Source organism: Micromys minutus (genome assembly GCF_963924665.1).
Source record: "Micromys minutus genome assembly, chromosome: 15".
NCBI classification, from domain to species: Eukaryota; Metazoa; Chordata; class Mammalia; order Rodentia; family Muridae; genus Micromys; species Micromys minutus.
Window position 1 is genome coordinate 3,307,558 of NC_137984.1, and position 66,881 is coordinate 3,374,438.

Below are 66,881 nucleotides of genomic sequence, written 5' to 3' on the forward strand. Positions count from 1 at the left end.
ATGTTATTGTGGTGTGTGAGAAAGAAACTTTACTTTAAAAAAAAAACATCTGTCTGTCCATCTGTCCATCCATCCATCCATTTATCCATCCATCCATCCATCCATCCATCCATCCATCCATCCATCTATCCATCTATCCATCCATCCATCCATCCATCCATCCATCCATCCATCCATCCATCCATCCATCCATCTATCTATCTATCTATCTATCTATCTATCTAACCAGAGACCAACCTGAGAACATGGGAGAGTAATGAGTAAAGAGATGTCCCCTCACAGGGTTCTGTACATTCAGTTTCTAATGGACCACTTGCTACTCAAAGCAGCAAAATGATCCCTTATTCCTTCTTCGATGTCTGAAGGGTTTCCGTGTTTTCCAATTAAAATCCAAGACAATGGGAGCGCCTGCTCTGAAGTGCCATTTTGACTACTTGGCTGAATTTCCCATCAGTTCCCTTGGCTGTATACATCTGTAGCTCTCTTATTTTTCTGAAAATCAATATGCTTGCCTCATATAGCTTGGAAAAGAAATGAGATCTGAAACAAACAGCTGGATTTACTTAAGACACTTCTTTTTGATTTCTACTTGAAATAGAGTTCTCAGCTGTTGAAGACCAACATAAACTCAGCCACCAGGTTACTGCCCTAAGTCACCAAAGGACATATGGGACTCTCTGCCAGTCAAGTGTTTTTCCTGGGACCTGGCAGGGGATCAGCTTCATGCACAGCAAAGGATTCCTGCTTCTGGGGTAGCTGTGACCAGCTCACATATAGCCCAGCAGGGGAATTCTGAGGACAGGGCTCAGACTTTGTCAACTGCCATTCTCTATGAACCCCCTTCTCAGCGCCTCTTGGTTTCTTTCCATTACATACCACCTATTTGGACAACAGCATGAATCTCATTTTTCAAATAGGAGGAGTGCGACAGCATACTGTGAAAATCACTGTTGACTGTGAAAGAGGTTTTGTTTGAGCCATGTTCATTCCTGCTTCTCAGCTATGGCTCATGCTAATAATTTTCTCAGCAGGAACAATGCTGCCCAGATAACCAAAGGATTTTTTCCCCTGTGAAGGTAACATAGCTGCATCTATGGAGACCACCCAATACAGCAAGGTAGTGATTAAATTCTCAGCCCACTCGGCAAATATGCCTAATAGACATAAATGATTAGGATATTCGTCACAGGAAGAAGTAGACTGAGTCTCCACCCCCCACTAAATTCAGTGCCTTCAGAAAAAAAAATCACTCAGATGAAATTTGAAACACAATATCTTAAGGTGTTGGAAATCATGGGAGCCCTTTGGTCAGAGAGTTAGCTTAGCCAAGAAGTCAGAGAAAAGCCTGTAGACCGAGGACTCAGTTGAGAACTGTGGAGGAGGAGAAGAGGAGAGAGGTACCGGGTACATGCCATCTGTGAAGAACAAGGTGTGATTGGGAGCAAGACCAGAGCCTGGCTCAGGGTCTGGACCATGCGGTCAGTTCTCAGTGTCTGTCTTGGTCCTAAAGCAATGAGCATATATCCGAAATGGGTTAGAGCAAGCATCTCGTGGAATCCAATTATCCTTACATCATGTAAGTGATTTAAAAAAAAAACAATTTTAAAATTAGATTATGCACAAGTTTTTGTTTAGACTGTAGAGGATATTAAAATAAATTGTACAGCATTATCCAATATGAACATCTTTATGAAAGGAAGTGGTATTGATATATTTCATTATATTAAGATGTCATATTAAGAGCAAACAAGCAAACAGAACAAGCAAGGTTGTGTCACTGTGTAAGGGTAAAGGATCAGAGACAAGGCTAGGCACAATTCTGCACTGCAAGGGGATACAAGATGAAGTTTTCAGAATCCAGAGGGGTTAGCCTGGTCTAAGAAATGGAGTCCTGAGACTCTCTGTGAGCTTGAACAAGATCCACAGAGTAGAAGGGGAGGGGCTGCTCCATGAGAGTCAGTCAAAGCACAAAGATGAAGACCCCCCCACACAAGGCCACAGCACAAAGATGAAGACCCCCTCACACGAGGCCAAAGCACAAAGATGAAGACCCCCCCACACAAGGCCACAGCACAAAGATGAAGACCCCCTCACACAAGGCCAAAGCACAAAGATGAAGACCCGCACACAAGGCCAAAGCAGCCTGGAGATTCTGCTCAGTGACATTTGGGATCTGTTACTCTCATTAGATTATTTTTTCTAGACCAAATTAAGTGGTATGCCAATAGAGTTTGAACATAACCTTGCCTCCACCAACTACACACTGTTTCTGCTTTGTTTCAGGTTTGCCTTTGTTTTTGTGAAGTTTATACTTTGGGGGTTAGACTCTGAGAGAACTTCTGAAAGTCATTCTTTTAGGCCCTGGGCATTCTCCACTAACTATTCCACTCCAAAAAAAAAAAAAAAATGGAGGATGAGGGAGAGGAGGAGGGAGAGGAGGAAGGAGAGGAGGAGGGAGAGGAGGAGGGAGAGGAGGAGGGAGAGGAGAAGGGAGAGGAGGAAGGAGAGGAGGAGGGAGAAGAGGAAGGAGAGGAGGAGGGAGAGGAGGACAGAGAGGAGGAGGAAGAGGAGGAGGGAGAGGAGGAGGAAGAGGAGGAGGGAGAGGAGGAGGGAGAGGAAAAAATGATAAGAAGAAAAAGAAATAAAATATCACTTCTTTCTCTCACTTTATTTTTTCTGCTTTTCCCAATTACAGCTTTTGGTCCATTTTGTTGTTAATTGCTTCTTCCTCCAGATGGGCAGGTGCCTAAAGGAGAGCTGGCCATTGTCCTTCCTGTCACCTTTGGAGCCACAGGAAGTCTGCAAGTGTGCTGAAGTAGAGTTGGTGTCCAGACTCCTACAGTGGGTCATGGAGCACACGCCACAGGAAGCCTTTTTAACTGGCCGGGCGTGGGGAAGGACAGCTTGTGTCACTGTGCTATTTGAACACTCTAACATGTTCTCATCCACAGATTTTTATCACCTTCCCCACCTAAAGCTAGGTAAATAGCAGATACACCCTTTAGATACAGACCTGCCAGGTGACCCAAATTCCTGTCCCTTTTCTACGCAGGGTCATTTCCACATACACTCAGTGGCTTTCAGTTCACACGATAAGCGCCGTTATCTTTGTTCCTCAGGTGAGAAGCTGGATAAGGCAGAGACCTGCTGAATTACTTGTTTAAGGCTGCAAGGCTCTGGTGGCAGCACCAGGCTCAGAGCTCACCAGGACAGGAGTCAAGGAAAGGACACAACCCACCACAACCCACCACCTCGTGCCTGACCACTTGGGCTATAACTTAGCAGCTGTCCTTTGCTATCTTGGTTTTGTGCCTGAGAATATCTGTGCAAACCTGTTAGGGTGAAATCTCCACGGGTGGGTTTTGATCTGAGGAAATAAAAATCCTCTTAAGAAATCACACACAGTCGAGACAGAAAAAGCCAAGCGTGGCTAAGCAGTTGCCTGTTCCCTGCCCTGGGACCGTCTTCCAGGCCAGTCTTGGAGGTCCAACCCTGATTATTTTGATTCAGGCTTGGTAGATGTGTTAGTCAGTTTTCTGCCACTGTAACAAAATACCCAAGGCCAACTTATAAAAAGGAAAGGCTTATATTGTCTTAGCATTTTGGATGTTTCGATTCACAGTCAGTTGGCTTGGTGGCTTTGGGCCTGTGGTAAGGTATCAAACAGTGGTAGAAGAATGTCACAGAAATAAACTCATGACCAGGAAGCAAGTGGTAGAGAGGGGAGAGGGTCCAAATTGCATATACATGCCCCAATGACTAAAGTCCTCTCACTGCCCCCCCCAACTCCTCAACCCCCAGCAGCCACCCATTTCCATTCCTTCTACTGGTCATCTGGTCCTCTTCTCTGTCAGTTTCTCAGAAAATTGGAAATAGTTCTATCTGAAGACCCAGACTACACACTTCCAGACATAGACCCCAAAGATGCTCCACCATCCCACAAAGATGCTCTGTTCACAGTAGCTTTATCATAATAGCCAGACACTTGCAACAACCCAGAAGCCTCTCAGCCAAAGAAAGGATACAAAAAATGAGGTTTGTTGATACAACAGAATACAACTCAGCTTTTAAAAACAAGGATGTCATGGATTTCGCAGGTAAATGGATGAAACTAGAAGAGATTATCCCGAGTGAGGTAACTCGGTACCAAAAGGTCATGCATGGTAAGTGGATATTAGCCATAAAATACAGGACAACCATGTTACACTCCACAGACCCAAGCAAGGATGCTTGAGTCTCACTCATAATGAGGAATAAAATAGTTACAGAAGATAGAAGGAGGGAGGAACTGGGTGGGAGAGGGGAGGGAGAGAGGAGGGAGAGAGGAGGGAGAGAGGAGGGGGAGAGGAGGGGGAGAGGAGGGAGAGAGGAGGGAGAGGGGGGAGAGGGGTGGGAGAGGGGAGGGAGAGAGGAGGGAGAGGGGAGGGAGAGAGGAGGGAGAGGGGGGGAGAGGGGTGGGAGAGGGGAGGGAGAGAGGAGGGAGAGGGGGGAGAGGGGTGGGAGAGGGGAGGGAGAGAGGAGGGAGAGGGGAGGGAGAGAGGAGGGAGAAGGGAGGGAGAGGGGGGGAGAGGGGAGGGAGAGGGGAGGGAGAGGGGGAAGAGGGGAGGGAGAGGGGGGGAGAGAGGAGGGAGAGGAGGGGGAGAGGAGGGAGAGGAGGGAGAGGGGAGGGAGAGGGGGGGAGAGGGGAGGGAGAGTGGGGGAGAGGGGATGGAGAGGGGGGAGAGGGGAGGGAGGGGGGAGAGGGGAGGGAGAGAGGAGGGAGAGGGGAGGGAGAGAGGAGGGAGAAGGGAGGGAGAGGGGGGGAGAGGGGAGGGAGAGGGGAGGGAGAGGGGGAAGAGGGGAGGGAGAGGGGGGGAGAGAGGAGGGAGAGGAGGGGGAGAGGAGGGAGAGGAGGGAGAGGGGAGGGAGAGGGGGGGAGAGGGGAGGGAGAGTGGGGGAGAGGGGATGGAGAGGGGGGAGAGGGGAGGGAGGGGGGAGAGGGGAGGGAGAGAGGAGGGAGAGGGGAGGGAGAGGGGGGAGAGGGGAGGGAGAGGGGGGAGGGTGGGGGAGAGGGGAGGGAGAGGGGGGAGAGTGGGGGAGAGGGGAGGGAGAGGGGGGAGAGGGGAGGGAGAGGGGGGAGGGTGGGGGAGAGGGGAGGGAGAGGGGGGAGAGTGGGGGAGAGGGGAGGGAGAGGGGGGAGAGTGGGGGAGAGGGGAGGGAGAGGGGGGAGAGTGGGGGAGAGGGGAGGGAGAGGGGAGGGAGAGGGGGGGAGAGGGGGGGAGGGGGGAGAGTGGGGGAGAGGGGAGGGAGAGGGGGGGAGAGGGGGGGAGGGGGGAGAGTGGGGGAGAGGGGAGGGAGAGGGGCGGGGAGGGAAATGAATGGGCTCAGGATCAGGTGCGTGTGGATTCAGCAGAGAGGATGAACGGTGGTGACTCTTTAAGGAATCAACTGAAGCAGAATTTGGAGACAAGCCCTGTCTTTCTCTTCATCCAGATTATTTTCCCTCAATGGATGTTTGCTTATGTACTGCTTCCTGTATTAACTGTAAAATCCCATCCTCCCCTTGTTCACGTTTTCTTGACAGAGCATTGTGTGTTATTCACTGTTTTAAAAACTGGCTCTCAGTATTTCTGAGGTTGCTCTCAGAATTGAAGGGCAATAGAACCACCGCAGCGCTCTCCCTAGGGCGGCTGTGGGGCGATGGGTGTGCGTTTTCACTGAATGGCACGGAGTTGTAGTTTCTCACCCCAGCTCTACCTCAGCACAGAGCTTTAGAGTCGTGTAGGACAAGGCTACCAGGTTTAGCAAATAAATAGGGTGACCACCCATTTGCAGATCTAATAGATAAGCAATCAAAAAACAACAAAAAAAGGTACTTTCATAGGATTATGCCTTGTGGTGTATTTAAAGTACACTCTCAACCAAAAGTAACTCCTTCATATGAAATTCAATTAACTCTTTCAGGGAATCATACTTAGGAGATTTGTTTTTCAAATGTGTTTTTTTTTTCTTAGAGATCTTCAAAGTTTTAAAATTAAAAGTCATACTGCATTTCAAATTAAGAGCAATACTGAATTTCACCTTGGTTGTAACTAGGTGTGGTTATCTCCTGTCTCCCAAATGGGGGAAATGATTGACAGCCCTTATCCATGGCAACGGTTTTCTATTTTGTAAACAAGGAAAGTGCAGGACGGAGGGAAGGACAGGTTGCAGCCATGTGAGATACTTCCGGTGTTTTCTGGGTGCACTTTACTGCGTGTTCCCTGCGTTTGCCGCTGAGCGTCGTTAACTACGGGAAGCAGTTATACCGATGTCGTCAGAGAAAGGAAATCAACCACCACAGAAGACAGGACGTGCTCATCTGTTAGAAGTTGCTACCAAACATCTGAAATCAATGTGTTGGGCAAATCCATCCCTTTTCTAGAGGCTTTCAAGGAGAGACACTTCCAGATTCGTCCGGGTGCGGTCCAGGTCGTACCGCTTTGGACCTGGGGACCCCGTTTTTTGGCTGGCTTTTAGTGGGGAGCGGCATTGTTTCTAGCTTCTGAAGTGTGCCTGCCCTCCCTGGCTTGCTGGTCCTCCATCCTCACGGTGCTCAGTGGTGGTTCAAGTCTTCCTTGGCTCTGAATCTCCAGCTGGGTCTTCAGGCACCGAGGTCTCACTTGTTTTGCTGTTGCTGAAGTAAACAATTGACTAATCAACTCCTATGACCCAAGACAACTCTCATTTCTTAGGGTCCATAACCTTAATCCCCAGCTACGGCCATTCTGCCATATATTGTAGCATATTCAGATGCAGTGTCAAGGATGAAGACCATAGGCACTCAAGTCCTGCTTATGACAGCTAACTCTGGTCCTAGGAAAATGGAAACAACATATACACAGATGCACGAACACATACATGCATACATACACACACTCACACATGAATGCACACATATGTATAAGCACATACGTGCGCACACACACATGTACACATGCATGCATACATACATGCATCCACACACAGATGCATGAACACATGCATGCACACATACACACACACATGCATGCACACATATGCATGAGCACATACACATGCACACACATGCATGTACAAATGCTCACATGCACACACATGCATGTACAAATGCTCACATGCACACATGCATGCACACACACATACATGAACACATACATGCATACATACACAAGCTCACACATTCATGCACACATATGCATGCACACATATGCATGAGCACATACACGTGCACACGCATGCATGTACAAATGCTCACATGCACATATGCATGCACACACACATACATGAACACATACATGCATACATGCATAAGCTCACACATGCATGCACACACACCACATAAACTACTGATGACTGATGATGTCTGGGACAAGGAAAGTGACATGGACTGAGATGATCCAGAGCAAAACCTTAAAATACAGTTTTTATTTTAAAATCGGGCGAGTGTACTATCTAGTTTAAAAATAAGTGAATGTCAACCAAACATTAAAAATAGTTCTAATGTGACTTTTGTCTAATTTAGCTGTGCCACGGGTGCCCAGATTAGATGTTATTTCTGGCAGCGTATTCGAGATGATACTGGTATTGGATCTACCGATGCGGAGAAGTAGATTACCCACATGGGCAGATTTTTCTCAGCCCTCTGAAGGATTAACAGAGGGTTGGGAGAATGAGAAACTTGCTCATTTTTCCTCCCCTCCTGTCAGAATGACCTGTATCTTCCCCTTCATCTGCTCCTGGCATTCCCGGGCCTTCCAAATCAGGTGCATTACCTCCAACATCTCCTGAGTGTCCAGCTCAAAGGTCTCAGTGGTTTGTGTGATCACTCTATAGTCACACGAGTCACTTCTTCACAATCTCCTTCACCTCCTGAGTCCCCTGCAGGTTTTACTGAAGAACCTTGACTTCTGCAGCAGTTCTGCTCCATGGAATGTATATAACATGATACAATATTTATATAATATATAATAAATATATTACTTATAACATGATAATGTATAACATATACTAATATACTATATGTAATATAGTATATTACGTATATTATTCTATTAATATAATATGTTATGTGATATATAATATTTAAATAATATATATGTACACACACATACAAAACCAAAAGCGTGGTCTCAAGGTGATGTCTTGTATTCTAATATTTGTATACAATAGTGAATGCACAGAGGTAGTTCTGGCAGGTGAATGGATGGACAAATACGGTACAAACACAGAATGCAATATTATTCAGACTTTAAATTAAAATTATACATGCTATAACATGGATGAGTCTATGTTCGGTGAACTGTACTGGACACTTAAAACAGCTAATTTCCTAGAAACTGGGATGAAAACAGATTTCTATGACTCCAACAGTTAAACTGAAGTTGGTCTTAGCTCCGTCAGAGGTTCACTGATGCAAATGCCACAGAGCTACGTTCACACAGTGGGGACCCACTCATCCTGCCCCGGCATGTGGTTCAGACTGGATTCCCACGAGGATCTTCAGTCTCCAGTTTGCTTCTCTGGATGACTGACAGCGAGAATGTCCAATCCGGAGCCAGTCTTCTCTGCTCCAAGTCCCTCAACAGAAAAGCTGCCACTGAATACAATGGGTTCAACAACATGCACTTTGATCAAGGATGCAGCATCGTTTATGGAATGGGAATATCAATACCCTTTTCTTTTCATCTAGGTTTGACTTGTATTTTTGCTTCATTTACTGACAGAATTTCCTCTCCTACAAAATGTAAAAAAGATATGTATTTGTCAGATACTGCATCAAAATTGTATATATCAAACATTCTGCTTATGTATCTACCTATCATTTCTCTTTCCCTCCCTCCTTCCTTCCTTCACCCCCATGGTGTTATGGCTGGATCATGGATGCCCCTCACATTTTGGGTCAGGTATTCTGATACATGACCACATTTGGATCTAGGGTCTCAAAAAAGAGTTAATTAGGTATAAACGAGCCATTTTAATGGATCTGCTTTGATGGTGTTTTTATAAAATTGGGAAATCAAACACAACATGGGGACCACGGTGCCTACTGAAAGAAGGTGGTTGTGCGCAAACCCACAGGGGGGCTGCAGAAGAAATCAACCTGCTAGGATCTCCATCCTGGGTCTCTGGTCCCCAGAACTGAGAAACAATAAATTACTGTTGTTAAACTCTGTCCATCAGGGGTCCTTTGCTATGCAAGCCCTGGCAAAGAAAGACTGGCTGACAACTTCGTCCCCCTTGGAACAGGCAGTCACCCCATTACAGAGCCGACACCCATATTCCCAGAGGAGCCAAAAGGATGCAGAGTTGCAGTGAGAATTTGGCTTCTTTAAAAATCCGTCTATGTTATGTGAAGATGCTTTTGTTTTAGTCCAGAAGTGGGATATGGGGCTGCCTCAGATGGTCCACAGCTGCTGACTATGATTGCCTCATGCAATCTAGAGAGGGTGTGATTTTTGCCAGCTGCAAATAGTTTACGTTTGGAATTCTGGGGACTCTGAAGGGGGTATAAATGGGAGAGCTCCAAGATAGCCTGTAGAGGCAGCTGCTCCCCTGCTGCTGATGGTTTCTGCTGATGTCTTTGTTATGGCTGGATAACTGGATAGCTAGATAGCTAGATGGCTGGATAACTGGATAGCTAGATAGCTAGATGGCTGGATAACTGGATAGCTAGATAGCTAGATGGATGGATAACTGGATAGCTAGATAGCTAGATGGCTGGATGTCTGGATGTCTGGATGGCTGGATGGCTGGATGGCTGGATGGCTGGTTAGCTAGATGGCTGGATGGCTGGATGGTTGGATAGCTGGATGTCTGGATGTCTGGATGGCTGGATGTCTGGATGTCTGGATGTCTAGATGGCTGGATGTCTGGATGTCTGGATGTCTGGATGGCTGGATGTCTGGATGTCTGGATGGCTGGATGTCTGGATGTCTGGATGGCTGGATGGCTGGATGGCTGGATGGCTGGATAGGTGGATGGCATGGATAGCCCTGTTGACTGGAATGACATTTGTCTGCTTGACGGTTCAAGTCTTGGGGACTTGGAGTATAAGCTAGCAGTGGAGCAGGAAGGCCTGGCCTTAAGAATGGGTTAGTGATTTTTAGTTATTTTGCTGTGTGTCCCTTGTTCTTGGACGTTCTGGATCACAAGCTTGTTCGGCAGCAGGCGTTCCATGGTAGCAGTACAGAATAGACTGTGACAGATGTCTCTCACTCTGAAATGTGGCCCTTCCTCACGTGTCTGAGGGAGTTGCCTTGTTTTTGGTAGTATGCAGGAGAGAGGAGGCAAGAAGGTGACGGGCCACAGATGTGGGAGACATTCTGATTTGTGCTGCTCTGCTGACAAGAGAGATGGGCCCTAACTCTGCAGTTGTTGTCTATGACAGTGGACTGTAATGGCAGACAGAAGTGTAAGCCTGCCCCACCCTCCTGGAGCTTGCACATATGAAGAAGGTTCTCCAGCCCCTGTTGGTATTCTTCAGTGCCTGTGGGTTTGTGCCACTGAGGTGATCTGAATGGTAACAGGCAAGCCATCCTAACAGTTTCTTGATAAACATGCTTAGTCCCAGATAAAAGGCTGAATACTAAGTGGGGTTTAAAATGGCTGACTTCCATTCTTGCTCTCTCTGCTCCAGGTGAGCTGGAAGGAAAGTGAACAAGAAGCCTGGGGGTTTATTTCTACACACACACACACACACACACACACACACACACACACACACACACATCTTGCAGCTCTTGATTTATTTATAAACATGAGACGTTACGACACATTTCTGAAAAAGACTTGAGCCCTCTTTCTCTAGCTTGGCCTTGTTTTCACAAAAAAAGTCACTTTCCGATATGACTTTATTAGTCCGGTGTACAAACTGCTTTTAAACACAGACTAATCATTAAGCTGGCAGGAAAGAGTATCCAAAATTACCGTGTGTTTGGAAAAATACAAATATGAGTTGTATATATTTATGTTTACGTGCATGTATGTGCCTCACTGATGGATGTGGAGACTGCGGACAAAGTCTTCAAAGTCTGCATAAGGTGTCTGGGACAGAGGACGACTCTAGTCAGACAGGTAAAATCCTACAGGCCAGGACTGCCAAGGGCAGGCTTCCTTCCCACAGAAATACCCTCAGTAAAAGCAAACTGCTCTTTTGTTTAATCAGCTTGGGTCTGGGAAGATTTTGCCTATTTATACAGATGTGTCCTGAGCTCTGAGGACTGCAGTCCAAACACAGAGCTGTTGACCACAGTTAATCATCCCCGCATTGTGGAATGCACAGCTGGCCCAAGTTCCTGGACCAAAGCAACAGAGCTGGGCTGTGGCATGCAGGCTGTGTTTAGGGGACACAGATGGTGGCACTGTAGCTGGGATACTACCGATCACCATGGAGAAGGAGCCTGTCACTCAAATGAGCAAGAAAAACCAGTCTCTGAGGGGCCAAGAACTCATGTGCTACAATGGGAAAATTAAACCCAATCAGGGTTTCTGAAACTATGAGCCACAAAAATAGGATTCTGTAGGATTGGAAAACGGATTAGAGGCGGCTGGAAAAATGGCTCAACAATTGAGAGCACTTACTGTTCTTGCAGAAAATTCAGGTTCAGTTTCCAGCATCTACAAGGTGGCTCACAAACATCTGTAACTCCACTTCAAGGGGATCTGGTGCCCAATTCTGACTGACCTCGGGGATCAGCAGGCACACATGTATTGTGCATGCATACATACATGCAAATGATACACTCACATACACAAAATTAATCTTTAAAAACAATGATTCTAGAGATGTTTAGAAAAGTCACAATTAATAAATAAGACCCTTATACATCTCTTCCATTTAGTGGGATGGTATTGTGATTCCCCTCAAGGGTTAGAGGATAAAATATGTTTGCCATCAGTTTTGAAATACAGACAGGATCTTTTTGGGAAATGCTGAGCAAACAGGTGTGATGTGACAAGATTCCAGAAAGAACGAAGTCAAAGGATGCAGGAGAGAGCAGAGAGTCCAGAACTGGAGTCATTCTAGAGGAAAGAGCTCAGAGGGCCCTGGGCTGTCTAACCAGGTCAAACTCAGAGCCTGCAGCAGCTTCTTGCCAAAGGTGATTAAGGGAATGTTAAGAAGGAAGTTGAAGCAAGATTTGTCAGGGGAAGAAAACTCAGCAGAAATGACATCACACACTTGGCTTTACTGGGGGAACTTTGGGTCCAGGTACCCTTTGCTCTAAGGCAGAAGTAGCCTATTGTACTTTGGTGTTAACAGGCCCAAGGATTCTGACTGTTCCTCCCCCATCCCCTTGCAAGGTAGAACCTTCCAGACTAAAATATTTGATTCTCTTGAGGCACTCCAGGGATGAGGGCAGTATGAACCACCCGTGTGTAAGAAATTATATTGGCAAATTGTCACGTGCTGTTTGCACGGATCTGCAGTTGACTCTGAGAGATGGCCTGCCTTGTTCTAGATCCCAGCTTATTTACCTCAACTGTCCTCGAGACCCTCTGTCCTGCTGCAGCTGGGCTCCCTCACTTGGTGACAGGGAGAATGGAAAACCAAAGACTAGTGAACACTGGAGAGCAGCCGAAAGACGCTCCTTTTCCAACCGAGGGAACTAATGTTATCTCCTGGTATAGACACGCCTGTGATGGGAACAGGAGGCCGGAAGCTTGTCCACACAGGGGGACAGCTCTGCTGTGCCTCTGACTTGTTGCTTGGTATCTATCTGATGCTTCTCTCTGTCACCTGCTGCTTGTTCTTTTTACTTCTGTTTGCTGCACGTTTAACAATGTATTTAAAACCCAAAGTGTGGCTATTCTGATTGCTCTTCATCCTGTTCCACGGTTAACAAGCTCAGTGACTATGAGGGCCGAGGGTGCGGGTGCGTGGGATGTACAGACTGAGCTCACTCTACACACTTTTAGAACTGGTTCTGTCTAACAAAATTTCGAGTACATTGCCGTTGAAATGGTTTATAAAATCCCACGTGTCCTTTCTTCTCTTGGAGCCTTGAGAGTTGATTTAAGGAAGAAAATCGTCTCTGGTGAGATCTTGCTATCCCTGGGAGGCTTTAATTATGTCCTAAGACCAGCTGCTGCCAGTGCTCCTGATTAGCAAGAATTAAAGGAACTGTAAAATTCTCTGGTCTGTCTGGATTATTCTCTCTTCTTTCTAGTAAAAGGATTGTCAGAGGTTATCTGACATGCTCATGTCCTTCTGAGCAATGCTGATGCTTTATATCATGGGGGAAAGTGCCAAGTTTGTACTTATCTTTGGAAAGGGAGATGCTTGTTTCATTTTTCTCATAAATCTGCCCTCAAAGGAAAAAAGTGCAGGAAACCTTCTCCCTTTCAGCTCTTCTGAACAGTAAAGGAATTCTAGATCTATTTCAAGTAGACTTTAAAGAAATACTTTGTAGTTTCTAGTGTGAGTAGAATATTATGCTTCCTGTAGTAGGTGATTAAATTAATTTGCTTCATAACTATTATTTAGCTATAAAGTCTATTAGCATGAACCCTGGGAAACTGAAAAAGGCTTAAATTGATGTTTTAAAGAGTCTCCAGTTGGACCTGGAAAGATGGCTCAACAATTAAAAGCACTGGCTGGTCTTCCAGAGGACCTAAGTTTGATTCTCAGTACCTACACAGGGGCTCACAACTCTTTGTAACTGCAATTCTAAGGGATCTAATGCCCTCCTTTGGCCCCTGTAGGCACTGCATGTGTGTGGAACAGAGACATGTACAGGAAATACACATAAAATAAAACTAAATAAATCTAAAAGGTCTCCAGGTTCCCTTTCTCCCCTTTTCCAAAATGGTTGTAAGGTTGTACTGCTCTGTTAATTCCTTACTGTGCTGATATTTGGCAAGCTTATTTGTTACTCTCAATATGCCATCAATTCCAGGAAGTTTGGTTTTTGTGGTGTTTTGGGTAAGAATGGCTGCCAGAGGTTCATGTATTTGAATGCTTAGTCATCCTGAGTGGCACTACTTGAGAAGGTTTGGGAGGTGTGGTCTCATTGGAAGAAATGTGTTACTGAGTGTGGGTTTTGAGGTGTCACAAAACTAAGCCAGACCTGGTGTCATTCTCTTTTTCTGCCGCCTGTGGATCCAGATACACTCTTAGCTCCTTCTCAGCCCCATGTCTGCCCATGTGCTATTATGCTGTTAACGGGCTAAGCCTTTGGAACTGTAAGCACGTCTCCAATTAAATGCTTTCTTTTGTAAAAGTTGCTACTTTCATGGTGTCTTTTCACAGCAGTAGAACACTGACTAAGACACTTCTAGAAACTCAAAGTCTTGGACATTTTAAGAAGATTTAGAAGAAAACGGTCTCTGGACTTCCAAGAGCTTGAAACCAGCAGTTTCAGCATTAAGATGACGATGGCACATTCACAGGGTGTAATGGCTGGTTCTGTGTCAGCGTGACACAACCTGGAGTTATCACAGAGAAAGGAGCCTCAGTTGAGGAAATGCCTCCATGAGATCCAGCTGTAAGGCATTTTCTCAACTAGTGATCAAGGGGAGAGGACCCAGCCCATTGTGGGTGGTGCCATCCCTGGACTGGTAGACCTGGGTTCTATAAGAAAGCAGGCTGAGCAAGCCAGGGGAAGCAAGCCAGTAAGTGACATCCCTCCATGGCCTCTGCATCAGCTCCTGCTTCCTGACCTGCTTGAGTTCCAGTCCTGACTTCCTTTGGTGATGAACAGTGATATGGAAGTGTAAGCTGAATAAACCCTTTCCTCTTCAACTTGCTTTTTGGTTATGATATTTGTACAGGAATACAAACCCTGACTAAGACATAGGGTTATAGATCAACCTTATAGATTCAAGAGACCTTTCTGAAGTGTGGTCCCCTTCTATCTTCCTGAAGCATAAAAGTTATGTAAAGTAAAACTTAAAACTGCTGGTAAGTGTGTGTACACACACACACACACACACACACACACACACACACACACACGTATATGTATGTGTACATGCATATGTATGTGTAAGTTTATGTGTATATGTATACATTTGCTGATGTATATGGGATGCCACATGAGTAAAACCACTTTGTCTCTTTCCATTCTTTGTAGCTCATTTCTAAACCCATGCTTTCAATTTTCCAGGCTTCACCTCTACATTCAGATTAAAGCCCTCAGAATTCTAAAAAGAATAGCCTTACTCCTCAAAGAGAAAAGAAAAAGAAGAAGAATCTATTTTGTCTCTTTAGAAAGTCTGACTTATGTAAACAAAATGTTCTATAGCTACCAAGTAGCTGGGTCTGCTATGAATTTCTAAAATCACTCCAGCCATTCATTTGCCATAGGCCTCCCTGGATCAGATTCGTGCGCATCTGCGTACTGTGACGAAGGCCAGTTTTTGGCTGCGGTGGTGGCTTTACACAATGAGCAGAAAACCAGCTCATCTCAACACCACCCCGACATGTCAGGATGGGTTTGTAGAGCTAATGGTCTCCTGTGAATACAGCAAATGTCCTCAACAAGTAGAGAGAAGTGAAAGTCATCCTGACCCACTGCCCAGCCAGCACCGGGGAAGAATCAACTCACCTCAGTATTGCAAGACACCCTCAAATCTAATCACCGACAATTTTCTTCTTTGGCTTCTAGTTCTAAATTTATCCAGTCAGAGCCTACTCACTGTTTTCCTCTTGATTCAAAAGATAAATAGCTCCTATTTCTGTCTAGTGCCAATCCTGGAAAATGTCTCTTGCCTCATAGAATGCAGGCTAAATGGGCTCTGCTTGTTTCCTCGAGGTCTCTCCATCTGTGGCTGCACTTCTGCGCATCTGCATCTCTTCTCTGTGCTGTTTCTCCAGACACTTCTCTTCCAGGAGGCTGTGAGCTGCTGGAGCCTGAGGCCCTTGTCTTATGTATGTATTCTCTTCAGGACACACAGCGCTTGCCTGTAATTAGGTGCCATTTACAGGATTGCAGGTCACATATGGGATGGGTCATCTTTCTCATGGAAGTGAATATGCAAATGTGTGTCAGTTGTTAGAAAAGTGGCCATGTGGATGATTGTAAGAAAGCCATTATAACAGTCCATGCACGAGGTCCAGAGCACCTACGTGACCGGTGCTCTTCTGTTGAATGAACAGTTGTAATGGTTGTGGCGGGCTAGTTATGAGAACTTGTCACAGAGTCACATCCAGCACCACAAGGGTTTGGGAAAGAACACCAGGCAGGGCCCTGCTAGGTCTGGGTGAGAGCGGGAGGAGTGAACAAGATGTGATCTGAAGCGAGGCAGCAAAGCTGATGAGTAGATTTAGACATGAACAACGACCAAAACCAGGCCATAGAGTTAGATGACCAGAGCCAATAACTACAACACTTATATGAATTGGAGAAAAAAAACCAACCAAACAAACAAACAAAAAAATAGATTTTTTTTTTTTGCTGTCTTAAGTTCTTAGTTGTTTAGAGTCAACTAACCAGGATCCTTGGGGCTCCCAGAATTTGAACCACCAACCAGAGAACATGCACAGGCTGGACCTAGACCTCCTTCCTCATATGCAGCAGATGTGCAGCTTGGTCTTCATGTGAGTCCCAAATAACTGGAGTGGGGACTGTCCCAAAAGCTGTTTCCTGTCCATGGGATTTGTCCTTCTAGTTGGGCTGCCTTGTGTGTTCTCAGGGGGAGAGGAAGCGCCTAGCCTCTCAGAGACTTGAAGTACCAGGGAAGTGGGGTACCCAGGGGGAGCCCCACCCACTCAGAGGACGAGAGGGGGGATGAGGGGAAGTGAGTGAGATCTAAAGTGAGTAAGTAAAAAATAAAATTAAAATAAAGAATTATTTTAGTTGTTGTCAGACAGGGTCTCATCATATATTCCTGACTGACCTGGAAGTTGATATTTAGATGAGTCTGGTTTTGAACACACAGAGACCCATCTGTGCTCCCCGAGATCTGAGAGCAAGGGTGTGAACTACCCCTTACAATTTTTATTACACTTTAATGGGTGTGTATGTGTGCACATGTCTGTGCATACTGTGGCACAGATAGGAAACTCAGAAGACAACTGCGGGAGCTGGTTCTGTTCTTCTACCACGTAGGTCTTTGGGCTTCTGCTGAGGTCATCAGATGGCTAACCCCCTTACAGTCTGAAGGGCAGTTTTGAGCAACCAACACTGTTTTCAGATCTTCTGAAGACAAAGTGAGTGTTGCATTAGTGAGGGTTCTTTGGACGACCAGAACTTACATGGAATCTATTTAAGTAGTTTACAGGCTACGGTATGGCTAGTCTGACAACGCTGTTTTCCAACAGAAAGGCCAAGATTCCGGTAGTTGTTCAGTCTCCTAGGCTGGATATCTCAGCTGGACTTCAACCTAAGTTGGAGTCCTGATGAGAAGTAGGTTCTAACACCAGTGAAGGAATAGTTCAGCAGCAGGCAGGGTAGGCACACTTGCCAGAAAGAGTAAGGGGCAAACAGGCAAAATGCAAAGACTTCTTTCTTTTCTTTCTTTTCTTTTCTGGCTACTACCAGAAAAATGTGGCCCGGATTGAAGGTGGACCTTCTGAACTCAAATGATCAAGTCAAAAAAAAAAAAAAAAAAAAAAAAAAAAAAAAAAAAAAAACTCTTCACACATGTGCCCAGCTGCCTGAAGTTTACTTGATTCCAAACATAGTCAAGTTGACAAACAGGATTAACCTTCCCGGTGTTACTGTGAACCTAATGTTTAATGTGTGCCTAAGTCCACACTAAGAGTTGTACAGTAGGCAGTACCTACAAGCTGAGCTCCAAGAGGCAGAGTCTGCCAGAAGGATAGGAAATTGTCAGTGGATAATTTCTACTTAAGTTCAGAGAGGTGGATCGGGAGGCCCAGCAATATTTGCAGTTTAAAAGAGTCTTTGGTCGTAGGAGGGGGATGGAGTAAAGATAAATCAGGCAGGTTCCTGTTTGGCCTGGTAAGAACTGATGATAATTGATATTGGCAACAGGACCATGCAGATGGGAAGACAAACATGAAATCCACTGCTGTGTACAGCACAGAATCAAAAATACGGAAAGATGAATTACTATGTAAATCATTCTGATGAATAAGTATTAGAAATCAAAACTCCAACCCAGCAAATTAACATGCAGGGATGTATCTTGAGCTATAGTTATACAACAAACATAAATATTCATGTAATGTTACTTATTGCAGTTCTGTTCATCCTGGAAGATTACCAGTAGCTAAATGCTCTTTGCTGGGAGCTGATCGGTTGCATCCACTCTGGTACCGACACACAGCACAGTGTAATGATGGGGAAGGAGATAGTTCTTGGCTCAGCAGTGGAGAAAAGCCCAGAGTCAGCCCCAGGAGCACACAGCCCTTTGGCTAACTGGAGACAACCTTGCCAAGCAAAGCTGCCCAGGATCTGCTCTGGCCCCGGCTGGTGTAGAGGACTGCTTATGCTCTCTTTCTTGTGCTGGGTATCACAGGTCTCCCAAATGCTGGGAGCAGCAGAGCTTTTATCTGTTACAGAGGCACTGGCAGAGAGCCAGACTCTCCAATTTTGCTCCCACAGCATTCTAACTGCTGGGTTTTGATAAACCAGTAAATGGGCACTGTCACAGCATTGAGGACTTCCACTGTGATTCGCTAACGTTGAGTTCAGAGAGCTCAGGTTGTATCTAAAACCAGCCTGCAGTATTGAAGGCTGAAGATTGGTGAGCAAAACAGAGCTCGCTGGCGCCGTTCTGACCTTGCCCTTAGCAAGTCTTCCTTTGGGGACACTTCTAATCAAATAAAGGACTGCGAGTGACATTAGCCTAAGGAGCCCACGTTTGTAATTTATCAGTAACAGATTTGATAACAACAGTTCATGGAATATCCAGTAACTGAGGTTGACTTTCTCGTTTCTTAAACAGGACAGATTATCTGTGGGAAAGCAACTGACAACGTCTGCATGCGCACCTGTGAGCGGAAGACGGCAGCACTTCCGGAGCGTTCCAGAGGCAGGCGACACTTCTTGGGCGCCTACGTTTTCTAAAGTTTCCTGTACCACCTCATGAGGATTCAAGCCAGAAGCAAATATTTGAGTTTTGAAAACTAGTATTGTGTGATGGTTAAGAGTTGGCCTGTAAAGGAGACTGAGCCAGGAGCACATTCCTGCTGAGCATCAGGGGGTGGGTGGGGGCTTTGGTTAGGTTGGGGCTGCTAACGTCGTTCCCACTCAGCGTCAGGTCACACTACAAGGACATGGCTGCCTGCATCTCACGGAGGTTAAAGGCCGTCCTGCTGAATTCGGGGCCTAGATCTCCACCGTTTTTACAAATCAGAAGACATGAAGTGTGTGACTGTGCAAGGCGCAGGAAGCAGGGGCCAGGGAAGAATCGATGTTCCCCCGTCTATTCGCACAGTTGACTCCTCACAAGGAGGTCAAAGGTCAGAGGCATCCCTTGGAACGTTTCTTACCTTCTCTTCAGTGTTTCCCCAAGTCTGAACTTGAGCATTCGGTGACTGGCCAGCTCCCTATAGTGTATTATCTATATTATCATGAGTGACTGCCACCCTTAAGCAGAGATTTGTAGTGGGTTGGTCTGATGCTTCTTGTATTCTAAAGTATGTACTTGATTCTCAAGATATGATTTCCCCTAATGAGCCCATCCTCATGCACACCAAGTGATGCTATGTGAACCTTGCTCTCCAATTTAACTGTCAATAAAAGGCCAGAGCCTGTGATTGGGCAAAGGAGAAAGAAAGGTGGGACTTGATTAGCAAGTGAGGGGGTTGCAGTTAGAGAGAGGGCAGAAGAAAGGAGACAGAGGTAGAGAGGCCACGTGAGAGGAGATGGGCTATGAGCACATGGCCAAGAGACACAGCAAGTACCGAGGTGCCTTGTAGCTGGGGACACGTTAGAATGGCCCCAAACCTTCCCAATCTAGGCATATAGCTTATGAGTAAAATACCCGAACTGTGTGTCTTTTGTATGGGCTAGCTAAAATTATAAATCCATACTATAGGGATTTCTATTGCTCCGTAACGAATTCAGCAACTACACAGTAGACTCCCACTGTAGCTGCAAAGAACAAGGCAGAGTACCTCTCCGCCGGGGAAGAGAAGGTGTAAGCTTTCATCTGTGTTAGGCCAGGGTGTCCACTGTACAATGCGTTCTCCCTCCTCAGCAGGCTTAGTGCTCCCCGAGAGCTCGGATATGCCTCTCAGTAGACCTTCAAGGACTTATCTTTCAGGGTACTGGGACTCCGTATTCTTTTATATTGCAAACTCCTCCGTGTTCAACAAGACAACGTTCTACTCTTGGATGGCAGGCTTTCTCTAATGCAGCGGTTCTCAACCTGTGGGTTCAGACCCCTCTGGATGTTGCAACAACAGAAAAATTACAGTTATGAGTTTCAGTGGTAGCAAGGAAAAGAATTTTATGTCTGGGGTGAGCACAACCTGAAAACCTCTGTTAAAGGGTCACAGGATCAAGAAGGTGGAGAACCACTTCTCTGCTGCAGAGCATCTTCCCTTCATTAAATTCATAGGCATTTACAGCAAAGGCTAAGGTGGGGGCAGAATTTAGCCAAATACTTAACTGCGTGTGCTTACAGCCCTCTCTGTTGCTATGGTGCTTAAAAGAATTCAATCAAATCACAACCATGAATTTTAAACATTAAATAGCTTAAAGCAGAAAGATACATCAGTTTGTACTGAATTGCAAATTCTATTCAATTTCATAGTAAGAGTTTTGGAGTGTTTTTGGGTTGTCACCTTTATTAGTGCTGTCCTATGAACAGGTAAGCATAGGGATTTTTTCTTTGAGGCACTGCCCATCAATTCAGACCTTAGACATCAGTAGTTCCTCCTATGAAGCTGTCCTAAGGAAATAAAATATAGGGGCAAGTTTAAAGCACTGATGTAAAGACAAATTAGCACGAGCAGGATGGGCTATTATGCAAGCGTCCAAAAGGCTTTCGTGAGACTAAAGAGGGCCTCACACCGAGTTAACAAAAATAATCACAGAAACCGTCTTAGTGACCTTAATTCTCAATAACTATGTCCATCCACTCAGAGGGGCTCACCCTCTCCAACAGCTGTGTTTGCTTTCTGTGACCCCAGAGAATCTACAAGTTCAATTAAGATAAAAGACTATCCTTCTGGGACAGAAGAGACAATGTCGTTGGTACACCATCTCTCCGGATGACTTCTTCATCTTCTTCAGCTTCGACACAAAGTACCAGAAGCCGGACTTGGACACCACATGGTTAGGTGCAAAGATTCGCATTCGGTAAAGTGGCAGTGTCTGGCATTTTGGGGTTGGGAAGCAGCACCCCACCACTCTCTGGAAGTGTGCCCAACGCCTTCATGGCACTGCGTGCTCCTTCACCACCACCCACAAAGGGAAGTGCCGCCCTTCCCACAGGCTCTTCTCCAGGATGGTGTCTGGGAGCTTTTAGAGTGTAGCAGTTTGGTGTCCCCCAGACTCTACTGCTGCAGCAACTTTTGAACATAGCTTTAAGTTTGTTCCTTTGGGCGTTAACTGTCATACAAGCCCTGGCGTTCCTTCTTCTGCCTTTGGTCAAGCTTTGGGCCCCTTCAGTTTGATGATAAGTACAATTCCCCGGGATACTCTTCAGCCACAGAGTCCCTTTGCCTTAAGAATAGTGACCATCCACCAATGTCCAGCCACATACTCATAGCTCAGTGACCTTTGGGAGCCATCAGTGACATTTGATATCCCACCCACTCCACAGGGAAATTGGTAGGGCTTAAAAGAATCAGACTCAGGCAGGGTTTGTAGGGACTGTGAGCTGCCCTGTCCTCCATGTCTAAGTGGAATGCTGGCAATGAACGAGACCCTCCACTCCAGTCTCTCTTCCCATTCCTTCTCTCCATTTTGGAAAAAGGGAGAACAAAACACCTCAGACCTTTGAGAACTTGCTTTTCTTTGCCCCCTTTTCCCATTCATCTTACTACTGTCTTCTGACATCTGTGACTCTCCTCCCAGTAGCCATTTTTGATTCCTGGATCCTTGTCAGAAACAAGACAAGGCGGTATTGGTCTTGGAAGCTGGACATCAGAACAGATTTTCATGGCCAGGAAACAAACAAATAATAAAAAAAAAAGATCAAGAGAATAAGTTATCCAGCTATGTAGGAAATGATTCTGGGTTCTATGCATTCAAAACATCTGTAGACAACTCTCTCTTCATTCTTTAGATGTGAAGTATGGCTCCTTTAGCAAAGAACCCTTGTTACACCAAGCACAACCCAAAGACTTTGAGGTGAAGCTTCTTCATGCTGGACGTGAACACTTGCCCTGCAGAGTGTGTCAGCTCGGATGGAGTCTTTGACAGTTCCTGAGATGGCTGAACTTCTGCAAATGAGGCCGTGGTCTGCTTGTTCCTTATGGAGAAACGAAAGTCTCAGCATGACATCAGGTCCTTTGCATTAACTCTGCTCTGTGTTGCAATAAAAACGAAGTCTAGGGAAACGGGGAAGGAAGAGAGCTATTTTTTAATACTCACTTTAATTTTCTCACAAAGTGTTTTATAAAATGTCTTATTGATCTTCCCCTAACTCTGCAGACTCTTAAGCACAATTCTTTGCTTTTTACTCTTTCTTGTATAATCTTGGGCCATTTCATCCTTACATATCAAACAGTCGTGATTGTGGGGCACACTTCTAAAAACTGCTGTGAGACTTTGATCCAAACAGAAAAGGCTTCATAACTTACCAATGGTTTTGGGCTCCACTGAGTGTAGTTTGAGGAAGGTGTCTCATCTGAACCTCATGCTGGTTCTTTTTTATTTTATTTTATTTTATTTTTTTTTTGGCTCTTGGCTTGAGTTTATTATTTTTACCATTCAAAAAGAAAGTTCTGCATTAATGGCCTCCCCTTCTAGACATTTAACCCTTAGATGCTGAGAGAGTGGGCTGAGGGCATAGATCAACTCATGTTTAGGAGTTCTGGTCCTTGGAGTCACACTTGATCCTAACTTTCAGCCCCACTCCATTTTTAGCTGTTTCAAATGCTTCTCCAGTCTTCTCCAGAGGGAGCTTCTGGGCAACTAAGGGCTTTACATTCAAAGTCTCAGATGCACGCATGGAGATTGCCGTTGGCCACGTGATGCAGTATCGAAGCACGCCTTTGATACCCACCTCTCCCACAGCTGCGTGCACTAGGGGAAAACCGACCATCTCGGAGCCCATTCCCACAATTCCCACGGACCCACCAGAGGGAGAGGCATGGATGCGGGTCTGGATGGAGGACTCCGCTCCTGTGCTTTTAGTGGTGACCTCTGGCTCGCTCCCCAGCAGACTTTCCACCTTACTGGCAATTTCCTGAGGGGTCTCTTTGTGAGCCTGGATGGTGAAGTCTGCTCCAAGTTCCTTGGCTTTGGTCAAGGAAGCAGACAGGTCAGTCACCACTACTTGAGCAACTCCCAACTGGCCCAGCTCCACACACAAGGACCTAACACCCCAGAGAAACTGAACCTCCATGGCGGGCACAGATCGCCACAGAGAGAGGATCAACCGGGGCCCCTTCTTCAGAGGTGACACCGGCAGGAAGCATGTAGCCGAATTCAGCACTGTGTTTGTATGTCGTGGTAAATATTAAAAGAATGGCTTATCCTTTTATTGGCCCCTGCAGTCTCACTCCGACGGTGCTCTAGTGTGGAGCCCAGCCGCCCTCTCCACACGATTCCCTTCCCAGGCGGTTCACTCTGCCCGCCCTGCTGCTTCTGTCCTGTTCCTTTCTTCCATCGCCCAGCAAAATCATGACTCCAAAGCCCGGTAGCTCATCAAGAAGGTTCATAAATTCTCAATCCACAAACCCTCTACACAATAAGCTTACATCCAATGGACAAAGGTACAATCTTCCCTTATATATGAGATAAAAAGACCCATAGAAACCCTTAGAAATAATAATAACCACCTCGTCAATCTAGAGATGCGCTGAGAGAGACACAAGCATCTGCCTTCATCCTCGTTTTCCCTCCAATCTCTTTTCCGTCTCCTGCCTCCACTTCCGCTCATCAGTCTTCCCTGGCCTATCTCCTCTCTCCTGTCCAATCATTTATCTCCTTAACATAAATCTACACCTGTAGAAGCGGCAGAGGTTCCCATTATCCGGGGGTGTGGCACCGAGGAAAATTGATGGCTTCAGATTGTGTCTGCCGATTTATTTCTCGGGGAAAGCCAGGCTCAATGGCAACCCGGTCCCCTGGTTTTACATGTTCCACTGGCGCTCCTACTTTTGTGACTGTTCCAGCAGCTTCATGCCCAAGCACCACTGGCATTTTTTACAACAAAATCCCCAATTCTGCCCTGCTCCCAGTAGTGAACATTCCAGTCGCAGATCTCCACGTGCTGGGTCTTCTAAACATCACATTTCTTTCCCACAGCTGCCAATGATCAGGAGGTCAAGGGTAGCATATGGCCGGGTTAAAATGTACCGGCCGGTCTTGAGAAGTCTGTCAGAGTGGCATGAATCGGGACGACCCTAGTCCTGTGACAGTAGACAAGACACCTGCTCATTCTGAGCCATAGTATTTCGCAAAGCCAAGCAGTAAACCTACTTTACATCTGAAAGAAAACAGATGATTCAGAGAAAGTGTCAATGTTGAATGAAAACAAGAATACAGCTGATTATACAAATAAGTAGACAAGTATACAGAAATTATGCAGCAAGATGGTAGCATATGCCCTGGGCAGGCAGAATTTAGTTCTTATAGAATATTGTTCAACTTTGAGAAGACTCCATGACTGCTAGAAATGGCACCACTGATATAATTTCCACAGGAAAAAGTGTTTATATTGAGTAAATTCTGTAGAAGCTTCTATATACATACATATACATATATACACACACACATATACATGTGTAAAAGGGGGTTAAATGTAGTTACCCTTATAATAGGGGTACACCGCCTCTCCCAGACATAGTTGGTTATCAAATAAAAAGCCTAGTGCTAGGAATACGTTTTCTCTTTTCTAGTCATTTATCAGTGGGGGTTCCATAAACTCCCCCAAATATTAACTTTACTCTTGGTTACCTTCTGGAACTTAATAGTAAAACCCTATTGCTGAAGACACAGCTACTGTCAGGATTCTCCCAAACTCCACCCCATAGTTCCCTGGCACTGTGAAAGGGGCTGCTTGCCCCCTCCTCCCTCTCTTGCTCCTGCTCTCTTCTCTTGCCCTTACCCCTTTGTCCCTCCTCTCTCCATCCCTCCCCCCCAATAGTATGTGGCTGGTCAGGGGGGGGAGGGATGCTCAACATGGGTCCCCCAGAGGCATCCCCTTCCCCCACACCTCACCACACCTCCATAGAACATACCCCCCTACTCTCTTTATCTTCTTATAAACACATTCTTTAGTCACTGGACATGGACAAACTCAAGCTGGGTTGACCTACTGGCCAGTCTACATGGTGATAGTTGGTGTTGTCCACTGTACTGGGAAGAAAGAAAAAACCACTAGCAAGTCATCTCCAGCTGTGAAATATATGAGCTACAAAAAGAACTGATCTGGCAAGATATGCCCCTGGTGCAATAATGGAACAGTTGTTATGGGACCAACCAACATTTTCTGATCAGATTTAAAGCCCAATCCACAAGATGGAACCCATGTCTGGTACCGTTAATTTGGTCAAAAACTAGTGCTTGCTAGCCATAGGACATAAAGGAGAACCTAATGCTATTTTTCTATTAGATGGAAATAGTAATAAACCATCCCCTAAGTTCTTGTCTTTAGACCTATAGATCAATGCATCTCTCAAGCCTTATCAATGAAGCTTCCATTTATAACAGATGGTCTTTAGAACAATCGCCTGTACCTGGAGATGGTCCCACACCCATGATCATTCCGGAAGCCCCAAATGTACTCAGTGGGTATTGAGAGAAATTTGTATACGTATATAAATATTAAATAAAATATAAAAATAAAGTCAAGGCAAATTTTAATCTTCCATGCATCCAAAAAGTTTATCTTTTATGACACTGTAAGTAATTGCAACCCTTCATTTAGTTGAAGGTTGAGATTCACTTCTAACTTTTGCCCTTTAATTTAAAAATATTCTGAAAAATAAAGAAAATTTACAACTTAATGATTGTGCTTTTTCTTAGGAGCACAAGAAAGTATGTGCAAGTCCCCCTGGATTGTGTGTTTCTCATGGCAAAAAAATTTGAGACTTAAAATTTGCCTTTTGCTTGTGTATGTATATGCATGTGTGTGTGTGTGTGTGTGTGTGTGTGTGAGTGTGTGTGCATGTGTGTGCATGTGTGTCCATGCACACACTCATGCATTTATGTGGTACTCTTCAGGTGTCATACTTCAGTAGTCATCCACTTACTTTTATACCTTTTTCCATTTTTATTGGTGATTTTATTTATTGACATTTCAAATGTTATCCCCTTCACAGTTTCCCTTCCACAAATCCGCTACCCCCTTCCCCTGCCTCTGTGATGGTGATTCTCCACCGCTCCCCCACACCTGCCTCAGCGCCCTGACATTTCCTACCCTGGGTCACCAAGCCTCCACAGGACCAAGGGCCTCGCCTCCCACTGATGCCCAACAAGGCCATCCTCTGCTACCTATGCTGCTGGAACCATGGGTCTGTCCATGTCTGTGCTTTGAATAATGGTTTAGTCCCTGGGAGCTCTGGTTGGTTGAGATTGTTGTTCTTATGGGGTTGCAAATCCCTTCAGCTCCTTCAGTCCTTCTTTCCCCCTTTCTCTTCTATTAGATTCATCGTATTTGGTTTTATGTGAAGGTCTTTGATTCACTTGCACTTGAACTTTATTCAAGGAGATAAAACTGGATCGATTTGCATTCTTCTACTTGCTGACTGCCAGTTAAACCAGCACCATTTGTTGAAAATGCTGTCTTTTTCCCCACTGAATGGTTTTGGCTCCTTTGTCAAAGATCAAGTGACTGAAGTGGGTTCATATCTGGGTCTTAAATTCTATAACATTGATCTGCCTGTCTCTGTACCAATGCCATGCAGTTTTTATCACTATTGCTCTGTGGTATAGTTTGAGGTCAGGGATGGTGATTCCCCAGAAGTTCTTTTATTGTTGAGAATGGTTTTTGCTATCCTGGGTTTTTTGTTATTCCAGATAAATTTAAGAATTGTTCTTTCTAACTCTGTGAAGAACTGGGTTGGAATTTTGGTGGAGATTGCATTGAATCTGTGGATTGCTTTTGGTAAGATGGACATTTCTACTATGTCATTCTCTTTCTTTTTGAGACAAATGTTCATTGTTCTTGAGCCTGTGAATTCAGTGGAGGCTAGTTGGCACAGGACCATGGAAATCTTGTTTTGCCTCCCCAGTGGGTAGGACTGTAAGCACATGTCTGTGTGCCTGGATTTTCAGATGGTTCTGGGATCAAACTCAGATCTTCATGCTTTTTGCCAAACCCTTTGCTGACCGTGCTGTCTCCCCAACCTTCAAATTACATTTCATTGAGGGCTAGATAAATGTAATGTTTATATACCCAAAAATTATATAAGGCTAAAGGTAATAAAAAAGATAATGTGCTATTTATTATCACAAGAACCCGGCACACAGTAGAGTCATCTAAAGGGAGAGAACCTCAAAGGGGAACATCCCTCCATGAGGTCTGGTGTAGGGCACTTTCGGAATTAGTGATTGATGTGGGAGGACCCAGCCCACTGTGGATGACATTATCCCTTGGCCGATGGTCCCAAGTTCTGTAAGAAAGCAGGTCATGAGGCGCAAGCCAATGAGCATTGTGGCCTTTATGGCCTCTGCATTCGCTCCTGCCTCCAGGTTCCTGCCTTGCATAAGTTTCTGCTTTCTGTGCTTTTACTATGGAAATGTTTTTAATTAATTAATTAATTTACTTATTCACTTAAATACCAACATCAGACCCCCTCCCCTCCCAACACCCTCTCGTCACAGCCCCTTCTTCAATTCTACCCTCTGCCTCCCTTCTGAGAATGCTCCTGGGAGTTTTCTTATACACACACACACATGTACACACACACATACACATCAAGTCACTGCAGGACTGGGCCCATTCTCTCTCACTGAGGCCAGACAAGGCAGCCCAATTAGGAAAATGGGATTCCCAGGCAAGTAACTAATTTGGGGATATCCCCCATTTCAGTTTTTGAGGAACCTGGATATATGCAAGGTGCCTAGCTCCAGCCCTTGTATGCTTTTTAGTTGGTGGCACAGTTTCTGAGAGCTCCCAGGGATTCAGGTGAGTTGACTCTGTTGGTCTTCCTGTGGGGTTTCTGTCCTCTTTGGGTCTGTCAATCCTTCCCCCAACTCTTCCATAAGAGTCCCCTGAGCTCCATCTAATGTTTGGCTGTGGGTCTTTGTATCTCTTTCCATGGGCTACTGGGTGGAGCCTCTCAAAGGTCATTCATGCTATATTTCTGCCTACAAGCGTAAGGGGTAACACTAATGGTGTCAGAAACTGGTCCTTGCCCATGGGATAGGTCTCAGTTTGGTTGGCTGTCCCCTCGTTCTCTGCTCCATCTTTGTCCCTGCACACCATGTAGGCAGGACACATTTAGGATCAAAGATTTTGTGGCTAGGTTGGTCCACTGGGAGTCCTGTCTGGCTACAGAAAGTGGACACTTCAGGGTTCATACTCTCTACTGCTAGGAGTTTCAGCTAGAGTCACTTCCATAGCCATCCTAGGGTCTCCCCCATCCCAGGTCTCTAGCACATTCTAGAGGTGTGCCCCCCATACCCACTGATTTCTGTTCTCTCTCCCCTGTTCTTGCCACACCTGATCCTCTCTCCCCATCTCCTCTCCTACCCAGTTCCCTCCACCTCCAATATACATTTTATTTCCCCTTTGGAGAACAATTCAAGCATCCTCCTGAATTCATTTAATGAATCTGTAAAAGCAACTTAAACTTAATTTCTGTGACATCCTGTGGTCAGATTTTTAGGAAAAAGATACAGAGGAAAACACAGTAAAAAGAGGTGGTGGGACACGATGTTATCAGACAAGAAGGTGTGAGAATTCAGGGAGATGAATAGATGCCTGTCAAAGGTTCGAATTTAGTCTAGTGAGGAGTAGGGTCAGAGGTTCTGATGTACAGTGTGGAGACCATGGCTGAAAAAATTGATTACTTGAAATTTGCAGAGAAAATAGATCTTAAGTGTTTTTGACATGAACACACAACGATAATTATGAGTTGTGAATTAATTTGTTTATAGAAATAATCTCATGGTGGATATCCATATTAACTCATCATGGTTAATATGTTTTATATTTTATATTTATCTTATTATACAGTGAAACAAGGGATGAGAGAAGGAAAACAAGACAAGCCTTTCTTAATTTATCTCTCGTGGATGAAGACTGCTTTTCTATCTCTCCTGTCTTCTCCTTTTCTTTGATTACCCCCTAGATTTTTCACTTTAAGCCAAATGCATCTATACTAAAATGTCAAGTTGGAAGGGACAGTTCACAGAGTTTTCATGGATACAGACTAAGAAGCACTAACGTTCTCTTGTCTGTGTCATTGTAACAAAACTGTAATTTATTTTCTTGTCATGTTTTGGTGACCCTGGACTTAGAAGGTTGTCATCCATTCTACAACAGAATATCAGTAATTTTTGAAAAGCATAACTCTGAAATTTGACATTAAATATGACAAGTATCAAGGCCAAATGCAAAGGAACAGGTCTGTCATTGTCCTTATTGGAGAACATGTGTTATTAAAGCAAATTTTACCTTTTTTGTCTTGTTTCTGTTTTTGTGACATATATATTCCACACCTCTCTGAGGCCCATGTCACCCTTATAGCTTTTTCATAAATTTCTATTTCATATAAATAAACACACACTCTGGTTGGTTTTGTATCAGCTTGACACAAGCTGGAGTTATCGCAGAGAAAGGAGCCTCAGTTGGGAAAATGCTTCCATGAGATCCAGCTGTAAGGCATTTTCTCAACTAGTGATCAAGGGGGGAGGGCCCAGCCCATTGTGGGTGGTGCCATCCCTGGGATGGTAGACCTGGGTTCTATAAGAAAGCCAGCTGAGCAAGCCATGGGAAACAAACCAGTAAGTGACATCGTTCCATGGCCTCTGCATCAGCTCCTGCTTCCTGACCTGCTTGAGTTCCAGTCCTGACTTCCTTTGGTGATGAATAGCAATGTGGAAGTATAAGCTGAATAAACCCTTTCCTCCCTAACTTGCTTCTTGATCATGATGTTTTGTGCAGGAATAGAAACCCTGACTAAGACAATACACATGCACACATGCATACACATATATGTTTAAATCCTACATATTTCAAATTCTGTTAATCCTAAAGTTAGATTACATACATGACAGGAAACAGGTGATATCTACATTTGAGTCTGGCTTGTTTCAGTTAATATAATAATCTCCAGTCCCATGGATTTTCCTATAGCTGCCATTCCATTCTTTGCGGCTGAGTAAGATTCCATTGTGCACATGTGCCATGTTTTCGGTATCCACTCATCCATCCGACACAAGAAAAGTTATCAATAAGGGAAGCTGATGCATGTTGAGACTCATGAAGTGATAGGAATGACAGAGAAGAAGGAGAAAGAAAACTGAAATTGCAAACTGTTGTGAGGGCCACAGTGAGAGACTTCTAGACTCTCCTGAAACCAGTGGCATGGCCTCCAAGCTTAGCACATCCTAAAGGACAACTTGGAAAGTAAATTACACCATGCTGTATCAGGTACTTGACACTTTCTGTGACAAAACAACTTATGGGACAAACAAGTTTAGTTTAGTGCCTCAGAGCAGGAGTTCATAATGGTGAAGCAGACATGTCAGTGAACAGCTGGCATGGGAAGCTGAGTATTTCTGCCCGCACTTGGAAAACAGAGGGTACAGACCAGAAGAGAGGCAGAGCTATAAACCCTCAATGCTGAAAGGCTCAACCTTCCCAAACAGTGCTACCAACAGGAGAACAAGGGATCAAAGTTTTAGGTACATGCCCTAGACCCTCAAATGTCAATGCTACTGTTCTAAATGGCAGTCTGAGCTCATTCCTGGCTGGAGTCTGACCAAGTAAACAACATGGTTGCTACTTTAAAGTTCGTATTCCTCAGAAACCCTGTAAAGCAAAGTCTGTCAAGAAAAACCATTACTTCCCTTTTTACCCACCTCCCCTCCCACCCCATACCACTGCCCCTCACCGCCCTGCAGAGCAGGGGGGTGGGCTTTGCAGCTAACTACCTCCAGAAGCAACATCTGGATCCCTATTAACTCAAGCATGCCCTTCTCACACTGAATCCTTGTGTTAGTTCCCAGGTTGTCCCAGCTAATTCACCCACCTCCATAGGCAATGTGAGCCCTGGTCAGACTCTACAACATATCACCTCTCTTTCCGCACACCCTCAAACCCCAGAGACATCCTTGGCAGTTTGAATAACTTTTCCTTTGTGACTCATGGAGTGGTCTAATTTGGTACGTACTTTTTGCTTGCACTTACACAGGGGACATTGCTCATTCAAACATCACACACAAGGCAAAGAAAGGAAGACAGGAGACAACGAAAAGGATCAGAACGAATGTGTTTGAACCAAGTATTGACCTTCATTAAGCTGCAATCTTGTTTTTGACTCAGCAATTTTTCTATGACTTGTCCAAATAGGCTACACACAAAACATCTCTTACACAAAGCATACAATATGTCACAGGTATCATACCTACTGGTCTGGGTTCCATTGACTGGCTCTCTAGCACACTCCTTTCTTTGAAGATTGGCTAGGAGATGGTGCATAATATAACTCTATTTTTTTTAAAAAGAATGAATTATCCAAAGTAGGTATTTTGTCATTGGTAACATATCACCACCAGCAACCATGACAAACTTATTTCAATCAACATAGTAATAGAAATATGCATTAGTAAAATATGTTTTCAATTTCTCGTCTCCAAGCTCAGGTTGTGAGGTTTACAGGAAACACTCACAGATTAAAGAAATGACTTCTCAAAGACTTTTTCTGAACTGTGCCCTAGAAAGCAAACACTGAAGCTAATGTGACAAAGACTCATGGTATTTGATAATACTTTATAACATAAAGAGCTAAGATGATTGAATGAAAAACTGCCTGTCACACATTTCACGACTTTTATCTATGTTATATGTTGTAGTGTAAATGCATTTCTTATCTATATTTCATTTTATTATTTTATTTTGTATTTTTTTAAGCTAGGGTCTAACTCTGTATCCCCAATTATCCTAGAAATTACTATGTTGCCTAACTTGGCTTTGAGCCCATGTCACTCTCTCTGACTCCCATTCCATCTCTCAAGTGAGACAGCTTCTTGAGTCTTTAAAATAAGTGAGAATTGTAAATGAAAACACTTGGACTTTACTAATCATTTTAAACTGCAAATTAAAGTAACCAAGAGATACCACATTAAAATCTTAGATTAACGGTTTAAAGAACTTAAAATTTTATTCCCTGTGCTTAGCTGAGTATTTTCAGGGATTTCTTGAGTCAGTATAAGAACAACAGAGAAAAGGTTGAGAAAATAAAATTCAAGTTTGACTGAGAAAGTGAAACATTTGCTTGGACATGCAACAGGTTAAGATGACAACCAGATCAAGGCAAAAGTAGCTGCAAGGGAGTCAAAATGACACTGGCATCCTGGTCATAGCTGCAAGGGAGTCAGAATGACACTGGCATCCTGGTCATAGCTGCAAGGGAGTCAGAATGACACTGGCATCCTGGTTATAGCTGCAAGGGAGTCAAAATGACACTGGCCTCCTGGTCATGCTGCAGTGTAAAGTTGTCAGTAACACGATTTCTCATACTACAGCTTTGTTTCACTAATGGCCTTTGGCAGAGCAGTCTAGGGCACAACTAAATGGTTATGATGAGTGTCTTCCAGTGATACGGATGTCCTTGTAAGTATCTCATGGCTATTCAAATATATTTTAAAGAAAAATTATTTCTTCTAAATTGGGAAAAATTAGGCACAATCGTTTTCAAATAAAATATATTATTTCATCCCATATGCCATACACTGTTACTATATCTAGATGGGAAACCTGCCGGTAATTTTCTTCCACAAATTGTTTTCTTCTAAAGTCATTATAGTAAAAATGTGTTACTTTTAAATTAAAAGTAAATCCACAATTACTATTTAAACATCTCTTGACAAACAGTTCTTTTTTTATTAGCAAAATAAAAACTAGGCTCCTTCACACACACACACACACACACACACACACACAGCTATAACACAATAGACAGAAATGAGACATTCAGGGTCTGGACAGAAACCAAACAGAAGTGATGACTCATCCAATAAAATGGTGGTAACACTGTATTTCACCTGTGTCAAACATGTGTAGTCTCTTTCTCTCCCTATCTGCACTCCAGTCAGCCAGAGCTACTGGTGCCATGTTCTGCTTACACTCTTGGAAAATACACTTTATTCAGAATACTAGAAAGAAGAATTGCAAGTACTTAAGAACACTGACAAGTCATTTTCTTGTCACCTTGTCAATGACAAATACATCGTTAACTAAATACAAGTCTATGCTTAGTTAAAAGATCTGATGAATACTGCTGCAGAACTTTCAACTCAGGAAGAGAAGGGACATCACAGAAATCTGTCACTATCATTGACTACATTGACTTGAGATAAATATTGTCTTTCGGTGCTGTCTTTGGGTGCCTCTTCTGCTTCTCATTTGAAACACATGGTTAAAATGAAACGTAACACAGAGTAAGGGGTGCGGGTTTCCTGAATTATAAGAAAAATATGTGGGGAATACAGTTTCCTACCTTGACCATCTTTGGTTTGTACAGTTCAAGGTGCTAATTAATTCTCAAGGTTCGAATATTTGTCACTAGTGCACATTTTTAAAACCTTTTGTCAAGGTAGAGTCCATGCCTCTCCCAAGCACCTTGGTGCTGAGCATCTGCTCACTCTCCCCACTCTCTGCCATGCCTGTAATCTTTAATTTCCCTTTCATCACTATGAATTTGCCTATTTTATGTGTTTCTGATGACGGAAATAAAAGAATATCTGTTCCCTTTTGCCTGGCTTATTTCAGTTATCATGATTTTCTCAAGGGTCAATCATTATTACTGCTTGGATATTGAACATCCTCTACAAGTCCAAGTGGTAAAGGCATGGTGACCAGGTGGCATCATTGAGAGATGCTGTCTTAGTTAGGGTTCTACTGCTGTGAACAGACACCATGACCAAGGCAAGTCTTATAAGGGCAACATTTAACTGTGGCTGGCTTACAGGTTCAGAGGTTCAGTCCATTATTATCAAGGCAGGCGCATGGCATTGTCTAAGCAGGCATGATGTAGGCAGAGAGTTCTACATCTTTATCTGAAGGCTGCTACGAGAAGACTAGCTTCCAGGCAGCTAGGATGAGAGTTTTAAAATTCATGCCCACAGCCACACACCTACTCTAACAAAGTAACACCAACTCCAGCAAGACCACAATTCCAAATAGTGCCACTCCCTGGGCTAGGCATACTCAAGCCATCACAGATGCTATGAGGCCTTAAGAGGCAGAACCTTATGAGAGGTACTTATGTCACTGGGGCATCCTCAAAAGGGATTATAGGACTGACTACCTTCCCATTCTCTTTTGCTTTTTATTTTTGTCTTTGAAGTAGCCAGGATTCTCCACTTTAGCCTTTTTCACCATTAACATCCAACATGTCCACCAGGAGTCCATAGCAACAGATCTACTTGATTGTAGGCTGAGACCTCCAAAGCTGAGTCAAGTAAATATTTTCTCTTCATCATTTAATTAACTCAGGGATTTCAGTGTAGTGAAGAAAAGCTATATACCCAAGATGTAACATGCGTAGAACTTCATTGCTTTCTATGGCTGGATAATGTTTCTTATATGTATGTCACATTTCAGTTGTTATTCATCTGTTGATGTGTACTGAAGGCTGTTTTCCACCACCTGGTTATGATAAATTAACTTTTTTTGTAAAGACAGGGTTTTTCTGTATAGCCCTGGCTATCTTGGAACTCACTCTGTAGACCAGGCTGGCCTGGGATTTATAGAGGTCCTCCCATGCTTGCTATTTTTTTTAAATGAACTAACTTTTATGAATATTTGTAGACAAAATTCTATTTGAGTCTTATTTTCAATTCTGATGAATGCATATATAAAATGTATACATAGGAAAAGACTTGTAGGGGTCATAGAGTCATTCTTTACCTAAATGTTTGAGAAAGTAGCAAACCATTTTCCAGTGTCTGTCTTATTTCAGATTTCAACAGCAATACATAACACATCCATTTTCTAAGATGGAGACATATTTGGGATTTGGTTCGTAATCACAGATCTTCTAATAATTTGGCTCACTAGTTGGCAATGATTCTAAATGAGATATACATTATTTTTTTACCTTTGACGGAGTTGCAAAATATCACAGACTCTGCTAAAGGTTTAACCAATCAGTTTTTGATATCTATGCTTGGTGATTACACTTAATGCAGTAAATCCAGTATTTCACCAGCTGGGACTTTTTGGCTAGATCTCAAGATGACACTTCTTTATGCCCAATTCCAAACTTTTAAATTGAGCGATGAAGAATTCCCTTAAAACAAAAGTCACTTTGAATACCTGAGTTATTTTTCTCTACGTGTAATTGTAACTGTGCTCACAAGAGCAGAGGTGGACTAAGGAGAGACACTTGGGTCCCTGTTTTTAGCTATCACACTGTTTAAACAATAGCTTTCATGAAAATGGAATTCCTCCAGGAATGTAACTCTGGAAGAAGGAAAAAGCTAAAGTCTCCTGGCAGATGGAGAAGGAATTGCTTCTTGGAAAGAAATTTCATGCAGCTGTGACAGCTTGCACCTTGCACAAGAGCAGAAACAATGACTAGCCAATTGTATACACACACACACACACACACACACACACACACACACACACACACACACACACACACTGAGGCCTGTTTAAATCTAAACCTTATGTCAAGACCTTGAAGATGTACTTGAAGGTCACCAGACAGCTTTGTTCCTTGAAAAACTTTTTTCTCTGCTTTTGACTATCACTTACCTGTTAATAATAGGTCCCCACACCAAGTTTGTTAAGGCCTCTAGGACCCAGACATTGACCCTAATAATTCCATAGTAAGATATTTCTTTGCCATTTTCATAGAAAATAAATGTCAAAGAATATTGTACCACTTTGATTCAAACACACTTTTCCCCCCAGAGGAGATTTAGTTATCGTTGATTTTAAATGTGATGGTGGCCACACCCACTGCCCTCCCCCTCCCCCTCCGTGTGTGTGTGTGTGTGTGTGTGTGTGTGTGTGTGTGTGTGTGTGTGTGTGTAAGGGGGGAGGCAGGAGCAGGTTCTTTGTAGGAATTAGGGGGAAGGAACTACAGGGAAAACTACAAACTGCTCCCATATGTTGCAGCAAAATCAATGCTAGGGCTAAAATATTTTTGGTACTTGGAGCTTAAGTACCCAAATCAGAAACACTAAGGATGAGAAACAAAGAGCCAGAGAGCTTGACGTTGAGTATGAGATAGCCAAGCAAACCTGAGAAGAGACAGATCTGGAGAAGCAGGGCCAGTGTTGGTTGGTCTGGCCAGCTAGCTTCCTTGATGTCCTCTAAGAATGTGTGCAGGTACTGTCATCCCATTACATATTGTTGGTTAATGCAGCTAATGGTGACACACTAAATAAATGTAGCTTTAAGGAAACCTCTAGCCATTTCAGGAAACACCAGATCGTCCATAAACAAAAGTCACCTAAGTCCACCTACAGCTGTTTCCTCATATCTGTGAGAACAAAAAGATTAATTAGTGTAATTAGCAACCTTTTAGATTCCTGCAAAGTTAGGAATGGCAAATGCCAGTCAAGTCACCAACAACTAACAGATACCAAGGTCGATAACCAACAAACCAGGAGTTAGAGATAGACAGAGGAGGCTTCAACTACACCTAACTGGGTGGGAGCGTGCGGACTGTTGCGGTCATCCTGGTTACGCCAGGAATAAATAAAGCATATGGACCCTTCCCTGTTCCCATAAATAGATCTCCCATAGATAGATCCCATAGATAGATCCCCCAGAGAGCAATCCATTTTACATAGGAGCACTGGCAGTTTGCCCAGTGTCTGCTGTGAAATACATACATATATATATATATATATATATATATATATATATATATATATATATATATATATATATATATAATTATGCGTAGACTAAGAAGTTCATCAGCCATTTTTTCCTCTTGGGAGTTTCTCTCACTTCTCCCTAATTTCTCTTACTTTTCTGTAAATGTCCTCAGTAAAGTTTTTCTTCCACAGTGCATACTTACACAAGAGTTTGCCTCTTTCATCTTCGTTGGCATCAGGCAACAAAGTTGGAAGATACCATCTCCAGTTCATCTCGAATGACTGAGTGTCCACCCTCCTAGGTCCTCGGGTCAAACAAAACTGAGCCAATAAGGCCCAGTCACCATCAGAACTGCGGTGTCGGGGGAAGAGATGGGCAGGAACAGGACAGAGAGAATAACTGGGGGAAGTTGTACATACAGACATGATCTCAGAATATGTTACATTACATGTGTGGAAGTGTTTTAATGAAACCCATGACTGGGCATGATTAATGTATGTCACTACAAACTTAAAGAAATGAGCAAGAATTGGGTGCTACTGTTTCTTTAAGTAAGGCTTGTGGGGTAAAACTCACCGTTTTCTATCTTGGGACGTGACAGTTCTGGTTCACTGTGCTTCAGTAAGTGTCACAAAATTTCCTAAATAGTTTTTTTTTTTCACTGCAGTTCAAAACATGGGTTTGACATTTAGCACCTGAAGCCAGTGGGAAGTAAGGGAGTGTAGTGCTCAGTCAGCAGCTGACTGACATCCCTGAGGTGGTTGGTAATTGGTCACTGGAGGGAGCTGGGCAGGGAACCAAAGAGCAGCATTTTCTCTAGACAAGGACCAGCCAGGTGATGGCACAGGTGTTGGCCATCTTAATCTTTCGTGCTTATTTGCTCCTGCCTTATGAGATGCTTTTAGTCTATGAATGCAGGACTCTCTGTTTCTAATGATATTTTGGGTACTTGTTTTCTTTAGTATAAAAAAAGTTTGTGAAATGAGACATAAGTGCTTTAAGCCGGGTGAGTGGCTGATGGAACGCAGAGTCTTGTCATTAGAAAGGAACACAGGATGCATTGAAAATTCTATAACAAAATACTGCATTCTGGGTATCTTAGATAATAGAAGATACTTCTCTCTGTTTTGAAGTCTGGAAGTTCAAGGTCACGGTGTCAGCCCGTGTTAGTTTTCCCTAGGGCCCAACTGTCTGGCTCTCACATACTCTGGGTCCTCACATGCTTTCTGTGCACACAGGTGTGGCATCTACCTGAGAGTCCACATTCTCTTTTCAGGACAATATCATCCTAGGGGATTAAGGCCCACTCTGATGTCTTTATTAATTTTACAGATTTTAGAAGCTCTTTCTCTAACTACAGTCACATTCCTACAGACTCGGGGGTGAGATCTTCGGTGAAAGACTTTGAAGAAGACAAGATTCAACTCATTACAGGTGATGGTGTTCTGCTTGTTGACTTAGGGAATGGTTTTAGGGGTGTTATTGGTTGATCTTCTGTTGCTGTGATTCAACACCCTGGCCAAAGCAGCTTAAGAGAGAAAGCGTTCATTTACGTGGCTCACAATTTCACAGGAAGTACAGTCCACAGTGGCAGGGGAGGCACTGTACCAGCAGAGAGAGTCAGGAAGCAGAGGGAAAGGATTTGCGTGGTGTTGTTTAAAGCGGCCTAGCTGGGAAGTGGCACATGTCTTTAATTCCAGCACTCAGGAGGCAGAGGTGGGCAGACCTCGGAGTTTGAGCCAGTGTGGTCTATGGAGTGAGTACCATGATAACCATGGCTACACTAAGAAACCCTGTCTCAAAAAGCCAACCCACTAACTAGCCAACCAACCAGCCAAAAGCCCATAAAGCCTGCTTCCAGTAACAGGACTTCCTTGGGTAGGTCTAGAACCTTCCCAATCAACACCAGCTGAGGACCAACTGTTCAAACTCACGAACCTATGAGGACCAGGCACTTTATATTCAAACCACAACAGGAGGTTTTCAAGAAATTTATCCACTAAGCGATTTAGTCACGATTTGTGAATTTCCATGTTTTTTTTTTTTTTTTTTTTTTTTTTTTTTTTTTTTTTTTTTGTCACAGGTTTTAAACATTTAAACTCATCTGCTGACCACATCGATCAAACCACCATGGTGTTCTGAGTCCAGTATTTTGGACTCTGTATCCAAAAATAAAATTCAGCCAGGCAGTGGCGGCGATCCCAGCACTAGGGTGTGGGGGGCGGGGCAGAGACAGGTGGATCTCTGTGAGTTCCAGGCCAGCCTGGTCTGCAAAGCATGTTCCAGGGCAGCCAGGAATGTTACACAGAGAACGCTGTCTTGAAAAACACAAACAAACAACAAGTAATAAACTACCCCTCTGAGAGTCAAAGAGAGGAATAAGCTGAGCTCACATTCTGAACTGTCCTCATCCCCAGGGAAGGTATAAAGACAGTACTTTATGCCTGTCACCTCAGTCCTTGTGACATTTGAGGTAGGACAATTGCTGTGTGTGAAACAAATTACCCAGGGCCACAGAGGGAGCCCCATCTCAACAATCCAGAAAGTTACAGCATGGAGTATTTTTGTATATTTACATGGAAATTTTACTTTATACATTAGTGGAGTTTTAATGTGTATGTATTCATATATATGTATACACACCCACACACATATCCATACATATCTATATATGTATATACATGTATATTCAAATATATAGACATATGTACATATATGTGTATGTATATTCAAACTGTAAATTTAAACTCCATCTCTCCAAACCTGCAGACTTGAAACATGTTCCTTCTTGCTAACTATGAACGATGCTTTGATCCTGTCTGGTAGGCCGTGGATGACCCAGTAAATCTGTAGGTGACCGAAGAAGGCTGACAGCTCAGTCAATGGCAGGGGTACATGGTAACTGAGGGGCCAGGGACTGTCTGCTTTCCCAGGCACCCAGAGTATGTGCAGCTCAGATGTTTCTCTGGGTGTTCATTTCCATGTTCTGCCACTGAGGTAACCTAACATGTTGTGTATTGCTTTTTCTTAGCAAGAAGGACAGGAGTTGGGTTATGTGGTGTTTTTCGAAGGGTAGTGAAAACCTTTTCTTCCCCAGGAGAACTTCCAACAAGAGATTCTCACCACCCCATTTACTCATCTGTCTGCCCACCTGCAGGGCTCCAGAGTATTGGAAAACACAAATGAGGAGCAAGCAGTTCCTGTCCTTAAGGGGCTCTTCCTACCGACAGAACCAGGTGCGTAAACGGATGATTATAACGAGTCAGGGAGAATCGGGAGCTGAGGCAGGTCTCTGGGAATACAGAAATGGAAGCAGATATGCAAAGCCATTTGGAAATTCAGGGGATTCTTCCCAGAAGGGGTTCTGTGTCCACACATAAGGAAAGATCAGATGGGAAAAGCCACCAGGGTATATGATGGCAGTAATTTCTGGGTTTGAAAGACAAAAATGGAAAAGGTGAGGTGAAGGCTGAGGAGACTCTTGGTTTGTGTTAAGAAAGATGATTAGTATTTCCTTCAGCCATATTCATCTTGTCCCTGCATCAAGATAGACTTGAGAGAGAAAAAGGAACAGAGATGGCAGAACCGTCAGGAAAGGGGATGGGACTTTGAGTCCTTGCTGGCAGCAGTGAGGGTGGGGCACATGTGAAACCAGAAGGGTGATGGAGGGGTCAAGGGTGAGCCAAGGCTGCGATGACTCCAAAAATAGAGATGGGAGGGAAAGAGTTGTGGTCGGCGACCCCAGGATCACGGCCCGACGATGATGAGGACGGGAGTGCACAGGCTCTAGAGACTGCTCTGCCAGAATGTTTATTAAAAGCGGAGAGCGAACATCCTCCCTGCCCCAGCACGCAGGGGAGCTCTAAGGGTACCACTCAGGCAGCAAGGACTGGGCATACTTGCTAACAGCAGTCAAAGGGAGGTAAAGGTACCTTGTGGTCTCCAGCGCACAAAATGACTCCTCCCAGTGCCTCTATAAGCCCCAGTTTCACCAGTAACACTATGAAAGGAATATTTATGATTTTCCAATGAGTTATGGTGAAGGTTGGGAATATGATGAGTCAGCAAATAAAGGCATTAGCTACTGGGCCAGAGGACCCGAGGTTAATCCCAGGGAAAGAGGGAACCAACTTACCAACTTCCTCAACTTGCCCTCTGCTGGCCACTGGTATGCCATGATATGTGCCCTCTCTCATCCTCCCTCCTCCCCTCAATATATAAATATGTTTTTTAAAAGTTTTATTGATTTTTAAAGAACCAAAGGTTGTTTTATAGAATCTACATATATAAATTATTTATAGCTACATTATGCATTCTCAGGCTATTATAAAAATTAACTGTATCACCCTCGTCTCTTTGTTATTTGGCAAAATTCCACACTCTAGGAAGCTAGCCAAGTTTTAAACCTCCTTTCCATGATCTGCACAAACTCAATACCCAATCGTGGCTGTAAGCAGACACTTAGGGGATAATTTCAAAGTTCTTATGTAACTCTAAACTTTGTATAAACTCAGGTGATTCCTAACATTTCTCTAAGATGAGTTTGCAGATAAATGCCATGTTGTATGATCCGTCTGTCAATATGATTTTTCATTCATCGTAAACATACCGTGTATGGTTTTGGCTACAGAAGAGTTTTATAATTTATATCCTTTATTTTTTGAACACTGGGTCAATAAATGCTCAGCTGAAAACACACAATATATAGTGTGCATATTTATTAGGCTGTATTAGTTACTTTGTTGTTTCTGTGGAAGAATAAACAGCCACCACCACCACCAACGACACAAAGCAACTTAGAGGAGAAAGGCGTTTCTTTGGCTTACAGTCCAGAGAAAAGGCATCATGTGTGAGCTTGTGGTTCCAGAGTTAGGAAGCAGGGCAGCCACATTTCATTCACACTCAGGAAGCAGAGAGCTAGTGAGAACAGGGTGAGGCTGTAGACTCTCAAAGGCCACCTTTTGTGAGTGTTGTATATTTCCCAGAGAAATTTGGTCTCCTAAAGGTTTCATAACCCCCACAAACAGCGCTAGAGACTAAATGTTCAAATATACACACCTACACGGGACATTTCCCATCCAGAGCACAATGTGTATGCTTTATATTTGAGGCTGATAATAAAATTCCGCAACTCCTGCTAGGCAGAGTGTAATTTAGACCCCTTTCTCCTGACAGGTGATATGGTACAGTGATGACTTAACATTAGAGGCTGAAGGGGTCCAATGACAGTGATGATGTAACATTAGAGGCTGTAGGGGTCCAGACTAGATGCAGGATCGAAGTTCTCAACTGGAAGCAGGGACACTGGAAGACGCATAATAAATAAGTACAGACTACTTTTCTGTTACAAACTGACAGGCAATTTTTCAAGGCTTAAAATTACTCGCTCTTTTCTCTGCTCTCTCTCTTGCAGCTTGAGGCTACACACACTGCAATCTCCACACACACTGCATTCTCCACACACACTGCATTCTCCACACACACTGCATTCTCCTGTGCACTCTGCTTTTCTCCCACACTTCTATCCACCTCTGTTTATTCCCCTTTTACTCTCTCACACACTTTACACACAGCTCACACACAGCTCACACACAGCTCACACACACCACATGCACTGTCCTTTCACTCACACACTCTCCATACACACCTCACATTCTCTCTTCACTCACTCTTTACATGCTCCTCTCATGCTCTCTCTCTCCCTTCCCCCATCTCACACACACACACACACACACACACACACACACACACACACACACATCTCATGCGCACCTCACTCTCTCCACTCTATCTCCACGCACTCTCAGATGCTCTCTAGCCTTTCTCTTGCCACAGTCTTTTATTGAACTTCCAAAAGCAGGAAAAAAGACACTGTATAATCACTGCCAAATCAAATTAAAAAAAAACACATCCCACAAAGAAATAAAAATTACAATTGTTCCCCAAAGTTTCAAGATTCCCCTATTCCCAGGCCTGTGGTCAAAATAATAATAATTGCAAAATTACCACTTAAACTTTAACTTTTGACTTATTATACTTCAGAGCTCAGAGCTCCGAGGTCAGCTACCTGCATTTTCCTGTGAAGCTCTAATGATAAATGACATGGGCAAATCTGCCAGGCAGTGGCCAGAAAGAATGAAGTTAACCCTTAACTCGGTAGTTCCGCATGCTTTCTGTTCCTGCACACTGCACACAGTGACTCTCCTAAGAACCCCAGTGCTTTCACTTAGTTTTACTAGTACATAATCTCATGCATTCTATACTTTCTTATCCAGGAACCACTCTTAAATGTTGTGCAAAACTTATTTCAAGACTTCAATAACTTTTTTTTTCTTTCTCGGGCTCTAATTCATTCTCTAATAACTTCTTCAGACTTTCTTTGTGAGTCGATCATTACTCTGGAACTACCATTGTGCAGTTATTACATTGTTTACAAGATGAGAACACACAGCACCTGGGCCATCAGGACTGTGCTGTTCTCCTGCGCCTCGATTTTCAGTTGTTTAAGAATCACTACATCAGGGAACATCTAATTTCACAGAATTCACCAGAGCAGGAGAAGGGAGGAGGAAAGTCAGATATAATAGAATAGTTATGCACACCAAGGCCAACTGAAAAGCAGCCATGAACAAATGAGATCTATACAGCTGTTGTCCAGGGTTAGGGTTAGGAGAAATGGGAACAACTGTTTTATACAAAGAGCTGCCATGAGCTACTGAGATGTCTCCATCCGGGCCTACTGCAGGCAGGCTCTTATTTCAGATGACGGGTCCCCTGGAAGGGATGTGTCTCTTACTTCTCAGGGTCCCAGACACCATCTTTTTTTTTTTTTTTTTAAACAAGGGGCTGCTGTGGGTTTCTGAGATGTCTGCATCCCAGCCACTGCTGACAGCCCCTGTCATGATATGCTGTTTCTAGCAAGCAACACACTTAAAAAGTATGTTTATGGATGTTTTGCCTGCACGGACAAGCACATGCCATATGCCTGGTGCTCGTGGAGGCCAGAGGAGGGCACTGGCTCCCCTGGAACTGAAGTTGTGAGCTGCCATGTGGATATTGAAAACCAAACCTGGGTCCTCCAGGAAAGCAGTAGTACCTTTAATTTAAGAACCATCTCTTCAGGCCCCAGAGACATTTCTGGAAAGACCTCTACTTCCATGTTACACAGGAAGAATGTATTTTACTACATTTTCTTGGCAACATTCCATTGGTGGACGTACAGTCATGCCAGGGCCACACCTGTTATGGATGACAACCTCTGTCAATTTCAATGACATCATGGCTAGTAAGAGCCATTCCCATTTGATAATATAATAACCCCGCTCTGACAGGAGTCACAGAAGTGCAGCCAGTTTGTTATTATTATCCAAATGTAATTTCACCCACTAATTCTTTTCCAAATGTAATCCCACCTTACTCTCTGTTAGCTGGATTGTCAACATTCTGTTGATCATCTGATGTCACAGAGGTGTCATGTAACAGCTAACTTCTGTGGATGCCACAAACCCACACCTGATGCAAAACATCCTGAGGTCCTTCCAGAGCCTTGAAAGGGACCAGTGGAAGTGAGGGGTGCTGTGGTTGGCGCTTCCCCGTCTTCATGATGAACTCTTCTCTGCACCGGAAGTACTCTGCACTGGAACTACGCTGCACCGAAACTACTCTGCCGGTTCAAAGCATCGACTGAGCCTGGAAGGTGTGGCTCCCTTCACACGGTGGAGACCACAAAGTCTTTCCACGAGGTACCATAGAATGCTACAGGGGAATGACAGTTCAGAGATATCTTTATCAGTTTTAGACTTCAAGTCAGAGATAAGCAGCATACTAAACACCCTACCCCCTCTCTTTTCCAAAGTGTTCTCAGGGTTCTAAACTATCCGTGAAGCAGAGAACAGTACTATTGGGAACATTTCAAAATGGAAGCATGTATACCCAGATGCTTCGCGCTCCAGTGAAATATCCGTCTTCACACTATTTTTATCTAAAAGTTTCAAAGCACTTGGAGCATGATGGATTATGAAGTGATATTTAAGCAGGAAAATGTGCCACTGGAGAGGACATTTTGCATTCCTGGGGACACCCTGCTGATTATGACAGAGGGAAGAAAAGCTCTGTGCTATGACTGAAGACAGAGCAGCTGCTGGGCGGAAGCAATCTTTGTTTTGCTCATTTTGGCTTTGGTGGATTTTTTTTTTCAGTGCTGTCTGAAAACGTGAATATAATGGCAACATGAAAATTAAAGTCTTTTATCCTTGAATTCTGACAAGTTGCCAGAGCTAAAACATTACTCAGATATGTAATTACTCATGCAAAACTCAGAGGTTTTGAAATGCTGAAAAATAAATCAGAAAACAGTGGAAATGTGCAGATAATACACACCCTACTTATCTGTATTGATTTATACTCTGTAATAGATATTACACTTGAGGAATACACTTGTGGGTTTTTCTTCTGTCAGTACTTCTTGAAGTGAAGTTACATATAAAATATGAAGAAAACATTCTCACTTCTTGAGTTATTTTGGAGTAAACATCAGTCTAATTGGCTCCATTTTACTAATTTGTGATCATTGTCTGTGTGGGCACATTTGAATATATGCGTGCATAAGTGTGTGCATGCATTTGTGTGTGTGTGTACGTGCCTGTGTGAGTGCTTATGTGTGTGTGTGTTTACAAATGTGTGGATGATGGGACAACCCCTGGTGTTCTTCAGATGCCATATACTTTTCTTTTGGGGACAGGAACTCATGACAAATCTAGGCTGTCTGGTTAGTTGGCATGAATGTGGCACTAAAAATAAGTAAGTAAATAAAAAACCAGAAGTTATCTGGAAAATATTAGTTCTTTGAGAACTTAATACAATGTATTTTGGTCATATTTACCCATCTCTTCCTAAGTCACCCCCACTTTCTTATCCCCTCAGCTTCATGTCATTTTAAAATTGTTATTTTTAATTTGATAGCTCACTGAACCCAGTCTCGGCTGGCAACATACTTCTGTGTAGGGACCATACACTAGAGTATTATTGACCTACCAGGAGGCATTAAGAAAGACAAACTGGCTTTTCCCTGTCCCCAAGAAGCCATCACTGTCTGGGACTTATGCTGCCCAGGGATGGGGCTTGACCGACATGTTCTCCCCAGGCTCAGGCTTGCGTACTTGGTTCGGAGCTGGTGGAGGTTTGGGGGAGGTTTAGGAGGTGTGGACTTACTGGAGAAAGTGTGCCACTGGGGCTGAGCTTTGAGAGTAGACAGCCTTACTTTCTAGTTCTCTCTCTGCTTTGCGCTTTGCGTTGAAGCATTGGATCCTTCAGCTCCTTTCTGCTCTGTGTCTACCTGCTACCGTGCCTCTCCGCCATTGTGGACTCATCCCCCTGGAACCATGAGTTCAAACACACTTTATAAGTTTCCTGGGTCCTAGTGCTTCATCACCATGGCAGAAACATAGCTAATGTACCTTGAAAATTTTGTAAAGGTCCTCTGTCTGGTTAAATGGAGACATGTGTACCAAGAATTAAGCTGTGGATGGAAGAGATGTTCAGGCAACAGTAGTGCGCAGGAGTCTGCTTGTGGAGAGGAGGGTCAGTTACACTTCCCGCAAGCATCAGGAACTATGACAAACCAGCCTTTAAAATAAATTTATAAAACTTAGCTATCCTTTGAGATTCAGCTTTTAAATCCTCTGCTTCTGTTGTTAATCAAAGTATTGTTTCCTATCTTTATTGTAGCCTTGGTTTCTACAGCTCATCTCTGTCATGAAGAATTATTTTATTGATTTTTTGCATCCTTTAAACCTTTCTGAGAAGGACTTGGGCATTCTAAGTATCCAATTGGAGTGTGTTGCACTAAATACAACAGATTATACTTATTCCACTTACTCATAAACAATCTTGCCCCAGCACTTGAAATGTGAGAGTTCACATTGGGAATCAACGCTAATTAAAAAAAAAAAAAAAAAAAAAAAAAAAGAGTATCGGTCAGAAAGAAAACTATGTCAGGTTGGAAAGAGACCCCCCCTTTTTTTTTATTCTATCAAAAAATGGACACTACTCTTTTCAAAGAGAGCTATAAATAAACACCCCAATCCGTTCCCTGAAAGAGGCACTGGTCTGGCCAAGCGCAGCCTTGAATGTTAATTCTGTTCTATTGAGAGTACCTGGGATTCAAAGAGCACACAAACAGTTTTATCGTCCGCACAGGCCTTAGGATGACCCAATTCTGTCACCTCAGTGGAACAAACTGAAGAAGTAAGTTAGTTGACAGCACATGTGGTGGGGGAGACAGAAAATCTCAAAAAAATATTAGTGGGGCACTTCTTAGAGACTGTGTTAGTTTGCAGTGAGGTGCCAGCTCTTGCTTTGAACTGGATAAATTCGGGCCATTCCTTCTGCTTGGTTTTAATGTTTCAGTGTGGCTCAGAATCATGCCTGAAGGCCTGTGCTACAGAGATTAGTGTGCCCACTAATCAAGAATGGAGCTAACACTTGGATGAAGAGGCTCTATCTGTCTCTAGGCTGGCTGAGGAAACCCTTATATTCAGGAACTAGCTAGTGTCCTGAAGCAAGCCAATTAGACATCAATATTGCTATAAAAGTGAGCAGAAATTAATGGGTATTTTTTTCCTGTTACCGATAGCAAATCTTCCCCTTGTCCCCCAATACATACACCTGTTCAACTTCAGTGAGGATAAAACCACTATGTAATATCTTGGGAGCTCAACATAATTTTTTACCCTTCTATTTTCCCATAAAAATCTCATTTGCTGATACCAGAAAAATTGCATTTGCATACAAATGCCACAATATGCCGCAACAAACTTTTAAAAAAAGACGCTGTCAGCTTTCTGCTCACCAGTATTCCTGCCCAGAACAATCAGTAACATCAAATAGCATATTACTAAATAGCTATTGGAAAGCACCAGCAGGCCACAAAAACATCCAGACAAAGGAGGCCACTGACTGTCCTGAGCCCCACAGTCCCTCAGCTTGACCTTGTTGACACCAGCCAGCTGACAAGTGGCACCAGGAAGCTGGAAAGCAGGGAAGACAGGACAGAAAGAAAATGAGGTTGAAATCTGCTGAGGTCTAACTCCTGCCATCCCTCCCAGCATAGCTGCAGCCATTGTTCCACACCTATCTCATAATGTCGCTGTGATCTGCCTGACGGTCATTGTCACAGAAGAATAACTTGATTCAGAGCAGGGTCACGCTGATCACATACCCTGTTACATTCTGTATGCTCTGAGATTTCTTAATCTGAGGAAATTCCACAAAGGTTTACGTAGGACCCATCAAGTTAAATAAAGGCCAACATGACCTGTCACATCTAAAATGGCTTATGTAAGAGCTGAATCCTGGATAGCCCTTCCTGCACCAGGTATGAGCCCACTGTCGCTTTTGTGGGTTTGTTTTCTATGAGCTGACAGAGGAAGATATTCACTGTTGTAGCTCAGATTCTGAGCTATGTCTGTGATCCAATCAGTATTAGGGTGTGCATTCGCTAAACCATCCCTGTCTGACTAAGACCAGTGTTCCTGTGGTTCGTATGGAGACCCGTTGACCCCAACAGGATCCATCAATGAACAACAGGCTCTGGCCTTCTGTTGGGACTGAAAATGTGAGGAGTAGGAGAGATGAGACCGCAGGACGGGGCAGCTCTGAAACAGCCCGGCCCACGTTCAAATGAGGGCCATCCACATGGCTGCCCACTAGAAGGAAAGCAGCTATTGGGATTTTTCAGTGAAAAGTTAAAGCACAGCAGGAAGTAAGGTGCACAGCAGGAAGTAAGGTGCACAGCAGGAAGTAAGGTGCAGTGAGTGAGGAGGGAGAGACAGACAAGAGCACAGAGTAACACCAGGAAGTCTTTGGGAAATCCTCAGACCTACAGTTTAAATTATCTATGGCTAATAAATTCCAGAGATTACATGATATGTTCATTGCAAATGTTAATTAGGTCAGCCAAAAGGAGTGTTTGGTTGCTGGACTTGCGTATTTTGATGGCTGAACCTTGGTAGTCGGGAGAAGGAAATGGACACATAAGAGAACAGACCTTGTTGGCTAGTGTTAGGAACATAATCTAATGGTTCAGCAAGGCAGAGGGAATGGGCTGAGGAGTAAGGCCCGCCAGAGCCATGCTCGCTGGGCTGGCTGGGCTCAGTCTGGTTAGAGTTTCCGGCAGCTCACTTTGTCCAGCTCAGGGCCTACTGACACTTTCAGAATGGAAACTCTAAGGATGCCTAAGTTACTGTTCTACCGTATGAAGAAGCAATACAACTACGGCAGTGTGTAAGAGAAAGCATCCATTGGGGGCTTGCGTGTCATGGAGCATAGCATCAGACAGGCACTGAAACAGTGGCAGAGACCTTTCATCTGCTGGCAGGGAGGGAAGGAGGGGAGGAAGGGAGGAAGTGAGAGAGGGGGAGGAGGGGAGGAAGAGAGAGGAAAGGGAGGGAGGAGAGGGAGAGGGAAGGAGAGGGAGAGGGAATGAGAGGAAGAGGGAGGAGAGGGAGGGGAGAGGGAGAGAAAGGAGGAGAGGGGAGGGTGAGGGTGAGGAGGGGAGAGGGAGAGTGGGGGGAGATGGGGAGAGAGAGGGGAGGGGAGGGGAAGGGAATGGTAAGATCCCACCCCTTGTGGCACACCTCCACTAGTAAGGCCATCTTCCAAGGCCAGGGTTCCTAGTCCCTCCCAAACCTGGAAGCCAAGCACTCAGGTATATTAACCTGTCAGTTTGGTTCTCATTCAACACCTGCCCCTCCCCACATAGAGAAGAGGTAAGGGAGCAAGAAAGAGGTCTTCCACTCTGGAGACTTTCTGTGTCCTTGAGAGGCATTTGACGATGTCCCTTTCTACAGACCATGTGCAGAGTTTCAGTTTTTGTTCGTTTGTTTTTCTTTAGATTACTGGTTATTACTAGAGGCATCTCAGACATAGTCCTTGGAATGAGGGCATTTTACTTCCTTTGGTGGTCCACCCTCTTCTTTGGGTCACTTCATCTCACTTCAGACCGTCTCTTCCTCAGACCCAAGAATCATGTTCTGTCCCTGGCCAAGTCTGTGATATAAGTTACCACTAAGTGCAGCAATCTTTTGGCTCCAAAGCCAGAGCTCCCCACCTGTAGTCCTCAGCTGAGAACACTATACCCAGAACATCCGATAAACCTTGTTGTCTTCAAATGGCAACTCAATGGACATAAATAATTCACACCCCTCAAGTCGTTTTCTGCATAGCTGGACTAATCACCGAAGCCTACCTAATTCACTGACTTGTGCCTGACTGTGTAAGTGCTCACTAAATATTTATTAAACTATGACTTATTGTGCTAATACGAGCTTGCTGTTGGCAGACATGATTCTCGGAAATGGTTATAATGGGAGAGGAGACCTTTTTCCTCTGAGGCCTTTCAAATTGGGTTAAGTTATTGTGTTAGAAGGGTCTGGCTGTCAGGCCTGAAGCAGGCAGTCAGGGGGAGTAGCCCATCCTGACGTCTTAATTCAGTACCACGGGAGTGGCAGTGATATGCGTAGAAAAAAAATCTGGTTGCCTTGCAGAAGCATCTCTCTGTATCTTATTCTATCCCAAATCTCATCAGCCATTTGTTCTGGGAGTTTTAGGCTTTGAGATATTACATTCAGAGCTCCATTCACCATTTTCCTCCCTGGTTTCCAGCTGCCATCTAATCAGTAGATGGGGGAAGTTTTGCTTTACCGTCAGACTCTTCAGACCCCTGCAGGAGGAAATCGGCCCCCACCTGTGTCCTTGTAGACCCAGAGAGTGACTGGAGAAAGCCAAACTCCTTCCTGCCGCTCTTCAGACAGCCAGAGGGACAGGCAGTTACAGGGAGGCAGAGGGAGGTAAACAAAGGAGGAAATGATTCAGGAGAACCAGCCCTGAGATGGCTGGAACTGACTGGGCTGCCTGCTCTGTGGTGCAGACTGTTCCTTCGTCCCTTCCCATGTGTCCTCTGGGATGTTCCCATGCACTGTCAATCTCCAGCACCGCCAGAGACCATGCACTGGAAGGACTCAAACCATGCAGCTCACAGAAAGGATTTAAGCTCACAATGAGACACAAGGGAAGACGAGCCAGCCACAAGTTCTACTGATGTTTTTTGAGGAAGGGACACATGAGCTAGTGTTGAGTGTCACTAGTGGGTGGCTAAATTAATATTTAATTGATTTAACTAATGGCAAGGGCTCAAATGGGCATCTTTTATGTGTAGTGCCATATATATTAACTGTGTAGGAGCCTCATAAATGTTAGGGACCTTTGGTGTCATTATGGCTAATGAATGCACAGTCTAGTTTTACTCCATAACTAATTCATCCACGTACATCCCCCAAGTCTCTTTAGAAATATAGGATGGTAACAGCGTGAGCATAGCTGACCAAGCTGGAACTCCCTTTGCTACCTCAGGAAGAGAACTCCCTCTCCAATGCACCCAGAACTACCTCCATCTGACAAAGACCTCTGCCCTCAGCGTAAAAGAGCTATAACACTCCTGCCTGAATTTTTAGTACCCTTTCAGCATTAGGAATGGAAGTCTCCTGCCGAAGAAACACACGTCCCACCCTCGTTTTCGGAGTATAGAAGTCATTTCTGCCACTGTAAATAGTTTCATGCCACCCTCCCTAGTAGGCATCTGGACCATCCCCACACGTCAATGAGAAAGATGTTCATGTGCTGTTGTCAATCAATATAATCCTGCCTAAGGGCAGACCATCACCTCCCCCACCCCCACCCTCTCTCTCCATCTTTTAAAGAAATAATTTACATATGGTGCATGACTTGCAATATGTGTGTGTCACATCTTATATGACACATCTCATGAATTCTCCTAATTCCCATCAATTTCTTTTGCTAACTTGTCCTTATCTTAAAATGTTAGAAAGCACTGACCACTTTACAAGTCACAGACTTGCTTGTCAAACAGAGCTAGTTTCAAGAACATATTGTGACATATTAAGAAAATTCATTCATGAATGTCTGGTACCAACATATACTCACTATATGCCCGATACATCAAAGAAATGAAAATGTGCCCTCCCTCCTAATGCAGTTTAAGTTAATGGGCTGTTTGGTGATGTAAAGCAGCAGCTACTAGGATTTTCCCATGAGCCTGGGAGAAGGGTTTGTGGCTTTGCTCCCTTACTCCTGTTGGAGAGGGTCCTGCAGGTGCTGGCTGCTCAGTGGGACTGTGGATGCTTTAGGAAGGGAAGAAGTTGGCAGACAAAACCCAGGGAAAGAAGAGGTGTGTATGTGCTTCCTTTATGCCAGGCATTGGTGGTGTGTGCCTGTGACTCCTGCACCAGAGAGGCTACGATGGGGAACTATGAGTTTGAGGTGACCCTGCAAAGAAAGAAAGGGAAGCAGGGTGGAGGCAGTCTTGGGTTACTTTTTTCCTTGAAAATGTAAGGCAAAATCATGTTTTCCAAAGATATCCAGATGGTTAATGTAGTGAAAGAGGTTTTCATGGGTAAATCTTTTTTTTTTTTTTTGTAATAGTAGTGGGAATTAGAACTTTGATTTAAACAAAAAACAAACCTGTGATTTATATACTTAGCATGTTTTACTCTGTATTTTTATTCAGTCTCCAAGTTGCTCAGAGTGTCACTGAATAAGTTTGGTTGTCTTGCCTCGACCTTCTGAGCAGCTGGGATGACAGGCTTGTGCCACTGGGCCTGGAAAAACTTTTATGATGATAAACTAGATTTGATTTCAAATGGTTTGGGGGGGGGAACAGCCAGTGCCAAGGGCAAAACAGCCCCATTTCTGTCTCACTATCTTTCCTATGTGCTACCTCCGGTGAGCAGAAACCAGGCCATGCGCCCCTGCTTTGGTGCCAGCTGACGCTAAGCCCAGGGAGAATTAGGGATATCTGCTCTTCCCTGGGGCTGTGAAAAGTGCAGGGCAAACGGAGCTTCAGGAGATGAGGGTGACCTCATTTCGCTGCAGGGAGTTCTGGCACAATCCGTTTCCTGCACAGTAACACACTCCCATCTTACAGTTGAGGAGTACATTCCCCAGAAGTGGCCTGAAAGCACATTCATGATAAAGCTTGATTAATAAGTTAGGCATAGTGAGAAATTAACAAAATGCAATGATAAAATAGAGCAATCCTGATCACACTGCAATATAGCATATAATCTCTCTTGTGTCAAAATAAATACAAATATTTTCAATTAGTGAACAACGAATTTAATTATAAAATGATTATGGATAACAAGAAGCCTCTGAAAGACCAAGTGAACAGGGACATGAGCTATAGTTTCTGCCTCAGCATCTGATCACAGACTCGACCTAATTTGCTTGAAACCCAGTGGTAGCTGGTCACCGTTTGACCAGGTAAAGGCAATTCTGTGTGGTTATTTGTGGTAACAGCTCATTAATGCCTCATTTCAACTAAACACCCTCACACCCCAGCACCTGATCATGGTACAACATCATGGCCAAAAACATAAGTTTCTTCACGTATTTTCTCTGAGGAAGACAGTTTAACGACTAAGGCAGTCGGACACTGCAGTGGTTTGAAATATGTTTCCGTAAGTTCATGTATTTCAATGGTTGACCATTGATAGTGACACTATGTGGTATGGTTTTATTGGAAGAGGTGTGGTCTCATCAGAGAAAGCACGTCACTTTGTAGGTGGGCTTTGAGGTCTTTTATGCTCAGGTTCTGCCCAGTTTGGATGAAAGTCTCCTACTGGCTGCCTTTGAAAGACAGTCTTCTCCTTTCTGCCTTCAGAATAAGATGGAGAACTCTCAGCTCCTCCAACCTCATGCCTGCCTGGACACAGCCATGCTCCCACCAGTATGATAATGGACTGAATCTCTGAAACGGTAAGCCAGCTCCAATGAAATGTTTGCCTGTAAAAGAGTTGCTTTGGTCATGATGTCTCTTCACAGCAATGAAACCTTAGCTAAGACACCCGAACCCAATTAAAGGGACAGTTCCCAGGTTCCCACTCTGCTTCTCATATGCTGGCCACGTTCTCTGCTCCCTCCATCGACTGTCCATTGGCACCATTGATCTCTCTGGGAGTAGTAAGTAATAACGTTGTTCTGTTTTGTGCCTTTTAGAGTCATCTTATGTTGGCTGACACGAACACACCCAAACCTGATCTTCCATCTTTTGTCATCCTCTTGCATGTGTTTGTGGTCCCCTCTACAACTCCCAAGACCGTATTAGGAAAAGCCATGGGGCTGATAAAGTGGAAATGTAGGTAAAAGCTGTGGCTGTGCAATCCTGACACCTAAATTTGATTCTGCAAACCCACATACAAAATTTAGATGAAGTGGCCCCACATCGGTAATCCCAGCTTTTCTGTGTGTTTTGAAGGGAGATGGGATGGGAGGAAATACAAACTCAAAACTCATGTGTCAGATAGATTGCAGTGCTTAATGAACAAGAATGAGCCTGCCTCAACAGGTAGAAGCCAGACTGATTCCCTAAAGTTATCCATTGACCAGTATGACACTTGAATACACACACACACACACACACACACACACACACACACACAGAGAGAGAGAGAGAGAGAGAGAGAGAGAGAGAGAGAGAGAGAGAGAGAGAGAGAGAGAGATCAGTCACAGCAAGCGATATTTGGCTTTATTTTAAAGTGTCATCAGTCACTTCAGGGAAGAGCAAACCCACTATAATTTGCTGCTTGTTTTAGCATAGATTGGTCTTAGATTTCAATCATTGTTTTCTTGAAATTATCAAATAAGATATGATTATTTACTCCTACAACCTGTTATTTTGTTAAATAATTTTTAATAGATTTTTCCCCTAATACTAAATGATCGCATGTTTCCTTGGGGTATGCCATACTCATTCATGATTTATGACTTTTTAGAGTACAATTGGCTTTTATATTTCATTAGGGTTTTTAGATCTATGTCAACAAAGATGGAGATTAAACTACCATTCTTTGGAAGAAAGACACAGAAAAGAAACAGAAAAGGGAAGAGGAGGAACAAGGGAAGAAGGGAGGGAAGAGAGGGCAGGAGGGAGAGACAGAGAAACAGGTTGTAAAGAAGATAACACAGTTGGCAGACCCAACATTGGAAGCTTAACAGACTCTCTTCCGATGCATGTGCTTTACTAACTGCCCCTCACCTGAAAAGGCTGATTACTTTGTTAGGATGCTTCTGAATGGCTGAATGTTGTCCACTGAATTTGTGAAGCTTTGACAAAGCTCCTGTCCCTGTGGTGCATCTCAGAAAGTCCAAGTGCTCCCCGAGACCCACCAGCTGCAAACTTCAGGAGGGAAAATGGGCGTCCACAAACAGCAATTCGGCTGTCTACCACTCTCCTAAAGAGAGGATACTTTCTTCCGACTACATGCCAAAGGCTGAGTGGCATTTTCCTGACAGCAGAGGTGGAAAGTCTACTGTGGTGTGCTGTCAGGTAGATGCGAAGCTGGTCCAGATTTAGCAACAGAAAGCCCATAGTTGTAAATGCTTGCTCTTACTTACCAGGCCAAGGTCACCTGACATAACCAAGAGTAATTAAAGCAGGACAGTTGGAGGGTCCAGAGTGACCCTGATACTGTGGCAATTTTATTAAGAGCAATCAGACTTTTTACACCTTTATAGAAACAGAATATAATTGTCAGGTCCAACACAGTTTTTTTTTTTTTTTTTTTTTTTTTTTGGCATGTTTGCAAGTTATACAGGTTATACAAGATTAATGTTCACAACCAATTTTCTATCAAGCTTCCTTGACTACTAGAGGGACACACGGAGAACTGGAAGGCGCATAATGTGTGCATCAGGAGCCGGAGAAACCTATGATGCATGCCCCTGTGGCTCCTTGCACATACCCCTCCACTGAGTCTGTGTAGCAGTGTGCATGGGAGGCCTCTAGATGCCCTGCCTAACAAGGGAAGGTCCCTTTCACTGGAGATAATGGTCCTGTGTGGGAAGGGGTTGTCAGGCTCTGGGACTTACATATTGCTGCTATTCTTGATTGTGTCCCATCCATGATGAGAATGACGGGGATCCCAGGGACGGAGACAGCTGCAGACAGCTGCAGACCAGTGGCGCAGACCTTGAGGGCGCAGAAGACACAACACCAGGAACTGTCCAGACAGTATTCAGCACGGGAGGGGAAAGTATTTTAGCTGTCTAAAAATGAAGCCTTTCTGCAGATCTTACCTCAAATGGTGGGCGGGCGATGGTTGGGAAGAGAGTATCTCAGAGAATGGCCACCCTCTACGTCCTGTCTTGTGGCTGAAAGACAGAAAGCAAAGCAACAAACACAGAAGAGAAACTGTCTCACCATGGCCACTGAGTACCTGCAAGTCCAAGAAAGTGCAGTTTAAGGAACTTTTTGTTCTTTATTACCAAGCAGATGTCTGGTCTCCCAAACATTGCTAGTTCTAGATTTGCTCACTAATTTAAAACAAACCCCTCAATTCTGAGAGGGATGTAATTAAATGAATTATATACACTCTTCCCTAGTTAGATTGCATTATTAGCTTGACAGAGCCTCCCAAGTCCTCTGAGAGAAACACCTTAATTGACAAATTACCTAGATCAGATGTGTGTGTGTGAATGAGTGAGTGTGTGTGTGTGTGTGTGTGTGTGTGTGTGTGTGTGCGCGCACGCGCCTTTGGGAGACTATCTCAATTTTCAATTGACACAGGAAGGTCCAGCCAACTGTGGGCAGTACCCAGTCTCAAGCAGGACGTCTTAGGGTGTATAAAATGGCTAGCTAAGCATGAACTTGTGAGCAAGGCAGCAAGCAGTGTCTCCCCACGATTTCTGCTTGAGTTCCTGCCCTTTCCTTCAATGATAGATGTTAACTTGTTAAATGAAATGAATTTCTCTAAAATGAAGTTGCTTTTGGTCAGAGTATTTTGTCACAGTTATAGAAAAGAAATTAGAATATACCTACATGGGTATTGTTTTGATATAAGTGTGCATTAAGTATAACACACACACACACACACACACACACACACACACACATATATATATAACTAAATAAAGTTGTAACTAGATTGAAAAAATGAAAATCCAAAACTTATAAATTATAGAATTTAAGTACAGTTCCCAATACTCGGGTGGCTGTGGCAAGAAGGCCTCTTAAGTTCTGGATCTCAAGACTTGCATAGACTACATAGCAAAAACCCTTATCTATCTCAAGCACTGAGAGGTGGGGGAGGAAGGAGGAAGGACAGGAGGGTGCAGAGCAAAGGGACGGAGGAGGGGTATGAGTTGCTTTTGTGTCTGGAACACTGATTTTTTCTAAAATGTGACAATCACTTATGTGTACCAGACCTTCCTGAGCTTGGTCAGTGGTGGTGTTTGGATCACTGTAGCTGAAGATCCCACTGAATTTGAACATGCCAATAACATAATTTTGAGACAGCCTCCACATAGAAAAGAATGAACATGCTTGAGTGCAAAGCCTTGCCTAATTATCACAGTAATAATTGCTCTAATATGTTTTAGATAGCACACAGATACTCTGGTAATTAAATAAGTACTTACAAATTATCTTAATACAAATATTGTCAAAGTATGTATTAGTCTTGAAAAAAATGTCATTATAAATCCCATTGCTTTATACAATGTATATATACTAACAAAGTTTTTAATATAAAAATTTGGTTTAATAAAATGGGACTCATATAACCTCTCTATTTTAGAGAGTTATATGGTCCAGTGTAAGTTAAATCAGGGCTTTCAAGGATAAAAACATGTATGTGTGTACATGTTTATGTACGTGTGAAACATTATTCCTACTTATTATCCACTTGACAGCTCAACTCTGCTTATTGTTAAATTCAGAGAAAATAAAGGATTTACTGTTACAGTATTGCAACCTCAGTCCTGTGGTTCTACTGCTAAAGTCTCAATCCCTAACAGGACTAGAATTAATATTTTTGCCGAAGCAACAACTGCTCAGTGTTTTGCTCATCTGATAGAATGTGTCGTTTGGTGCCTATTTCAACAGCCGAGCGCAGCCTGCCTCTCACCCTGAAGGGATTTCTAGGCTGCCTAGAGGGTCATCACACACAGTGTTTGCAGGCAAGAGCCTAAGGACATCCACTTCCCCAGAAACACAGATAAAAGGTCACCTCCATAGTACCCCTCAAGGAGTTCAACCAGACATGCTGATCAAGGATGGGTGGATCCAATAGTTTTAGTCTCTGGCGCCAACAGGTGAACGTCACAGGCTCACTGCAGACACTTTGGCAGCTGTTCCAATAACTCCAGAGTCTCAAACTACTCTGTGCTGCTGTTTGATTCTCTCGGGACTTCGGATTCGAGAAGTTGCTTCTCTTGGCCACGTGCCGTCCATCCACCGCTCAGTATCTGGCTACCTGCTGGCTACCTTAGATGTTGACCCTGTGACCTCCACATGCAGGTGTCCGTTTTGCTCATGGACACAGCAGGTTCCAATATCACCATGGTTCTGGAGGCTCCATAAGACGGGATGAGGAGAAACTGGGGATATCTTGTATAGTACACCTGAAGAGGGCTTTCTCCCGTCCTCAGACACTTCCCAAATTTGCCGGCCAGCAATCTACTCGTGCACTCCTGGACTACCTGTAGGCTGGGTGGATTAACCGCATGAAGAGCAGTGGGAGTTTGTAGACCACTCAGGTGTGCAGCAAGCCACATGGGATGGGGCTCTCGGAAATGCCATCATTTCCATTTCCTTAGCCAGTATGTCCTTAAGAAGAGCAGGGCTCAGAGGCCGCACCTTGGCCAGATGCTGGGCATTTGTATTAAGGCTGGGTGCCCTTTCTCACATGAAGTCCCATCTCACATTTGTGGTAGATCATTGTCTAAAGTTTTGAAACAAAATTTATTATTATTATTATTAGATACTCTTTGTATTCACATTTGAAATGTTATCCCCTTCCCCCACCCTGCTCCCATCCCCCTCCCCCTCCACTTGTCTCCATGAAGGTGCATTCGCCCCTAATCACCCTCTCCACCCCATTGCCTTGGCATTCCCCTACATTGGAAAAATGTGCCCTCCCTGGACCCAAGATCTCTTCTCACATTGATGCGGACACTGCTATCCTCTGCTACATAAGCCACTGGAGTCATGGGTCTCTCAATGTGTGCTCAATTATTAGTGTTTTAGTCCATGGGAGTTTTGGAGGGTTCGGTTGGTTGATAATGTTGTTCTTCCTATGAGGTTGCAACCCCAAAATTCTTTAAATATAAAACCAAAAGACAGAGCAAACTGCACCCAGAATTTTCTGTGACTCTCTTGGCTCTCAGATGCTCAAAGCAAAACCACACAGCTCTACAACACAAATCCTTGTCAAACTACCTCTTTCCCAAATTGCTGGAGGTCAAACCTGGGTCCTCATAGTAGGGAAATACCGTAGAAAATGACTGTTTCCTTCATAGTCATGTGAGCACTGGTAGTAACTTCACATTTTAAAACATACATTTTGTGTGTGTGTGTGTGTGTGTGTGTGTGTGTGTGTGTATGGTGGTGGTGGTAAAAAAAAAAAAAAAAAAAAAAAAAAAAGTCTTGAAAGAAACGTTCAGTAGCCGAAATCATGTAATCCCAAAACTTTTTTTGAAATTTGCATCTCATTAATAAACTCCTAAAGCAACAAACAAACACACTCCTAAAAGCTCTCCAAGGTATAACCCTCTTCCATCTGTCTGTATGTGTATACTGGCTGGTTTTGGGTCAACTTGACACAGCTGGAGTTATCACAGAGGAAGGAGCCTCAGTTGAGGAAATGCCTCCATGAGATCCAGATGTAAGGCATTTTCTCAACTAGTGATCCAGGGGGAGGGACCAGCTCATTGTGGGTGGAGCCATCCCTGGGCTGGTAGACCTGGGTTCTTTAAGAAAGCAGGCTGAGCAAGTCAGGGGAAGCAAGCCAGTAAGTAACATTCCTCAATGGCATCTTAATCAACCCCTGCTTCCTGACCTGCTTGAGTCCAGTCCTGACTTCCTTTGGTGATGAGCAGCAATGTGGAAGTGTAAGCTGAATAAACCCTTTCCTCCCCAACTTGCTTCTTGGTCATGATGTTTGGGTAGGAATATAACCCATGACTAAGACAATGTGTTCTGCCTGAATATATGTATGCATACTATATGTATGCAGTGTTTACAGAAAACAGAGAGGGCATCAGACCCCCGAGAACTGAAGTTATGACAGTTGTGAACCACCATAAGAATACTGGGAATGGAATACAGGTCCTCTGGAAGATTCTGGGCTCTTAACTACTGAGTCATTTTCTCTTCAGCTTCTCTTGTCAAATTTTTAAACTAATGAATTCGTTACTTTTATCCTTCCCCATGAAAGCTGGGCCCAGATGAGGAGGCATACTCCTGGGCCTGGATGTTTGTTTTCTGATAGGTGGGTGTCCTGTTTGAGCCCACACTTGCACTAGGCCCTAAGCCTAGTTCAGTCTCATACTCCTCTGCTTCCCATCGGTGTCCTTGCTTCCGGCTGCCTACGTGGAAAGGATCCTCCCATCCCACATCTCAGCTGGCTTCTCCCTTTGATACCAAGTGGACAACGAGTCAGATACAAGGGAACCCAGGAAAACTGCAGCTGTGCTTTGGTTGCTGTGTCTCCTGATAACTGAATGCCCTTTTGTGATTAAACATCCTCAAAGCTACAGTTGGGTTGTCCATGGTATATCGGAAGCTAATATTCCAGGGGCTTCCCTGATCACCATGTATATTTATACATTAATGAAGAGTCTTCATCCTCACAGGACCCTGACGTCATTATAATATTTGCATTGTCACTTTTTATCTTCCTCCTGCGGCCTCTCTAGAGAATTGTGTGACTTGCTCATCTCATGTCAGAGGAAGGGGGGGCTTCATGGTGACATTGATGAAACAGTGAGGGTTCCATTGCTGTGAAGAGACATCATGTCCACGGTGACTCTTATGAAAGACAACATTTAATTGGGGCTGACTTACAGGTTCAGAGGGTCAGTCCATTATCATCAAGACAGGAAGCATGACAATGTCTAGGCAGTCATGCTGCTGGAGAAGCCAAGAGTTCTTCATCTTGATTCAAAGACAGACAGATGGAGACAAGGAGGAGGGTCTCAAAGACCATCCCAAAGTGACAGACATCCTCCAACAAGGCCACACCTCCTAATAGTGCCACTCCCTGGGCCAAGCATACTCAAATCAACACATAGACCTTAAAGGGAAATCTAGTCCATCATGTCCTTAGTGAATGATTATGTTGTGTAATTCATAAATAATTGTAGAAGAGTATTTAAAACCCGCAATGTGGAAGCCACTGGGTTCATTTTTTGTACCTACTCCAGTCTCTCTCTCTCTCTCTCTCTCTCTCTCTCTCTCTCTCTCTCTCTCTCTCTCTCTCTCTCTCTCCTTTCCTTTGCTAAATTAAATGTCTCATTAAGATCTGGGAGGTCCCTGTATGGCAATGTGGTAACTGGTAATTCATCCCCAGGTGAAAATGCCAGCGTCCACTTTGTTCCCTGTATGGCAGTTTCTGTTGTCCTAGCCCTGGCTGCAGAACTCCACCCAGTGTGACCACGAAGCAATCTTTCTGTGACAAAAGATGAACTGGCTACATGCCTTCCTCTCTGCTCAACTCCCCCCCACCCCCGCTTAGTCTGTGATCCTAGTCTAGCCTTTGGTCTGTATTCAAATGTGCAACTTCACATTTGCACTAAATGGTTAAAGTTACTCAATGGGTAAAATTAACCAAATTGACGGAGATCGTTGCTTTTAGAGAGGCATCTGTCCCATATCAGTTAAATTCTTGGTTTCCTAAGATTGTTACTGAACTTGGCTTTAGAAGCTTGTTACATATGCAAAGCAGTATATGAGAGATGAGTGTGAGGCAGAAAGCAAGTTGGTTTTATTGAGAATGATAGCAACCTGGAAGGTGGTACCCATGTCATTATCTCTCCACCATCTCTGAGAAGCAGGGGAAGAAGACCAGGTTAGAGGTACACATGGAATTCAATCCCACATTCCACAGAGTTAGTCTGGCACTTGCTATGCTGCCCAACTTCTTGGGGTGGCATTTTGTTACCTTGAGGGTAGGATGTCCTTAATTTGCTAAAATTCTTGTGCTTAGAGGCTGTTATCTAGAGTCATCTTAGAAGTACAGGGAGGTCAGGAGAACGAATAAGGGATGGAGCAGAGGTGGAGAATGTCTGCTGGAGAACGGTTTTAACCTGTGTGGTAGCTGGAGTCAGAGGTGTCATCTGTGGTAAAGCTGGTGAGAGGCAAAAATGCATCGTGCAACTGGTGATGTCTTACACCAGAGTCAACTAAAGGCCAGTGAGACCGCAGAGATTACTCAGGCAGACCCCGGGCTTCCCACGTGCAAGGCCAACACTTCCAACTGAGCTGAATCTCCAGACTTAAAACTCTTATACTCTCACGTTATACAATCAGAATCCATGCTACAAAACCGGGCTTTTTCCTTTCAGTAGTACAAACAGAAGTGGCTGAGGATTAATTCCCTAGGCCCCCTCAACGTAATACCAGGGACGGGTGTCTAGAAGCATTGGTATTCTATTCTATCCTGAGTTTGGGAACCTCCCTTCCTCTGGGAGTTTAGGGAGAGATCCATGCTGCTTCTCCAAGTTTCTAGAAGGCGTTGACATTCTGTGAGCAGAATTTCTGCTTCCATTCTAGTGATGTTTTTTTACTTCTGGGTCAGAGTCTCTTTCCCATAGGGATGCTTGATGTTGGAATTTGGGTTCATCCGGACAGTATGAGATGGTTATCTTGTTTTGAGATACTAAATATAGTTACATCTCCTAACACATAGTCCCAAACCACCAAAATAAGGCAGATTTTATAGGTTATAGGACGTAAAGCATAAACACATCGTTTCAGGGGCCCACAGCAGCCTTCTATAGCCCCCACAGACAATAGAGATGAGATGTGAGTTCCCTTTCTGATTTACAGTTAACATTATGATGCCTGTGATTTTCATTTATATGTAAAACCATTTTTTAACTTGCTTTTGAGAGGAAATGTAAAATGGCTATATTTAAAGCATTCGCCGTAAATATAATTTGGTATTTGCCCAGTTGAAGATAAATTTAAACTGACTTTTCACTACATGTAGTAAAAACCATTCCCAGCAGCCCTGTGCAGAGAAGCAAAGCCTCCCTGTTCCATCCAGCATTCTCGCTCCTTACCCTTTCTCTTCTAGGGTCACCGCCTCCTCTAGTCTACACTACCTGCTTCAGTCTGCTAATGGCTCTCCTTAAGGAACAGCCAAGCTTGCTTCATCTGGTAACTAGAACTAGAAACACTGACCCAATGGTTGGTCACCACATCCTTGTTCACAGTAGATACAACAAAAATGAACTCCCAACTAGCTCTCCTTTGTGTACCAGTACTCGAGGCACAGAGAGAAACATCCTAAACTCTTCCTTCTCTAACGATGTAAGTTTCTTATAAATAGACAACAAAGGTTTAAATTTATGAAACCTTGGAAACCCATCCTTAATATTACTCACCATCATTTACTTGATCCCAAATCACTGAGTCAGTTTTAGAACTGGACCTTAGACCTCCACTCTCTTAATAACACAGCAGTATACACACGTCTGTGTGCATATATACAAATATTTTGTTTTGCAGATACAGGTGAAAACTTTATTTATCCTATTTATGATCCACCTTGCTGCAATTGTGACAAATCTAGTGTTCTTTATCATCTCTAGGCTTTTCCAAATATACCAGGAGTCTTATGTGAATAGCACCTTGACGTTTGGTCATTGTGGTTATTGTCAAATATAGTGTTTGCACAGGAAGAGCAAGTGTTTCCAGCTAGTCTTATCAACAAGGTGCATGTATGTCTTGCCAACTCAAAATGTTCTTCCTAGGATCTAGCCCACCCTCACTCCATTGAGGCAACTTTTTCTCCTCATTCAAAGTGTCCTTTGAAATGTTTGATAAGTAAATGTGGAAACCTTGGGCCTGGTGGTATAGTGGTAGGGTGCTCATGTAACACATACAAGAGCCTGTCACCCAGCACACACAAGAACCTATCACCCAGCACACACAAGGATCTATCACCCAGCACACACAAGAACCTGTCACCCAGCACACACAATAACCTATGCTTGATCCCTATACTGTGAAGGCACACTCACACCAACACCCCAATATACACAAATAAAAATTTTCCCTGAAATAAGTGCAATTTTAAAAATTAGACTCGTGTATACATTAAGAATTGCCCATGAGACTTAGGAGAATAAATGAGAACTATGTAGACGATGAGGGCAGTTTTACTGAGATGTCAGATCTTTAGAGTGTCTGTTGTTTAGTGCTTGTTCTATTTCCTCCAAGCTGTTTGGTTTGTACGAAAAATGGAAGAATGAGAACTTTTTCCTTCTCACACAGTTCAACCTTCTATATTATTTAAATCTTAAAGACCCCAGGCTTCCCTTTCCCCAGAGCTGAAAGGAACGATTTTGAAAAGCATCACTATTATTTGGTTCCGGAGCTAAGGAATGGTGCATGGGGATAAGAGTTGCCTGACTTGAGACTGAGGTCTGACCAGAGAGAATTGATGGTGGCTTGTGGGTAGAAGAGTGGCCATGTTTCTTCGAAGGTGGGGATAAATAGGCAGGAAGGGGTTATTTGTGTGTGTGTGTATGTGTGTGTGTGTGTGTGTGTGTGTTGGTGTGAGTGTGCCTTCATGGAACTGGGATCAAGCATAAGTTCTTGTGTGTGCTGGGTGACAGGTCCTTGTGTGTGCTGGGTGACAGGTTCTTGTGTGTGCTGGGTGACAGGTCCTTGTGTGTACTGGGTGACAGGTCCTTGTGTGTGCTGGGTGACAGGTCCTTGTGTGTGCTGGGTGACAGGTCCTAGTGTGTGCTGGGTGACAGGTTCTTGTGTGTGCTGGGTGACAGGTTCTTGTATGTGCTGGGTGACAGGTCCTAGTGTGTGCTGGGTGACAGGTTCTTGTGTGTGCTGGGTGACAGGCTCTTGTGTGTTCTGGGTGACAGGTTCTTGTGTGTGCTGGGTGACAGATCCTTGTGTGTGCTGGGTGACAGGTTCTTGTGTGTGCTGGGTGACAGGTCCTTGTGTGTGCTGGGTCACAGGCTCTTGTGTGTATTACATGAGCACTATATATCACTGGGCCCAAGATTTTCACTTTTACTGCCAAAACATTTTAAAGGACATTTGGATCAGGAGGAAAAGGTCAGGGGTGGAGGCTGTGGCTCTTCGGTTTTGGTTCCAATAGAAAGGGAGCAGGTTCCGGATGATTCTCCTTTCCTGCCCCGCATTTGGCCACTGCCTCTTCCCAGAGCTTCAAGCAGGACCACAAGATTTAAAGCTATACCAAGACTGAACCTATTGTCTTTCTTCAAGAAAATTATTCCGGGGGGGAAATATATATGAGAATTAGAAAGTACATTTAAGAGTTTAATGGGATTTTTGAGTTTCATTTCCCCTTTAAAACCAACTTCAGCATTCTCAGAAAAACGTGGAATCGGTACAGAGCTGGCGATAAAATCTGCCCTTAGCCACGTTTGCCTGTGTTGGACTTGGCAGTGAGGTTTCCTCTTTTTGAGTTATTTCAGGGAACTGAGGATCTAGGAGTGGGTTTGAGAGCTCATTTCAATCTCACTCTTTATAAGATCCACCCCCAAACAGTGCTGTTCTGTGTTGGTTGAATAATTCACAAATGGCCAGATGGAAGCGGGCTTAGAGAAACTGGAGTCAGAGCCACAGAGACCCAGCCTTTTGTTGAGCAATTCCTTATTCATTTCCATTGTGGCTAAAATCACAGGGAAAGATCTAACAAAGCATCAGTAATAGACTTTCTTCATGTGGATTTATTAAAACAACAAAAAGCAAAACCAAACAACAACATCAAAAATCTCTTCCTAGTGACCCTGGGGTTGGATGGAGCAATCAAAGAGTAAATTTGAGCCCAGGCGTTGTATCTCAATATAAGCCTTCTGTGGAAGGCTTTGTCAGCGGTCCTCGCTCTCTTTCTTCCTTTTTAAAAATGATAAAAACACGGTGATTGTTTTGCTCGGTGAAAAGCATGAACAGAAAAGTAGGGCTGAAGCCAGGGCTGCCTTTTCCTGAGCCTGGCAGGCAGCCCTCCTGTGGTGCCTCAGGTGTTATGCTATTCCACAGATTAAGCTCCATGTTAGTGCCCTGGGTCTCCATCTAATTTTCAGTGACCTTGTGAAAACTTCTTCAAGTGTTTGATTTTAAGGTGTGGAAAATGATATCAGCCTCCCACCACGAAAGGACAGAAATGATCAAAAATGAGTATCATTGAAAATGAATTTGCTCACAATGTGTGAAGGAAGAGCTGACTCAGTGCAGGGTGACTGGAAGGTGAGAAATCACACACACACACACACACACACACACACACACACACACACACACACACGAGTACACACACAGGAGTGAGGGGAGTCGGGGTAGGAAGACTCCTCTGTTATCAGATTTGCATATCACCTACAGTTTGAGAGGCACAGGCAGCTTTGAGTGGTCTAAGAGCAGAGTGACTGGCATTATCCTAAAGAAACCAAGAGTTAACATTCTCACCACGTCAGACATTTTAACAAGAACTTGGAAGGAATGTAGTAACAGAGTTTGGTTTGGCTTAAGTTCCCCAAGGCCTCAGAAGCTGTCTGTGCACCCCTTTCTCCACCCTCTGCTGCCTTCCTGGTGCTGGAGACATACCCAAGGAGGGCAGCTCTCCCTCCCAGTGTATTGGGAGCCGCTCCGACTCTGACTTGGAGTTCCCTTCCTTTCCTAGCCTGCACCATGGCTTAGTTCTATCCTCTGCTGCTGCACGGCCAATCTGCCCATTTTCCTGACAGACAGACTTTTCAGAATTTGAAGCCAGAAC

At 44.0% G+C, this 66,881-nt stretch overlaps 1 pseudogene across 1 annotated transcript; it reads right to left on the reverse strand.

Moving 5' to 3' along the window:
• Positions 1-22,887: 22,887 nt before the first annotated feature.
• Positions 22,888-37,316, reverse strand: LOC308430277 (sorbitol dehydrogenase-like; annotated as a pseudogene). Its single transcript has 3 exons — positions 37,197-37,316; positions 24,033-24,309; positions 22,888-23,519 (listed from the first exon to the last, which is right to left on the reverse strand). The product of its transcript is annotated as a sorbitol dehydrogenase-like (transcript).
• Between the last annotated feature and the right edge of the window lie 29,565 nt (positions 37,317-66,881).